This window comes from Heterodontus francisci, chromosome 1, assembly GCF_036365525.1.
Source record: "Heterodontus francisci isolate sHetFra1 chromosome 1, sHetFra1.hap1, whole genome shotgun sequence".
Taxonomy (NCBI): Eukaryota; Metazoa; Chordata; class Chondrichthyes; order Heterodontiformes; family Heterodontidae; genus Heterodontus; species Heterodontus francisci.
Window position 1 is genome coordinate 193363004 of NC_090371.1, and position 63820 is coordinate 193426823.

The 63820-nt window shown below is 43.0% G+C and overlaps 1 protein-coding gene across 1 annotated transcript; it reads right to left on the minus strand.

Annotated features, from left to right (window-relative positions):
* Nucleotides 1-367: 367 nt before the first annotated feature.
* lrit3a (info leucine-rich repeat, immunoglobulin-like and transmembrane domains 3a) lies at nucleotides 368-30351 on the minus strand. Its single transcript, XM_068018779.1, has 4 exons — nucleotides 30236-30351; nucleotides 27867-28336; nucleotides 12996-13301; nucleotides 368-1419 (listed from the first exon to the last, which is right to left on the minus strand). Exons 1-4 carry the CDS (start codon nucleotides 30349-30351, stop codon nucleotides 368-370), a joined length of 1944 nt encoding a protein of 647 aa, XP_067874880.1.
* Between the last annotated feature and the right edge of the window lie 33469 nt (nucleotides 30352-63820).

Here is a 63820-nt window from a genome sequence, read left to right on the forward strand (position 1 = left end):
CACATGCAACACTTGTAGCAGAACCTGTCTGTCAAGGATTGTCCTTCACAGCCATCAGCAAAGGTGCACCAAAAGAAGACACCCCACCTAAATGGATTGTTTGCTACATGTACAACCCTACACACTTGAAGCTTACAATGTAGATGATGGTCACAACAGACACACGCAATTTTATTATAAAGGCGTACCTTATGAAATTTTGTATTCAGTATGAAATAACACTTTATATTTTGAATATGGTTTGAAAAACAATGATGTTATATAAATGTATTTCTCACTGTACACACACACATTAACAGACAATCAAAAACCTGCAAACATCAGGAAGATGTTATTCCGTTGTATATTGGTCAGTGTACTGCACAAATTAGCAAAGATACTCAGACCTAGAACTGTCACTTTTAAAGGTCATCTGTGAATCAATGCTGGATCTTGAACACAACAGGAGCCTTTGGGATTCAGTATCACGTCGAGTCCATAAATCATTCCCTCTCCTCACTGTCTGTGGTCTGAGTGACAATGTTTCAAATTTCACATAAGAATCTTTGATTAGCTCTTGTTCTTCTCTTTTTGTACTTTTGCGGTGGACTTTGACTACCACATAGCACAGCATAGAAAGGAGCCCTGCCACAATAACACACCCGAAAATAACACCAATAATAATCAACAGGGTTTGATGGCTACTTGTGTTGGTTTCTCCCTCTGTTGAGAAAACTATACACTGTTCTTTTTTAGGTTGCATTCCCTTTGGGCATATACATGCCGTATATTTTGTGTTTGGCGTCAATCCGCCTATTGATATTTTGCTTTTGCTAGGGTCTATGTTGATCTTCTGCACATCTTTTTCACTATACTTTGAGTAGAGTACATTTAAGGCAGTGCTGCTTCTGTGATCTGAAATTTTCCAGCTGAGAGAGACTTTCTGATCTGTCTCACTGATAACTCTCAGATTATTAATAATAACATTTTGTTCTGGTGTCGTAGTCGTATTTAAAGACAGACTTTGTTTCTTGTTCTCATCGACTTGTTGAGTTATTTTGTTTGAATTTCCCTCTACTTGCACCTCAGTAAGCTTTCTTTCATCTGCCACAGGCATGGCTTGGTCAACATGAGCAACATTTTTCTTAGCTGGTGCTGTGGTGGAGATGGACAACTGTGCTTCAGTTGTCAAACTTTCCATCTGTTGTTCCATATTTGCTTGGGTTGAATTCTTTTGTTCTGTATTCGATTTCTTAAAAAAATTCCTCCTCTGGGGGGGAGCTGTCGTAACAGTTCCCACAACAGTGAGAGTAATAGATGCTTCTGATGCTCCTGCCAAATTTTTTGCTTTACATCTGTATTCACCAGCATCCTTATAAGAAATTCCCATCAAACTTATTATTGACCATCGGATTCCATCTGCTGGTGATTCTTGTATGACTGAAAGAAATGAAATGTTAAAGTAGTAGAAAAATTAATCAGCACAGCATAATACTATTCTGTCCAAAATACCTTTAATTGGGATTTTCAATCTAAGGGTTTTAATATTTTCATTATAAATAAATGCAACTGAACCAAAACTGGAATTATGCGTTCCCATTAATGAAAAAAAAATGAGTCTTGTCCTATGCTGGAATCATAGCATTCAGTCTACTGAATGTCCAGTATTAAAACAACGCTAAGCCGGTGGAAATGTAACAGAATGAAATAATTAAAGACAAAAATATTGTTGCAGCCTTTGCAGAATAGCTCAGAAAGAAGCAAAGAAGGAGGGTGCAACATTTCAGCTCACATACTGTGAGGTTCAAGAGTCATATAATATCACAATAATCATAACCTGGCCCATTTTCCAATTTCATATACCCCATGCAACAGCTCTTTACAGAAAATAATTGTTCCACTGCCTAACTGCATCCCACCTCAAACCCAACACAGAGACATAGGTAAGTGATGTGAGCTTTAATAATGAAAATCACCCCCTTCTGAAAATCCCATTGGCAGAAACAGCTGATCTGCCAGCAGTGTCATGGGAATAAAACACTCAGAAAGTGCTATTGGTGTATCTCATTGGGAATGTGCTGGACATATACCCACTCCACAATCCCAGCTGTGTTGTTTGGTCCCTTCCAGTCAGTACCTCTCTGCAGAATCTAGCATATGGCATGAACTTTCAAATCCTCACTGTATTTTCAAATCTAAACATGACTTAGATCCATACTATCTGCAATTCGAAGTCCCAGAACAAACTCTCTCCTCTCAAAATCTGAATAAATATGGTTGTATCTCCTTCCACAAAGCCTTCAACCATAATCTCTCTGGACTCTGGGTTTGTCTTAAGCTCCGCTGCTTGCTACTTCTCTCCCTACCTTCAAAAACCTTCTCAAAACTTACATCTGTAGCCATATTTGTAACTACTCAGCCTAACATCTTTCTGTTTGGTTTCGTCAAATCTCCTGAAAAGTGCTTTGGAACATTTTTTACAAGAAAACCTTTATGTGTAAGTTGTTGATAACAAATGGACTTGTGTAAAAAAGGTTATAAATGATTTAAAAACTTAGGATAGTAAACAGCTTAGAAGGAAATATTAATAAGCACAAGATATACATACCTCTTGTAAAGTATTACCTTTTATAGCTAGTACAAAAATATTAGACTCTTCTATCTGGCAGGAGAAATTTCATTTTCAACCTCCTGCCCTCATTTCCATGGAGACTCAAATTTTGAATAGGAAAGAGCAGAACTGCTCAATAATACACCCAGTTAGTTTTAATTTTTTTTAAAAAGTGCTGATTTCTTCTATGAGAATTTCTTGTTGACAAATCTCATATCAGTTTTGCAGTCCCTGTAGCTTTCCGCCTGCAGTCAGCAGGTGTCCACAGAATTGCACAGAGACGCTAAACATAAAGAGGGTAAAATTGGTCAATAGCAAATTCGCCTATTTTACATCCTGCCCAATTTGTTTTAACCATTGACCTAATGCTAAAGATTTTGTCACGCCAACTTGCTTGAACAGACTTTGCTGGCAGCTTAGGATGGCCACCAAATTTGCAACACTGTGTCCTACATGGCAAAGCCTGTGAGGTGGAAACAAAATGGCTGCTCACCCCAGCAAGAACCAAGACCCAGGATGTTTAAGGTAACTGCCTGTTCTTTTTAGCAAGAAGGGAAACACTGCTACCTTGCTTGAATCTCTAGTGATTGTCATGTGACAAGCCCCTCCCCCATCTCAGGTTTTAAGCTTGTGTGTCTCTGCAGCAGCAAGGAGAAGTTTCTGGACTCTTGACATGTGTAGACCCAAGTGGGGGTCCCTCTCCCTCTCTCCATTTCAGCTTACAAGCTTCGAACTCCGCCTGTTGGCTGACCATCTTTGCATACTCCAGCTACAATCAGAAACCCCATTGGAGGAAATCATCTGCATTTCTGTCTCCAAGTGGCCCACCAAACCAGTTATCTACCTTTTCAAACTAAAAGCCTCAAGACCACCGAATGCAGCCAGAAGCCAACCGAATCACCGAACGCCGCAGATTCTATACCCCTTTTTCCTATGGACTTTAACTCAAACAATCTACCTTTCCTCACTCTGTAACCTATTTGTGTGTGTGTAAACTTCTAGTGTATGTGTGTGAGTGAAAGTTGGCGTGTAGGTTATTATTTCATTAGTTCAGTTTAGGTACGATAAAGTTAAACTCAAGAAAATCTGTCCAATTAGTTCTTGTTATGATCATAGCAAGTAAGTAATCAAAACCTACTAAATTGGCCAGTACATCCACTTAATTAAACTTGTTATGCTCAAACAAGGAGAGGGAAAAGAGGGAAGCCCTTTGACCCCTTCTCACTTGACCGTAACAGAAATTTGGGGGCTCATGTCTGTGATCAAACCCAAAGACAAATGAGAAATTGGAAGGGGGAAACCAAATTGATCCTTAGCAATAATTTAAAAACTTCAATACAGATTTTCTTGTGGTTTTCAGTGCTAGAGTACTAAAATGTCCACATTCGAGGCAAGTACCTATCTAGAACAGAGTGAAGTAACTTGGGCCAGTTTAAAAGCCCTATCAGTTGAAGAGTTGAGGAATGTAGTTGGGCAGTTAGAAATTACTATCCATCCAAAAGCTAGGAAGCCTGAAATCCTAAAACTTGTGGCCAACAGTTTTAAAATTGACACTGAAGAACCAGAGACAGGCATAGAATCTGAAACAGACAGAGTGAAACTAGCTAAGTTACAGCTAGAACAGAGGAAACTAGAATTAGAATTCCAGAGAGAGAAAAAGGAGAGAGAGTATCAGGAAAGGGAAAAAGAAAGAGATTTCCAGTCAGCGAAGGAGGAAAGGGAGTTAAGGGGACTCTAACTAACTAAGGGAAGACCCAAAACAATCAGTGAAGGCACCACTGGTGAGGGAGTTACCTCTAGCTTAGGATTGGGTGCTGAGCTCTTAAAGTTATCCCAGTTGATGCCAAAGTTCAATGAGGGGGATGTGGAAGCATTTATTGTCTCTTTTGAAAAGCCTGCAAAACATCTGAAGTGGCAGGAGAGAGCTGGGCACTGTTATTGCAAAGCAAAGTACCAGGAAAATCCCACAAGGTTTATTCACTGTTGCCTGATGAGAGTTCATCAGGATATGAGATGGCTAGAAGTGCTATCCTGGGCGCATATGAGCTAGTACCGGAGGCACACCACCAAAAATCCCGAACCCTCTGAAAGCAGCCTGAACAAACTTACCTCGAGTTTGAAAGAGTGAAACAGCTTGCTTTTGACCAGTGGATACAGGCACTCAATATAGAGTCAACTTATGAAAATGTCAGAGAGGTGATCCTCCTTGAGAAGTTCAAAAACTTGCTTCCCCTTTCCATAAGAAACCATATGGAGGAACAAAAGTTTCCAAGAGACAGGCAGGCAGAAATCCTGGCTGATGATTATACACTTATTCACAAGCCCTTGCCCCAAGGGAAACCCTTCCCTTATCACCTTCAAAAACCTGAAAAGGATAGAAGGTAGGAGGATGAACAGCCATTGGGCGAGAAGGGTGAGCTGGAAACACAGCTGACTGCTGTGATATGGGGAAAACACATAGGTTTAGTCAGGTTACACCAGACCAGTGCAGGAAAAGGGGCCCTGATGGAAAGCACAGCAGACCAGGCTCTAGCTTTAATTGCGGCAGTAAAACCCAGTAAACCTACCACTGAGAGTGCAGGAAAACTTAACAAAATTCCTGAGAGTTATCAGGATTTTGTGTCCAGAGGAAAAGTGACTCCATACCCCTCAAGTGAGGCGAGTAAGCGCATAGTCATACTTAGGGATACAGGGGCCACCCAATCCCTTCTAATGGGAAAAGGCATGACCTTTCCCGTAGACAGTGAATTGATACTAGAGTGCTAGTAAACGGTATCAGAGGAAAGTATGTGTCCATACCTTTATATAGGGTGCACCTGGAGTGCGACCTTGTTTTAGGACCGGTAAGCATGGGGATTGTCCCTGTCGACGGGGTCGACCTGCTCCTGGGTAATGATCTGGCGGTGGTGAAGGTGGTAGCTTTCCCAGTTGTTTTAGAGAGACCGAACAAGGTAAGGGAGACAGAGCAGTTACAGGAAAATGTCCCTGGCATTTTCCTGACTGTGCGGTGACTCAGTCCATGGCCAAGCAAGTTCCTTCAGAGGAGGCTGAACTGGCACTGTAGACAGATGACCCTACTGTCTGGCTATCTAAAACCTTCTTTGGGAAGTTAGAGAACCCAGAGGATGGGTTAAACAAGTCTTCCTTGGTCGAGGCTCAGCAAGCCAACCCAGGATTTAAAAAGTTAGCACAGACTGTTCAAACTGAAGCTGAAGCAGAGGGAGTCCCAGAGTGCCACAATTTAAAGAATGAGGTGCTGATAGGAAAGTGGAGACCTTCTCACTGACCTACAGATGAAGAGTGGACAGTGGTTCACCAGGTAGTGGTGCCGCTGAGTACTGAAGGGAAATATTGAGAATAGCCCACGAGATTCCAATGGCTGGACATATATCGGTATCAGGAAAATCCAAGCTCATATCAGATGGTATTTTCAGTGGCCACAACTCCACAAGGATGTGGTGGAGTTCTGTAAGACTTGCCACATGTGCCAGGTTGTGGGGAAGTCTCAATCTGCAATAAAACCTGCACCCCTAATTTCCATACCTGCTTTTGGAAACCATTCAGCAGAGTACTGGTAGATTGTGTGGGGCTCCTGCTGAAAACAAAATGGGGCTACCAGTATCTTATCAGCATTATGGATGTGGCTACTCAATTTCCAGAGGCTATCCCTCTAAGGACTATCTCTGCCAAGGTGGAGAGGCTAACCCAATTCTTCGCCCAATATGAGCTGCCTGCTGAGATCCAGTCGGATCAGGACCCACATTTTATGTCCAGTATTTTTCAAAAAGTCATGGGTAATCTTGGCATAACCCAGCTAAAGTCCTCAGCCTACCACCCACAGTCACAAGGGGCTTTGGAGAGGTACCACCTGACCCTAAAGACAATGGTCAGGGCATACCGCTATGAGTACCCATGACTAAATCAAAGAGCTGGAATTTCTTCTGTTTGCTACCAGGGACTCACTCAATGAGTCCACTAGCTTTAGTCCCTTTGAATTAGTTTATGGACAAGAGGTGAGAGGTCCTCTAAAACTAATAAAGGAGAGGTTTTTGGGACACAGGGACCATGTTCCGAGAACGGCTCACGAGAGCCTGTGTGGTGGCTAAGGAACACCTAAAAACCTCCCAGAGAACTATGAAAAGGCAGGCGGATAAACATGCCAAGGCCAGAACATTTCAGCCCAGAGACCATGTGTTAGTGCTACTATCAATACAGGGAGAACCATTGAAAACCCGGTTCAGTGGCCTGTAGAGTAATAAAGAGAATTAGCCAGGTGAATTATATAATTGACACCTCAGATCATAGGAAAAAGCAAAGGCTGTACCACATCAATATCACAGCCGGGAATGGGACAAACAAGCACAAGTCTGTCAGGCAGTCAGGACAGAGGAGGGCAAAAGGGACAGTGAGGACGAGTTAGATGGAGGCCAGGAGGATTGCCAAATCGAACCGCTACCCTTCGGTTAGCTAACACTGAAATGTTAAAGAAATTAAACACTGTACTATTTAACACTATTTAAATGCAGAACAGAGAGGAGGCCTAACAAGGCTGTTCACAGCACTTAAAGGAATCTGCAGGAACAAACAAGGGTGCACAACCCTAACCCTACATGATGTGGATGCAGAAGAGACCCCTCCCATAAAACAAAATCACTATCGCCTAGGTCCCAGGAAAATGATCCAGGTTTAGGAAGAAAATCAGTCAATCCTGGAGCACAAACTTATTAAGCCCAGTCAGAATAGTTGGAGTTCCCCAGCTGTGCTAATGCCCAAACCCGATGGCTCAACAAGACTCTGCATTGATTACAGAAAGATTAATGCAGTGACCAGAGCTGATTCCTACCCAATTCTCCACCTGGAAGACAGTATAGATAGAGTAGGAAATGCCATCTACATAACCAAAATAGACTTGTTGAAAGGATGCTGGCAGGTTCCCTTAACTATCGGCTTTCGTCAATCCAGACGGCTTATTACAGTGCCGGGTGATGCTCTTTAGATTAAGAAATGCCCCAGCCACCTTCCAAAGACTGATGTACAAGGTAGTGGCTGACCTGCCCAACTGTAGTGTACCTGGATGTTCTGTTAGTGTACAGTGACACCTGGGGGAACCACCTAGACCAGTTATAAGCCCTCTTCCAAAGATTACAGTCAGCTGACCTCATGGTAAATCTTGCAAAGAGCAAGTTCACTAAAGCTCAAGTAACCCACCTTGGTCATATTGTTTTTTTTTAGAGATACAGTACTGAAACAGGCCCTTCGGCCCACCAAGTCTGTGCCGACCATCAACCACCCATTTATACTAATCCTACACTAATTCCATATTCCTATCACATCCCCACCTGTCCCTATATTTCCCTACCACCTACCTATACTAGGGACAATTTATAAAGGCCAATTAACCTATCAACCAGCAAGTCTTTGGCATGTGGGAGGAAACCGGAGCACCCGGAGGAAACCCACGCAGACACAGGGAGAACTTGCAAACTCCACACAGGCAGTACCCGGAATTGAACCCGGGTCACTGGAGCTGTGAGGCTGCGGTGCTAACCACTGCGCCACTCCAAGGGTGAGTGTTGACCAGAGAAGCAAAGTTACAGGCACTGATAAATTTTCCCATCCCCACGACCAAATGGGAAATAATGCGATTTTTCAGGATGTGTGGATTTTACCATAAGTTTGTCCCAAACATCAGCACTATAGCCACCCCACTGACAGACATATTACAGATAAAAGAAAAGGTAGTGTGGTCAGGGAGGTGCCAAACTGCTTTCAAGAGGCTGAAAGCCATCTTAACCAATGAAACGGACTGGCAGCTCCGAAATTTAACAAACCATTTAAAGTGGCAGTGGATGCTAGTGACCTCGGGGTAACTAGCGTCCTGCACCAAGATGATGTGTTAGGCATTGAGAGACCAATTGAGTATTTCTCCAAAAAATTAAACAAACGTTAAAGGAGATACTCTACTGTGGAGAAGGAAGCCCTGGGCCTTTTGCTGGCTATCAAAAATGTTGAGGTATATGTCCAAAATGAATAAAGAGAGACCGTAGCTTATACCAAGCACAATCCTTTGACCTTTGTAAAGAAATTCAAAGCCCATAATGCAATGCTTTTTCGTTGGAACCTGCTTCTGCAACCTTACCACCTAAAGATTATGCACATTGCAGGGAAAAAATAATCTGATAGTTGACACTTTATCTCGGGTTTAGCTCAGGATAAAACCATCCTGGATATAAAAAAACCTGAACAGAGCATGGCTATGACAGTGAGACTGATGAGTGTATGTGTACAGTTTCTTTTTAATTTACGACCTCATAATGAAATGCTCCTGTTGTCACATTTCATTTTGGGGAGGTGTCATGCCAACTTGCTTTGTTGAATGATAATTTTCTTTAATACACTGGCTGGAGATCTGAATTTATATATATTTTTAAAGACATTTTAAAAAGAACAAATGAAGAATGACTTTGCTGGCAGCTTAGGATGGCCACCTAATTTGCAACACTGTATCCTGCAGTGCAAAGCCTATGAGGTGGAGACAAAATGGCTGCTCACCCCAGCAAGAACCAAGACCCAGGAAGCTTAAGGGAACTGCCTGTTCTTTTTTGCAAGATGAGAAACACTGCTACCTTGCTTGAATCACTGGATGGCTGTCCTGTGACAAGCCCCTTCCCCATCTCAGGTTTTAAGCTTGTGTGTCTCTGTAGCAGCAAGGAGAAGCCTCTGGACTCTGACACATGCAGACCCAAGTGGGGCGTCCCTCTCTCTTTCTCTCCATTTCAGCTTACAAGCTTTCAACTCTGCTTGTTGACTGACCATCTTTGCATACTCCGACTACAATCAGAAACCTCGTTGGAGGAAATCATCTGCATCACTGTCTCCAAGTGACCCACCAAACCAGTCATCTACCTCTTCAAACTAAAAGCCTCAGGCCCACCGAATTCAGCTAGAAGCCAACCAAATCATCAAACGCCACAGACTCCATACCCCCTTTTTCTTTGGATTCTAACTCAACCAATCTACCTTTCCCCACTCTGTAACCTACTTGTGTGTGTGAATGAGCAAATGTTGATGCGTAGTTTATTATTTTCATTAGTTCAGTTTAGGTAAAATAAAGTTAACCTCATTCTTTGTTAAACTCAAGAAAACCTGTCCAATTGGTTCTTGTTATGATCTTAGCAAGTAATCAAAAAACTACTAAATTGGCCAGTACATCCACTTTAAGAAAGAATTAAACCTGTTGTAGTCAAACAACGAGAGGGAAAAGAGGGAAGTCCTTCAACCCCTCCTCACTTGACCGTAACAATTTGCTATTGCCCATTTTGTGTTACCTCCCTAAATCGATTTCACACCCAAAAGAGTTATTTTTAGTCATGGAGTCCTAGAATCATTTACAGCACAGACGGAGAACCATTCAGTGCATCAAGTTCATGCTGGCTCGCCATGGAGTTAGTCCCACTCCACCACTCAATTCCTTCAAGTAGCCATCCAATTTCCTTCTGAAGAAAAGGTTTTAGGTTGCAAGCTCATAAAGTGGAATGGTAACCCTTGCAGTACAAGTCTCGCCAGACAATTTTGTACTCTATGGCCAGATATATTTAAACATTTCAGCTGACATTCATTTCATTCTCAACTCTGGCCTCTTGTGCAACCTCCTTTACCTTCACCTCAACATTAGAAGTCATGCCTTCAACCATCTAGAATCTGAGCTCCAGAATCTCCGACCTAAATCCCTCTGCTTCTCCATCTCTCTCTCCTCCTTAAAATTTCCCCCTTTGATCAAGCATTTAGTTACCTGTCCTAATGTTTCCTCTTGTTGTCAATTGTTGTTTGACCACAATCCTTCGAAGCACTTGGAGACATTTTGGGATGTTAAAGATGCTAATATATGAGGTTTGAGAGTGATTTAATACCACAATAATATTTTACTGAGTTGATAGGGCTAACTCTACTATTGTGATATATTAATGAAATATATATAAATATAAAACTATATTGAAATAAACCGTTGTAAAATCATAAAGAAAATCTGTCTCAAATCTCTATTTTTCTTATTTTCCATTATTATTTTTCATTCTTCTCAAATAAACTTACCTATTTTGTCTGTCTTCATTCACTGACAATTATTTATGAAGCCAGTACTCACTAGTCCAGAAACCAGTGTCAAAGTATATTTTTTCAACCACTAAAGAAATGAGCTGTGCAGTTTGACCAGATGGTTTCATTAAAGCAAGAATCAGGTAGGATGGGCATTAATTAGTGAGTTTTACTTTACTTTTTTTAGGGTGTTTATCTTGTTATGTTGATAATTTTATTTTAATATTTTAATCTCCGTGTGCCGTCAAGAGGGCAGGCAAACGAATTAATCCTGGGCCTCCTCCAATACTACTTTGAATCAACAATCAATAATATGTAGGAGAACCTAAGGTTGACCTTCTGTCTGATCTTTCAATTCTGGAGATGCCTGGCTTCCTTTCAGCACCTCTCCACATTGAAGATTGGGAATTCAGAAGAATTTGCATAGATAACCTTTGAGCATTAGTGCTCCTATAGTTTCATTTCATTCTCAAATCTGGCCTCTTGTGCAACCACCCCTTCCTTCCCCTCACCATTGGAAACCGTGCCTTCAGCTGTCGAAAACCGAAGCTCCAGAAATCTTTATCTAAATCCCTCTGACTGTACATCTCCCTCTCTCTTTCCTCATTTTAAGATGCTCCTTAAAACTTCCCTCTTTGACCAAACATTTAGTCACCTGTCCTAATGCCAAATTCTTTGGTTCGGTGTCAATTGTTATCTGACTACAATCCTATGAAGCACCTCGAGAAATTTTGGTGTGTTAAAGATACTAATAAATGCAATTTGTTGATCATTTTGGCTTGTATGCTCTCCGCATACATTTAAAATGCTGCCCCATCTCCAAACTCCCTTTCCTGCCAAAGTCCTTGAGTATTTTAATCTTTTAATCTCCCCTAGTTGTCTACTGGCAGCTATCAAAAGGGCAGGCAAAAGTATTACTCCTGGGCCTCCTCCAATACTTCTTTGAATCAGCTTTTCCCAAATCTATGCCCATCTTTCCCAGCACTCCATGTTTGAACCTGCCCAATCAGGTTTCTGCCCCTGCCATAACACTGAAACAATTCTTATCAAAGTCACAAATGACATTCTATATGACTTTGACCACGGTAAACTATACTTCTCGAGCTGTCTGCAGCCTTTGGCATGGGTGACCACACCATTCTCCTCCAATGCTTCTCCTCCATTATCCAGCTGGGTGAGATTGTACTTGCCTGGTTCCATTCTTATCTATCCAGTCGTAACCAGAGATTTACCTGCAGTGGCTTCTCTTCATGATTGCTATCCCTGGAGTCCTCCAAAGTTCTATCCTTGACCCCGTCCTATTTCTTATCTACATGCTGCCCCTTGGCAACATAATCTGAAAACACATAAGGTTCCACAAGTATGCAGGCGACTCCCAGTTCTATCTCACCACCACCACTCCCAACATTCTCCAGTGTCTCTGATTTGTCATGCAACTTGTCCAACATCTAGTAATGGATGAGCAGACATTTCCACTAAATAAATATTGAGAACACGGAAGCCATTGCCTTAGGTCCTCACCACAAACTCTGTTCTTTAATTACTGACTCCATCACTCACCCTGATCACTATCTGTAGTTGAACATTATTCACAACCTTGTCATCCTATTTGGCCTTGAGACGAACTTCCTACTACATATCCATTTGATCACCAAGACAGCCTACCTCCATTTCTATAACATCGCTCATCTTTGCCACTGCCTGAACTCACCTAATGTAGAAATCGTCATCCATGCTTTTGCTACCTCTACACTTGACCATTCCAATGCTCTCCTGGCTGGCCTCCCATCTTCCACCTTCCATAAACTTGAACTCATCCAAAACTCTATTGCCCATATCCTAACTTGCACCATGTCCCATTCAGTCATCACCGCTGTGCTTGCTGACCTCTCTTGCTCCTGGTGCATCAATGCCTCAATTTTAAAATTCTCATCCTTGTTTTCCAAACCCTCTATGACCCTCTCTACCTCTGTAACTTCCTCCAGCCCTGCAATCCCCAAGATCTCTGCACTCCTCTGATTCTGGCCTCTTGAGCAGCCCTGATTTTCATTGGTCCACTGGGGGACCGTGACTTCGGCTGCCTGGGCCATAAGCTCTGGAACTCCCTCTCTAAGCCTGTCCACCTCACTACTTCTCGCGATCCTCCTTTAAGACACTCCTTAAAACCTACCTCTTTGACCAAGTTTTTGGTCACCTATCCTTATGTGGTTCAGTGTCAAATTCTGTTTGATAAAGCTCCTGCTAAATGCCTTGTAATGTTTGACTATGTTAAAGGTACTATATAAATGCAAGTTGTTGTTGTGTGAATTACCTGTATGATTAACTGGTAAGCCATCTGCCCTGAACCAGAGAAGCAATGGGGTTGGATATCCTGTTGAATCACAGCGAAGCAAGACATTACTTCCAACTGGTGATGTAATTTTGGTTGCTGAAGTCATGACTGATGGTTTGAGGCACTGTTCAAGTTCAACTCTCTGGAATAAAATACCTGCAATATTATCAGGTGCACTACATGTCAGTAGTGGATCCATGAGAATAACTAGCGTTTCTTCTAACTTAGAAAGTTCAATTAACTTTGATATCCTACAGTCACAGAACCATGGGTTGTCTTGGAAACCTAAAGAAAAGAAAGACATTTAAGGCTATTGCTTTTTTGAAAATAAATAAAATCATGTGCATTTTCCTTGCTTTGTGAGACGTTCCCCAAAATAATTACTCAAACCAAAACTTGTTATTAAAGAAAAATTCTTAAGAAAAGATGTTTAATTTCCATCTATGCAGATTTATTTTTTACCTTTCCAGATATTTCAGACTGCCCAATTAAAAAGTGCACTTGTTTCATTTGGCAATTGCACAGTGGCGCAGTGGTTAGCACTGCAGCCTCACAGCTCCAGCGACCTGGGTTCGATTCTGGGTACTGCCTGTGTGGAGTTTGCAAGTTCTCCCTGTGTCTGCGTGGGTTTCCTCTGGGTGCTCCGGTTTCCTCCCACATGCCAAAGACTTGCAGGTTGATAGGTAAATTGGCCATTAGCAATTGCCCCTAGTATAGGTAGGTGGTAGGGAAATATAGGGACAGGTGGGGATGTGGTAGGAATATGGAATTAGTATAAATGGGTGGTTGATGGTCGGCACAGGCTCGGTGGGCTGAAGGGCCTGTTTCAGTGCTGTATCTCGAAACTAAACTAAACTAAAAGCTCTGTACAGGACAATCCAATAATATTGTTTTTAAATTTCTTCATTCCACAGAAGTAGCCCAGCAAATACCCTTTATAGAAATAAAAACAGAAAATGCTGGAAATACTCAGCAGGTCAGGCAGCGTCTGTGGAGAGGGAAGCAGAGTTAACATTTCAGGTCTGTGATCTTTCATCAGAACTGGCAAACGCGAGAAAAGAATAGACTTAAGCAAATTGTGGGCAGGGGATTGGGTTGGGGGTTGGTGGGGAAGAGAACAAAAGGGAAGGTGTGTGATAGGGCAGAGTGAAGGTGTGTGATAGGGCAGAGAGCAGGAGATATTACATAACAAAGCTGCCACGGGACAAAGGCAAAAGCGTGTTAATGCTTGTGGTGAAAGACAAAACATTAGGGCAGAGTGTTAATGGCAGGGTAATGAGCAAGTCTGTCCACATGAAAAAACAGGCACATTGTTAAAAAATATAATAAAATAATAAAAAATAGAAAATATAAAAAAGACCAGTCATTCTCTGAAAACAGCCTTTATAGAGTTTCACTTATGTTTGATTTTAAAGTAATAATAATCGATATGATGGTTTTGAAAATCTGTGCCCTTCCTGTGCATTTTGTTGTTGCTCTGGCAGCTTTGTGTTGCACATCAGTTCAGGACTCAGAAAGACCAGTCCTGGCTTGCACTGAGGAATCTATGGAGATTTGTAAGGAGCACAGCTTCCACCTGTAGCAAACAAGGTCAGGTGGGCGAGGATTCTCAATACCGTGAGTTCCCATGTTTCCAGTCTCTCAGTGGCCTTTGGATCTTTGACGGCCAGTACACTGAGTTAAACCAGGGTCAATGGTGGATCTAGGTCTCACCATGTAGGGTCCAGGCTTGGTTCATAGCCTGAACCCATGAAAGACAAAAGTCAGATTTTAAAATGTTTTATTAAATGCGGCCTTTTTAGAAAGGGGCAATTATGAGCACTTTGGCTTTATTTCTGAGGGGAGGAGAGAGGATGTGACAATGTGACCCCTCTTAGGGACTAATATCAGACACTCAATTTTCCAGCCTCTGTGGGAATGTAGACACTTCAAATGCACCCTTTGTGGCACAGGCAGCTGTTTCTCCTAGTAGAAATGAAATTAAGGATGGATGAATGCTGGGGTTTTCCCCGAACACTATGACTAGCTAATTAGCAAACTGCAAGCCTCAGCAAATCATAGACAGAGAATTTGCATGAATTGTCACCACCACTTAAAAGTGCAACTAGTTAAGTTGCAAAAAGGTCAGGAACGAGATAGAGATGCCCAATGCTCTGAGTTACCATGTTAGCAGCCTTTCCAAAAAATAGCAACGACCTCCAAGCAACTAGTGGTGGCAGCAAGAAAGGACTAAGTACTTATTTGAGAAATTATTCAATTGACCTCTAATTTACAGTTTCTAAAATGAAGGGAAAGATTTACATTGATCACAACCACCAGATTCCCCAAAGTGCTTTACAGCCATTGAAGGTACAGTTGCAGTTGTAACACAACAGCCAATTTGCACACAGCAAGCTCCCACAGATTCTAATGTGCTAATGACCAGAAATTTGTGTTTATGATGTTGATTGAGGGCAAGATACCAGAGATAACTCACCTACTCTTGTTCAAAATAGCACCTTGGGATATTTTGCTTCCATATGAGAGGGCAGGCAGGGCCTCAGTTTAACATCTCATCCAAACGACAGCACCTCTGACAGTGCAGCACTCCCTCAGTATTACACTGGAGTGGGACTCAAACACACTACCTGCTGCCTCAGAGACAAGAGTGCTACCAACTGAGCCACAACTGCCACACTTTGTGCCACATAATAACTTCAAGGAGTACTACAGAAAGACATTTTCAAAACATATTAAATAAAAGTAATAAATTAGAGTGAGTAAACTGAAATAGTTCTAAAAAGCATTTTTTTCCTACATTAGGTAGCCATAGCAAGGAAGTCTTTTTCAAAAATGATGGTGAATTTATCCGCAAGGTCACAAGTTAAGTACAGATGAAGAAAGCCACTTGGCCCATCAGTCCTAAATTTGCCTTTTACTAGTTTGAACTTTGTTCGACTGTCGCAACTTAATTTGAAGAGATTGTCCAGATTTAACTTCTCTGTAAGGTTTGCAATTTTATATAACTCTGTAAGATCATCTTTCAAATGCATCCTTCCCTCATATCTCACATCTTTAATACTAGGAATCAATCATGTGGCTATTCTTTTCACTGCCTTTAAGAGTTGACCAACTCCCTTATTTCTCAGTTTACATTGTTTCTCCAGGGTACGGCAGGAGTTTGGAACAACCCCAAAGGAAATTTCAGGCAATAATCAAGTTTATTCCTAAAGATAGATTCCATTATTTTACAGAATATAAGAACAGCAGAGCATAAGGAATGGGAGCAGGAGTAGGCCATTTGACTCTTCAAGTCTGTTCTTCCATTAAACAAGATCTTATACCTCAACACTACCTTCCCGTACTATCCCCATATCTCTTAATTCCCTTAATGCCCAAAAATCTATCGACCTCTATCTTGAATATATTTAAAGACTGAAAATTTACAGCTTTCTGGGGTAGAGAATTTCAAAGATTCACAACCCTGAAGAAATTTCTCCTCATTCATGTTCTAAAGAAAGGGTGCAGAATATTCTGCAGGGGGAGGAAAGTGAGCCAGTAGTTGGAGTACATGTAGGTACCAATGACACAAAGAGGGCAGGCATTGAGTTCCTTTGGCCAAACTTTCAGGAGCTAGAGAAGAAGTTAAAGAGTAGGACCTTGAAGGTAGTAATCTCCGGATTGCTCCCAGTGCCATGCACCAGCGAGAGTAGAAAAAGGAAGATGGGGAGGATCAATGCATGGCTTAAAGTATGGTACAGGAGGGAGGGCTTCAGATTCTTGGGGCATTGGGACCAGGTCTGGGGCAAAAGGCATCTATTAAAAAGGGACAGGTTGGACCTCAACAAGACTGGACTCAATGTCCTTGTGGGAAGGTTCACTACTGTGTTGGGGAGGATTTAAACTAAATTGGCAGGGGGATGGGCACCAGCATATTAGAAGTAGAAAAGAGTAATATAGTGCACAAAGGAGCAAGAGTGTTGTATACTAGAGAAGGATGTAATACAATATTAGATAGGAGTAGATTAAGAAGGACTACGAGGAATGCAAAGACAGTTTAGAATGCATGTATGTAAATGCTCAAAGTGTGGTGAATAAGGTTGGTGAGCTACAAAAGAAAATAACTATGTGGGAATATGATGTAGTGGCAATAACAGAAATGTGGCTTAAAAATGGTGAGGAAGGGTGCTGAATCTTCATGAATACTGTTATGATCACCTGGTTCATGGTTTGTATCAATTTTCTAGAGATAACTTTTAATTTGGGAATTGATTTTTTTTTAATGCTAGGCAAATGAAAACACCTGGTTTGAGAAGCTGGCAAACAAATCCTAGGGTGGTTACAAATCAAAAGGTAGCCCTTGTTTATTTAGTAAAGTCATATTGGGAAATGTAAAGACCCTACACAATGGGAACTCCTCTTAACTTGTTGATGGAGACAGTGTGCCTGCAGCTGCCATCATCAGAGGTTTAAATTATTCATATGATTTCCCAGAACAATGAGAAGATTTGGAGTTGGAGGTAATTAGCTTAAATTGCTATCTGGGACATCCCATATACACCAGATGCTATGGAGATAGATGTTGCTAGGGAGAGGCCTTTTGGGTCAGGTGTTTTGATCGGTGTATGTTTGCTGACACAGTCTATTTGTAATTTGGCTTCATACAAGCAGTTGTCTTTTGGAAAAACAAGTTGGCTTTTGGAAAGCTGTTGGTTTTGAAAGCAGCTGGGCTCAGGAGCAAAGAGGCCATCATGCAGGCCCATGCTGAAACTGGGAAATCCAGATTTGTGAGCTGTTGAAGGTGAACTGGAGGATTTGCCTAGCTGACACTTGAGGGAGAATTCCTAGGAAATCTCAAACCTCAGAAGACAGCTGAGAAATTAAGGAAATTGTGGTGGATTGGTCCCAGGAGAAATGAACAAACCACCAAGATCCTGTAAAGTATTGGGGACTTAGGGTGGAAGTAAAAATTAAAGGGGAGTGTTCTATAGAATTTTACGTTTAAAATATAAATGTTTCAAGTTGTAGTGTTAAGTTAGTAGAGTTTTGCTTTGTTTAACTCTTGTACAGTAAAGTTTTTCTTAAAATGTGAAATCTTGTGGCATAATTCTTTCAGAAATAACTGGAATTCAACTTTCTCTTTTTAAAAGTTAAAGGTCCCTAACAGGATCGTAGCAAAACACAATATTCAGAAAAGAGAGGGAAGGAAAAAAGGAAATGGGGTGACAGCACTGATTAGGGAAGTCATTGGATTTTGGAAAGAGAGGCTGTCCTTGAAAGGACAAGGACAGAATCCATTTGGTTAGAGTTGAAAAGTAAAAAGGGTATGATCACACCATTAGGGACATTCTATAGTCCTCCAAATACTGAGATAGAGATAGAGGAGCAAATCTGGAGGGAAATCACAGTGATGCGCAAGAACTATAGAGTGGTGATACTGGGGGATTTAAATCACCCAAATATCGATTGGGATAATGTTAGAGTAAAGGGATAGGAGGGGAAGGAATTTCTGAAATGTGTTCAGGAGAATTGCTTGTCTAGTGTGTTCTCAGTCCAACTAGAAAGAAGCATTGCTGGATCTGCTTCTGGGGAATAAAGTGGGCCAAGCGGACCAAGTGTCTGAGTGAGAGCACTTGGGTATAAGTAATCATCATATAATAAGGTTTAGATTAGTAATGGAGAAGAGCAAGGAACAATCTGAAGCAGATCTTCTAAATTGGAAGAGAACTAACTTCAGTGCGATGAGAGAGGGTTTTAGCCAGAGTGAAATGGAAGCAAAGAGAGAAAGGACAAACTGTTATAGGACAATGGATGATCTTTAAGGAGGAGATATTTTTGGTACATTCCAACAAGAGGGAAAGGTAGGGGAACTTAATGCCAGGGTACTTTGGATGACAAGGAAGATAGAAAATAAGATGAACGAGAAAGGAGGATGTCTGATGCACGTCAGGTGAATTCTTCAAGCAAGAACCATGCCAGATACAATAAATTCAGACTGGAAGTGAAGAGAAAATAAGACTGGCAAAAAGAGAATATGAGAATAGAATAACAGTTAACATAAAAGGTACCCAAAAATCTACTACCAGCATGTAAATAGTAAATGACTACTAAGAGGTGGCGTGGGCCCTATTAGAGACAAAAAGGGTAATATATACTTAGAGGCGCAGGGCAAGGTGAGAATACTTAATGAGTACTTTGTATCAGTATTTAATAAGGAAGAGAATGCTGACAAAATATCGGTAGAAGCAGAGATAGTAGAGATAATGGATGGGTTGAAAATTGTTAAGCAGGATGTACTGGAAAGGCTGGCTATGCTTAGAGTGGATAAGTTGCCTGGTCCGGATGACTTGCATCCCAGGTTGCTAAAGGAAGTTGAGGTGGCAAGAGCAGAAAGGCTTGCTATAATCTTCCAATTTTCCCTAGATATAGGAGAGATGCCAAAAGTTTGGAAAGCGACAAATATGACACCCTTATTCAAGAAAGGGTGTAAGGACTGCTTAGTCAGTTTCACATCAGTGGTGGGTAAGGTTTTAGAAACAATGATCAGAAAAATTAACAGTCAATTGCCAGCTTGGATTTCTTTTTCTTCATTCATGAGATGTGGGCGTTGCTGGCTGGGCCAGCATTTATTGCCGGTCCCAAATGCTCTTGAGAAGGTGGTGATGAGCTGCTTTCTTGAACCGCTGCAGTCCATGTGGAGTAGGTACAACAACAGTGCTTTTAGGAAGGGAGTTCCATGACTTTGACCAGTGACAGTGAAGGAACGGCGATATTGTTCCAAGTCAGGATGGTGTGTGGCTTGGAGGGGAACTTGCAAGTGGTGGTATTCCCATGCAACTGCTGCCCTTGTCATTTTAGATGGTAGTGGTCATGGGTTTGGAAGGTGCTGTCTAAGAAGCCTTGGTGTGTTGCTGCAGTGCATCTTGTAGATGGTACACACTGCTGCCACTATGCATCGGTGGTGGAGGGAGTGAACGTTTGTAGGTGGAGTGCCAATCAAGAGGGCTGCTTTATCCTGGATAGTGTCGAGCTTCTTGAGTGTTGTTGGAACTGTACCCATCCAGGCAAATGGAGAGTATTCCATCACACTCCTGACTTGTGCCTTGTAGATGGTGGCCAGGCTTTGGGGAGACAGGAGGTGAGTTACTCGTTGCAGAATTCGTAGTCTCTGACCTGTTCTTGTAGCCACGGTATTGGTCTGGCTACTCCAGTTCAGTTTCTGGTCAATGGTAACCCCTAAGATGTTGATAGTGGGGGTTCCATGATCATAATGCCATTGAATGTCAAGAGAATATGGTTAGATTCTCTCTTGTTTGAGATCGTCATTTCCTGGCACCTGTGTGGCACGAATGTTACATCCACATATCAGCCCAAGCCTGGATATTGTCCAGTTCTTGCTGCATTTCTACACAGACTGCTTCAGTATCTGAGGAGTCGTGAATGGTGCTGAACATTGTACAATCATCAGCAAACATCCCCACTTCTGACCTTATGATTGAAGGAAGGTCATTGACGAAGCAGCTGAAGATGGTTGGGCCGAGGACATTAGCCTGGGGAATTCCTGCAGTGATGTCCTGGAGCTCAGGTGATTGACCTCCAACAACCACAACCATCTTCCTTTGCATTAGGTAAGACTCCAACCAGTGGAGTGCTTTCCCCCTGATTCCCATTGACTCCAGTTTTGCTAGGGCTCCTTGATGCCATACTCGGTCAAATGCTGCCTTGATGTCACTCTCACCTCACCTCTTGAGGTCATCTCTTTTGTCCATGTTTGAACCAAGGCTGTAATGAGGTCAGGAACTGAGTGGCCCTGGTGGAACCCAAACTAAGTGTCACTGAGCAGGTTATTGCGAAGTGCCACTTGATGGCATTGTTGACAACACCTTCCATCCCTTTACTGATGATCAAGAGTAGACTGATGGGGCGGGAACTGGCCGGGTTGGATTTGTCCTGCTTTTCATGTACAGGACATACCTGGGCAATTTTCCACATTGCCGGGTAAATGCCAGTGTTGTAGCTGTACTGGAACAGCTTGATTAGGGGCGCAGCTAGTTCTGGAGCACAGGTCTTCAGCACTATTACCGGAATGTTGGCATGGTCCATTGTCTTTGCAGTATCCAGTGCCTTCAGTCGTTTCTTGATATCATGTGGAGTGAAACAAATTGACTGAAGACTGGCATCTGTGATGCTGGCGACTTCAGGAGGCCAAGATGGATCATCCATTCTCCATTTCTGGCTGAAGATTGTTGCAAATGCTTCAGCCTTATCTTTTGCACTGATGGGCTGGGCTCCCCCAACATTGAGGATGGGGATATTTGTGGAGCCTTCTCCTCCTGTTAGTTGTTTAATTGTCCACCACCATTCATGGCTGGATGTGGCAGGACTGCAGAGCTTAGATCTGATCCATTCATTGTGGGATCACTTAACTCTGTCTATCGCATGCTGCTTACGCTGTTTGGCACACTGGTCGTCCTGGGTTGTAGCTTCATTAGGTTGACACCTCATTTTGAGGTATGCTTGGTGCTGCTCCTGGCATTCCGTCCTGCACTCTTCATTGAACCAGGGTTGATCCCCCGGCGTTGATGGTATTGGTAGAGTTGGGGATATGCCGGGTCATGAGGTTATAGATTGTGGTTGAGTACAGTTCTGCTGCTGCTGATGGCCTACAGCACCTCATGGATGCCCAGTTTTGAGCTGTCAGATCTGTTCGAAGCCTATCCCATTTAGCAAGGTGATAGTGCCACACAACACAATGGAGGGTATCCCCAATGTGAAGATGGGACTTTGTCTCCACAAGAACTGTGCGGTGGTCACTCCTACCAGTACTGTCATGCACAGATACATCTGTGACAGGCAGATTGGTAAGGACAAGGTCAAGTACGTTTTTCCCTCTTTTTGGTTCCCTCACCATCTGCTGCATACCCAGTCATGTCCATTAGGAATTGGCCAGTTCAGTCGGTAATGGTGCTACTGAACCATTCTTGGTGATGGACATTGAAGTCTCCCACCCAGAGTACATTCTGCGCCCTTGCCACTCTCAGTGCTTCCTCCAAGTGGTGTTCAACATGGAGCAGTACTGATTTATCAGCTGAGGGGGGGGGTGGGGGTGGGGTCGGGGTAGGTGGTAATCAGCAGGAGGTTTCCTTGACCATGTTTGACCTGATGCCATGTGACTTCATGGGGTTCGGAGTCAATGTTGGGGACTACCAGGACAACTCCCTCCCGACTGTATACCACTGTGCCGCCACCTGTGGTGGGTCTGTCCTGCCAGTTGGACAGGACATACCCGGGGATGGCGATGGCGGTGTCTGGGATTCCGTGAGTATGACCATGTCGGATTGCTGCTTGACTAGTCTATGAGACAGCTCTCCAACTTTGGCACAAGCCCCCAGGTGCTATTAAGGTGGATTTTGCAGGGTCGACAGGGCTGGGTTTGCCATTGTCATTTCCGGTGCCTCGGTCAATGCCGGGTGTCCGCCCTTGTTGGCTTTGTAGTGGTTTGATACAACTGCGTGGCTTGCTAGGCCATTTCAGAGGGCATTAAGAGTCAACCACATTTCTGTGGGTCTGGAGTCACATGTAGGCCAGACCAGGTAAGGACAGCAGTTTTCCTTCCCTAAAGGACATTAGTGAACCAGATGGGTTTTTACAACAATCGACAATGGTTTCATGTCCATCATTAGACTCACTTTTAATTCCAGATTTATTAAGTGAATTCACATTCCACTTTCTGCTGTGGTGGGATTCAAACCCATGTTCACAGAGCAGTACCCTGGGTTTCTGGGTTACTAGTCCAGTACAATACCACTACGCCACCGGTTCCCCTTAAAAGGCAGATCATCTTGACTCATCTAATTGAATTTTTTGGTGAAGTAACAGAGAAGGTTTATGAAGGGAATGCAATAGATGTTGTTTATATGAATTTTAAGACAGCATTTGACAAAGTACCACATAAAAGGCTGGTTAACGAAACTGAGGCTCACGGAATCAGAGGGTCAGTGTCAGCTTGGATAAAATTTTGGCTTAAAGACGGAAAACAGTGAGTTGTGGTAAATGTTTTTTTTTCAGACTGGGGTGTGGTAGACAATGGTGTTCCCCAAGGTCCAGTGCTAGGACCACACCTTTTTGATACATATAAATGTCTTGAATGTTGGAATACAGAGTAAAGCTTAAAAATTTGCCTATGATGTGAAACTTGGAGGTGTAGCAGACAGTGAGGATGATATCCACCGACTTCAACATGGATAGGCTAGCAGAATGGGCAGACAAGTAGCAGATAGAAATTAATACAGAAAAATGTGAGCTGATGCATTTTCGCAGAAGGGATATGGAGAGGCAATATATACTTAATGGCACAGTTATAAAGAGTGTACAGAGACAGAGGGACCTGGGGGTTCATTTGTATTGATCTTTGAAGGTGGCAGGATATATAGAGAGAGTGGTTAGTAAAGCGTATTGGATCTTGAGCTTCATAAATAGAGGTATTGAGTACAAAAGCAGGAAAGTTATTCTGAATCTTTATAAAGCTTTGGTTAGGCCCCAACTATGGTATTACGTCCAGCTCTCGTCACCACACTTTAGGAAGGATGTGAGGATCCTTGAAAGGGTGCAGAGGAGATTTACCAGAATAGTTCCAGGGATGAGGGATTTTAGCTGCAAGATTAGGTTGCAGAAGCTGGGAGAAAAGGAGGCTGAGGGGAAATTTAATAGAGGTGTACAAGATTATGATAGGTTTAGTTAAGGTAGACAAATAAAAGCTGTTCCCATGAGCTGATGGTGCAAGGTTTACGGGACACAGATTTAAGTTTTTGTCAAGAGATACAGGGGGATTTGAGGAAGTATGTTTTTATGCAACGAGTGGTAATGACCTGGAACTTGCTACCTACAACGGTGGTGTACGCAGAGACGATCAATGATTTCAAAAGAAAATTGGATGGGTACTTGAGGGAAATAAACTTGCAGGGCTATGGAGATAGAGCAGGGAAATGGGACTGACTGGATTGCTCTACAGAGAGGCACCTTGGACATGATGGGCCGAATGATCTCCCTCTGGGCCGTAATGATTCTATGACTCTTTAAATGGCTGGCCCCTTACTCTGATACTGTGACCCCATGTTCCAGATTCCCCAATCAGGGAAAACATTTTCTCAGCATCTAACCTGTCAAGCCCCTTGAGAATTTTATACGTTTCAATTAGATTACCTCTCATTCTTCTAAACTCCAGACAATATAGGCCTAGTCTATTCAATCTCTCCTCACAGGACAATCCTCTTCTCCCAGGAACCAATCTAGTGAACATTCATTGTACTCTCTTGAGGACAAGTATGTCCTTCCTTAGATAAGGAGACCAAAATTGCACACAGTACTCCAGACACGGCCGCGCCAAATGCCCTGTATAATTGTGTCATGCTAGGCCCCCACCTGCCAAGAATGAGGCACATCAATTTTGTCATGAACATTGATTTCTAACTGTTGTTGGAGCAAGGCAATGACTTGTTAAACAGATCAGCCGTGGCTAGAAAAAAACATTTACATACTAACAGAGATCGAAGGTGAGGAAGTGCATTCCAGGGCCTGCTAAGGAGGATACAATCCACAAGGGCCAGGACTGGTTAGACCAGCTGGTCACATGACTACCTGGCTGTTCCAGGGTTTTTGTTTGAACTGGCCACAGAGTTTGAAAGCAGAATGTTCCTGGACTAAGAAGATCTCTCTCCTGTGTGCCTGCTCCCATCTCTTTCTCATAAGCCTCTGAATCCACTGGAGACACATCAATCCCAAGAGAGAAAAGTCTCCTACCCAAGCAAGGTTTAAGAAGAGTACTGGGCCCCAACAAAAAGCAAGGTTTACCTACAATCAAGGACTCTACAGTGAGTTCAAAGAACTGTAACAACAACTCTTCAGATATTGCCTCAAATCTTTGCACTTTATTTTTCTTCTGCTCTTTTCTGGTATGTTGATTTAAATTTATTCCATGTTATTAATTTAAATATTTAAATCCAGAGTCTATCGCTGGATGGGGCCGCCACGGAGCCTCGCCGCCGCCAGAAGGATCAGGCTGGGCCCTCTCGGCATTAGCCTCAGTGGCGGATCGCTGCCAGAACCATCTTCTGGCCCCCCACCATGGAGCCCAGCATCATGGGCTTGGTAAAATCCAGCCCATAGTTTTTAATGCAGTTTCCCAATCTACCTTAGCCAACTTTCTCCCCATACCTACATAGTTTGCTTTGTTTAGATTTAAGACACAAGTTTCAGACTTAACTCTATCACTTTCAAACTCAATATAAATTTCTTATTGTAATATAAAATATTGCAAGACCATAAGATAATGTGGCTAAGGAAGACCATGTGGCTCATATTAGTTCATCCATCCAGATGAACCTTACAGTTCTCCCAGTACTGAATTGGTTTGATTCTCTGATCCGCCCAGGTTTTTTGCCTTCACCACTCTGGCCTGAAGACCATTTCAAATGTTAATTGCTCTCAGCATGAAGAACTTCCTGATTTCTGGAATGATGAATTCGGCACAGAGTGCTGTACCCTGCCAGCATGCTTTTTTAATGATTGAAAATAGATGACTAGACCATCAATATTTAAATCTTTAGAATGTGAATGGTGGCATTGCAGACTACTAAAACTTGCAACTTTGAAAGCCTACTTTTTTAGGTGGGACTTTGCATGAGATAATTTTATGCTATAGCTGATGATCATCATTATTTCTTCTGGGTAACTTTTGATATTTAATTGTCTGGAAGTGAAACATTCTGTAGTCAATCAGGAGATGCAACTTAGCTGATCCAATGACAATAGAAGAAAACAAATGACTTGAAAGTACTAGGATGAGAAACTTGGATCAAAGTATGGACAGGCTATCCCCTGGGACCCATATGATGAATACAGTTTTCCACATTTTGCTATATTTGTGTTTATGGTACGAGACAACACCTTCCATTTTAGGACATGACTGAACATCTCACACCCAGAATTATTTCAATGCCAACAGATCTGTTTTTAACCTTTCCTGAAGTCAGAGGATGCTGATGTTCGAACTGAGCCTATATATATGTATAAAAACAAACAATAACTCATCAAATAATTGGGGTCATTTTCAATCTCACCACCTGCGGTAACTTGGCAGAGCAGATGATCTGCCTTTTATTGAATCCAACTGATCCAGGGGTGGCACAGTGGCACAGTGGTTATCACCGCAGCCTTACAGCTCCAGCGACCCGGGTTCAGTTCTGGGTACTGCCTGTGCGGAGTTTTCAAGTTCTTCCTGTGACCGTGTGGGTTTCTGCTGGCTGCTCTGGTTTCCTCCCACAGCCAAAGACTTGCAGGTTGATAGGTAAATTGGCCATTATAAATTGCCCCTAGTGTAGGTAGGTGGTTGGAGAATGGTGGGGATGTGGTAGGGAATATGGGGCTAATGCAGGATTAGTATAAATGGGTGGTTGTTGGTTGGCACAGACTCGGTGGGCTGAAGGGCCTCTTTCAGAGCTGTATCTCTAAATAAAATATTCATTCCATTCATTTCAGTGAAACTGGGTTCTAGGACAGTTGGGTGATCTGCTCCACTCAGTCACTGCCGAGTTAGTGAAGTTGAAAATTACCCCCATCATCTTTGTTGGAGAGATTACTATGAGCAATGCTATCATATGTTTGATTAAGGTAGCCATAACAAACATTTTAAAGTTAATTGAGTCAGTACTGACAAATAAAATAGCAGAGTGAGGAACTTGAGATGTGTGCTTTAAGTGTTTGCATGATAACATCATTCACTAAATGTTCCACACTTAAGTCTTCTGTCTGTCACATTTGCATGTGCACACAGCATTGATAAGGCATTACAGACCTTATTTAAAAAAACCATGAGAAAAATGCTTCACTTTAATGCAGAGAATCACTTTAGACAAGTAGCTGCTTTGCTCATTGGCAACACCCATGCTACTGAGTTAGAAAGGTGGGGGCTCAAACCCATTTTAAAGCTTAAGCACATAAGTAAGGGTTTTCTGGATCTGTGACCAGTGCACTGGATTGTCTGGAGAGGCAAGTATTGGATAATTGGGTGTATAAGAGCATTTTTCTGGAAAGGAACCCTCCTGATTTTTTAATTTAAATGGAAGGAAAATCAGGCTAGCTCCTTTCCAGATGACCACTTCAACCTGCCGAATATTCCAATATTTACTGCATGCAGGCAACCCAACACATTCAGGTATAAACCCAAGAAAATTTCCCCTATAATCTAGGTTGACATTTCAACATAATAATGAGTATTGTTAGAGATGCATCTTTCAGGTGAAATGTTAAACTGAGGCTCAATCCCATGGCACTATTTGAAGAAGAGTCATGAGTTCTCCTGGTGTCCTGGCCAACATCTATCCCTCAACAACACCATCAAAAAAAAATTAGTCTTTCCTATAGCACTTTTTAAAATGCCTTCTGAAGGTTTAGGTACGCAGCATCATAGATCATCCACTTGGGATGCCACTTTCTCAAAGAAGTCAAGGAACATGACCAGGTAGGATCTTTCCCTTCTGAACCTCTGGTGATTGCTATTTACTAAATCCATTAATGCTTGCATTGTTATTTTAGTTTTAATTATTATTTTACTCCAACTCTTCCAGAACTCCATCACCCACATTCTTTGCTGTGCTAATTCCTGCTCATCTATTACCCTGGTACTCATTGACTCCATTGGCTTTCCATCCCCAGCACATTAATTTCAAAATCTTTGTGCTCATTTACAAATCCTTCCATGACCTGTTGTGAAGCTCCTTGGCACCTTACTATGTTAAAAATGCTAGATAAGTGCAAGTTGTTGTTATTGTTATTGTTTCCTTCTTTTATCAGAAGGCATTGACCAGTACTTACCTAGGATTACTCTCTGTATTGGATCTTTAGCAAACTCTTGATAGCTTGAGTAAGCGGGCCAGATGTCTAACAAGTCAGACGGCAGCGTGGTTAGTTTGTTACTAGATAAATCTAAATTGGTTATATTTCTGAGGTATCGAGCTGCAGTAACAGGAATGGTTGACAGCCTGTTATTGTGCAAGTCAAGAGTTCGAAGATTTGGCATTTCCTGCAGCGAATCCCAGGGAAAGGTAGACAGCATGTTTCCATCAAGGCGCAATTCATGGAGTTCTTTTAAATTATAAAAGCTACGAGGATCTATGGTGTTGATGGCATTATATGTTAACCAGAGGTATCTTAAATCCACAAGGTAATAAAATGCTTCACGGGGAAGTTGTCGAACAACAGTTTTTTCAACACGAAGTTTAACAGTATCCACTGGAACATTGACAGGGATCTCAGACATATCTGGGTCATTGCACAATATGGACCTGAAAAAAGAAAATGTTCACTTTACTTAGTAGTTCTCTTTTTCTAGAACATCCTTCATGTTATTTCACTTTCAATTAATAGTTAACACCATCATAAACCATTAAAGAGAAAGGACTTTAACCTGGATATTAATATACATTATGCATTTATCAGCTTCTGGATCTGTTATATGTTTTTGGCTTCCTCTGTTTATTATCATCAGAACTGGATTGCCAATCTTATGCCAACATCTTTGCCTCAATGATAAAATCAACTATTTACATCTGCAGTTTAAGAGTGCATTTGTTTTTGTGTTTTACTTCTGCAATGAGGAATAATTTTTTAATGTAATCATTACTTTCTCTTGTGCTTTCATTCCTCCTTCACTTGTGAATTGTAAAATTAGGATTTTTTATGATTAATTGAAAATAAACCCAAACACAGCTCAGTAGAAAAAATGCTGTGCAATGGAATGGAATGGCATTCACAGGACCTGTAGTTCTTTACAAAGAACATAAAGCATTTTTCCAGAAATTAACAAAATTATTTAAGAGATACTGAAAATAAACAAAGGAGAACAGACATACAGAAACAGCAGTCCAACACATGAATAAAACAAAATTAACAACATTAAGCAGTGGTTCAAGATGGTGGCTCATCATCACCTTCTCAACGTCCCATGAATGAATTAAAAAAAATTAAGAAAAGTAAAAAAGTAAACACCCTGTGGCAACAGTCCTCTAATTTCCCCAATGGGTACTGAAGGGCTGTTTCCATGCTCCCAGTGGGGAGCTGTGCTTGTAAGGAGCACTAGTGGGGCCATAGTGTATCCATATCTCCAATCCACATTCCCTCCGAGTGCGGCTCCTATGCTGGGAAAGTACGGTTGTGGAATTAGAGCCAAGGCTCAAAGTCAAAAGTGATGTGAGAAGCAACATACAGAAGCTGAAAAATGAAGTGTTTTTTTCTCACAGTTACAAAAGTGCAAGTTTCATCTATTTTGCTATTTTTCCTAAAACTGTAAACAAAAAATGACAGATGACACTCGCATACAATTCAGAATCAATATTATGAGTTTGTGCTCCTGACATGGAGCTTTTCCTGCTGACTATATAAATCAAGAATTTAAACATATGCACCAACACCCCCTTCCCCTAATTTTAATGCATTAATTTTGATGGATGGAAAAATCATGGTGAGCACATGCAGAAATTCCCAATATGCACTTCCAATTTGTAAAATTAGCTCTCATGTCTTACAGTACTGTAGCATAAAGGCTTTACACTATTTATGGAAAAAATGTATTGGAAAATGTTAATGTAAATATATTTGTAATTAACCTTCATATTTAATATATCATTGTTTATGATATCATCTGAACTCTTTGAGCAGATTCTTGGCACTGAATGTGGAAATAGAGTAGGCTATGGGACATATATCTGAGATAAAAATGATAATTGTATTGTTTAGTATGGTTGCATACAACTCATGTAACAGCCAAGTTTTCTCAGCCCTGAGAGATGTATGCATTTCCCATTTAATCAATTTGTTACTGTAATGTACATTAAAACAGATAAATGTGCTTTCAACACAACTCAAATTTTAAAATATACTTCTCTCTTATTGGCATTGTGCTTTCAGATACTAAAATCTACAATGCAGGCACTTCATAACATTGCTTGTATTCATTGACACTTTGCTGCTGATTGAAAATTAAATATATGCTCACACTGTTGAAGAGCCATTAAGAATATTCATTACATAGATATTGTAAGAAAGATTTTTTTTAAATCTGCATTACAAGAGTGTTTAAAAAAAACTGAATTCAACGTTTAGTGCATTGTTTTGCATTTTACAAAGCATTGTCTAGCTATAGGGCTATTCCCATCTAGCTGTCTATTTATTTTTAATTGACTTACCTGGTCCCAGTGCCATCACTTCTACCGTGGAAAATACAAGTACACTGGGAAGGACAGAAGGAAGATACTTTTGTGAAAATTGTGACAAACGAGCAAAAGACAGCAATCAGATACATGTTTCAAAGTCTCAAAACTAGGCACAAATAAAGCTTTTAGCCCCTATTTCTACGTGTCTTCTATTTCATTACATGGAGGAATCCATTTGGAAACACAAGATTACATGAGATTAGCTGAGATTTGTAGGTCAAGTAACCTTCAGGTATCCCTGGGAACAGCTTAGTTTTCAGTCAGACATACTTAATGAAGCATTGCTTCATTACTTAACAGTAAATAACCAATGCATGGTTCTGTTTAGTAGTTACAATATTCTTTTTGTATTTTTGTCACTGGTACTTTCTCAGAGCATCAGATTTAAATTTTATTCTTAAATGACAGCTTAAAAAATGAAGATATTGATTGGCTGTCCAACATTTCATAATTTAAGATTGAAATTGGTATGTTGTGAGAAAAAGCACTAAATTCTGAAGGTTTATACAAAATACAAATGACCTGTTAAGTCCCTTATTACAGTAAATTCGACAATTCTAAAAAAAATGGAGAATGAAAATGTTCCCCTGCAAAAAATGGAAAATGGTTTAGCTCAAGTAGTTGGCTGTTAATAATGATGCATGACTGGGGAAGGTCCACTTATAAGCAGGTGACGGAACTGATTAAAGTACTCTTTGAATCAGGCCTTGTGGCGTAGCTCCATTTCTCAATGAAGCCTGCTCAACTGTACCACGAAATACTTTACATACAAAATAAATCAAGCTGAAGCATGGATTCCATTAGCTTTCAGATGCAAGAGGTAATAATTGTAATACACAAATTGATCATAACAGGAGTATAATTTTTTTAACTGAACACCATTTATAAAGAAAATATGAGACAATTAATCTTAAATAAAACAAAAATTAGAATCAAAAGAGGATATCATTAAGAATAACGGACAACCCTTTGAAATTTCACATACTTGATGCAATTTTTTAAAACTGTTGCATCATATAACAGTCATATTTTCCAAATTCAAGTCTAGCTGATGAGATGAATATTTCCTCTCTGCATGCTGTCTGTAAAGATCCTACATGAAATGAGTTTGGTCAGACTCAGTCACTTCCTACTGGAGTCAAGACCATGGTTTTAAACTGCCCACAATCTGGCACCAAACTGGCATTCTCAAGCTAGAAACGGTTGACGTGGGATATAGAAAAATGTATACCCGTGCAATAAGGACTGACCTTTTGACTTTCACAATTTGGTTTCTGACTGAGATGTACTGAGTATCCAATACCTGGTGATTACAAATACAACTCAGAAGTTGTGAATATAATATAAAATGTTCTACACTATATATTGGGTGAGAAATTGGGCTCCATCGTTTCTGTTTTTTGGTATGAGTTCCCTTAGAGCTCCAAAATGGCGTCCATGCCTTACACGCAGACGTGTGGGGTGAATAGCACCAAATGCCATATTATTGAGCATATTAGCATACGCACAGTGAACATCTGCCAGAAATATGCAGAACAGGCAGATCTGACACCAGCGCTGTTATTTTGGAGCTTAAAGCTCCAGCTAATGCCCTCTCTTCACCTCACGCAACTGAACACACATTCAGCAGTAGGAAGGACACCTCCACCGGCACCTTTTAAAAGGATCAACTATTTACAGGTTAGTTACTGATTGATTTTTTTTTTGGTTGTTGCTATGCTTCTCCAAGTGCTTTATGTAGTTGTATCAAGTTGCAAAAGTCTACAGGGAGTGATGTGGCAGACACTTTCGCTGCCTGGACTGTTCTGGAGGAGTTCTACTGTACTCCGCAGAGCGGATGTCAAGCTTCATGGTGGTCTGCTGCATGGTGCACCACTTTGCCATCGTGATGGGACAGCTCTTGCCATCAGCTGTACAGCAAGCAGCTGAGGAGGAGGAGCATGAGAAGGAGGAGCATGAGAAAGAAGAGGACGAGGAGGAAGAGGAAGGGAGGAGGCAAGCTAGACAGCCCCTTAGTGCCTGAGTTGTCTGTGAAGAACTAATTCGAGTGCAGGAACAGTAACCGCAACCCCAATTCCCCATTCACCAACAGTCCCACCCCTTACCATCCCTCTGTCACTGCTCATCTGCGTTCACTTGGCCACAATGCAAAAATAATAGCCACCCCAAAATGAACATTCTGAACAAAATTTATAAATGAAATCATGCCATATTGCATACAAAAGTCAAATAATCATCATGAGCATTTCCTCAGGGCCTGTCTTCCTTTGCCTGCCCTAGTGCTCGTACATAGTACTACAGCAGAAGCTGCAACAAGGTTGGTGGAAGGCTGTTGATTTTCACTGGGGGAGACTGCAGATGGCGTGGCAGAATGACCTTGAGTAGCTCTGGCCCTAGAAGTCCTGGCTTCAGACTGCACTGTGCCAGCATGGGTGGAAGCAGTCTCTGCTAGCTGGCTGACAGGCAACACCAAGGGCATTAGTGGAGTGACAGGGTGGAAGGGTGAAAGCTGTCATCCTGAGAGAGGACACAAGGGACTGAATTCTATAAGTCCACCACCGAAATCGACAGCAGGTGAAAAAAATGGTGGCCTGCCCATGCGGGCTGCACGCCAAAAAGCCGCTGCTATTCCAAGCGTGGCGGCTCATTTAAAAGGCCGGGGTGGGCTCCTCCCCACCAATCATATGGAGGGTCCACCCCCAGCAATGGCGTCAGCTGCCTGTGCACAGGTGCTGATGCCATTTTAACGGGTTGTCAGCCCTACTGGAACATTTAGATATTTAAAGTGATAATGAATTAAAATAAATAAATACATTTCTGTTGCCCCTCTCCCACCCCCCAATATCAGTTAAATTAATTATTTGCCCTTTCTTCACAATCTGACCTCCCCGCCACCGCCACAAATCTATACAAACTTTAAACTATAACCCTTCCTCCCATCCCTTACACCCATGACATTTATTTGACCCTGATACCACCCCACCGCCGCACTGAGAAACTTGCCTCCTCCCACCTCCCCACTAGTGTTGGGCATTGGTTCCCTGGATGGGGTTCCGAAGGTTCAGCAGTTCTGGCTGCTGGGATGAAGATCGCGGCAGGACTTCAGGAGGCGATGGGAGACTCATTAATTCAAGTAATTGAATTTATTTAAATATTTAAATTGCAGTTCCATCGCTGAGTGCCCCATCGAAGTCCTCATCTGAGTCCTCTGCAGCGGCATCCATGTGCAACATACCCCTCTGACAAGCTGGCAGCTGTGCTGCTTTGCCCCCTGTCCTGGCTGTAGGCCACTTGTGCCCAGTATCTCAACAGGCTGAATTGTGTCAGCCTGACGTGAGTCCTGGCGACCGCACCAAAGCGAGTGCCATTGCCGCATGTCACATGTGCGGCCAGCCGACCGTAATCACGCAGCAGCCAGCCAACTACCATAAGCAAGGCGCAGGCCCATACTATTGCAGGACAGGGGTGGGTTACGAGACACAAGAACACAAAGGTTAGGAGCAGGAGTAGGGCATTAGTCCCCTCGACCCTGCTCCGCCATTCGATAAGATCATGGCCTCAACTCCACTTTCCTGTTTGCACACATAACCCTTGACTTCCTTGTCGATCAAAAATCTATCTAACTCAGCCTTGAATATATTCAATGACCCAGCCTTCAGTGCTCTCTGGGGAAGAGAATTTCACAGACTAATGACCATCTGAGAGAAAAAATTATTCCTCATTGCAGTCTTAAATGGGAGACCCCTAATTTTTAAACAGTGTCCCCTAGTTCTAGGCTCCCTCATAATGCGAAACATCCTCTCAGCATCCATCCTGTCAAGACCCCTCAGGATCTTTTATGTTTTAATAAGATCACCTCTCATTCTTCTAAACTCCAATGGATACATTCCCAACCTGCACAACCTTTCCTCATAAGATAACCCCTTCATCTCAGGAATCAGTCGAGTGAAACTTCTCTGAACTGCTTCTAATGAAATTATATCCTTTCTTAAGTAAGGAGACCAAAACTCTACACAGTACTCCAGATGTGGTCTAACAGTCGCAACACTTCCCTCCTTTTCTATTCCATTTCCCCTTGCAATAAACGGCAACATTCTATTTGCCTTTCTAATCACTTGCTGTACCTGCATGCCAACCTTTTGTGATTCATGTACCAGGACACCCAGATCCCTCTGTACCATAGGATTCTGCAGTCTCTCTCCATTAAAATATACTGCTTTTCTATTCTTCCTGCCAAAGTGGACAAGTTCACATTTTCCCACATTATATTCCATCTGCCAAACTTTTGCCCACTCACTTCACCTATCTAAATCCCTTTATAGACTCTTTATGTTCTCTTGACAGCTTACTTTCCTAACTATCTTTGTGTCATCAGCAAATTTAGCTACCATACATTCGGTCCCTTCATCCAAGTAATTGATATAGATTGTAAATAGTTGAAGCCCAAGCACTGATCCCTGTGGCACTCCATTAGTAATGGCTTGCCATCCCGAAAATGACCCATTTATCCCTACTCTTTGGTCCCCGTATTTAAGAAAGGATATACTGACATTGGAGGCAGTTCAAAAGAGATTCACTAGGTTGATTCCTGGGATGAAGGAGTTGACTTATCAAGAATGGCTAAACAGGTTAGGCCTTTATTCATTAGAGTTAAGAAGAATGAGGGGTGATCTTATTGAAACATACAAGATTCTGAGGGGGCTTGACAGGGTAGATGTTGAGAAGATGTTTCCACTAGTGTGGATATCTCGAACTAGGGGACATAGTTACAGAATAAGGGGACCCTCATTTAAAATTGAGATGCAAAGGAACTTCTTCTCTTAGAGGGTAGTGTATGTCTGGAATTCTCTACCCCAGAGAGTTGTGGAGGCTAGATCACTGAAAGTATTTAAAGAGGAGGTAGATAGATTTTTGAAATTCGGGGAGTTGAAAGCTATGAGGAGCTGGCACGAAAGAGGAGTTGAGGTCTGGGGCAGATCAGCCATGATATTATTGAATGATGGTACAGGCTTGAGGGGCCGAATGGCCTACCCCTGCTCCTATTTCTTATGTTCTTATGTACTCTCTACTTCCTGTTAGCTAACCAATCCTCTATCCATGCTAATATGTTACCCCCTATGCCATGAGCTCTTATTGTGTGTAGTAACCTTTGATGTGGCACCTCATTGAATGTCTTTTGGGAATCCAAGTACACCACATCTACAGGTTTCCCTTTATCCATCTTGTTTGTTACTTCGTCAAAGAACTCTAATAAATTGGTTAAACATGATTTCCCTTTCACAAAAACATGTTGGCTCTGCCTGATGCATTATCATTTTCTTAATATCCTGCTATTACCTCCTTAATAATGGATTCCAGCATTTTCCCAATGACAGATGTTAGGCTAACTCGCCAACAGTTTCCTGCGTCTGTCTCCCTGCTTTCTTGAATAGAGGTGTTACATTAGCTATTTTCCAATCCACTGGGACATTTCCAGAATCTAGGGAATTTTAGAAGATCACCATGAATGTATCTACTATCTCTACAGCCACTTCTTTCAGGACCCTAGGATGCAAACCATCAGGTCCAGGGGACTTGTCAGCATTTAGTGATTGTGGTTGTTTTAAGTTCCTCCCTCCCTTTCACCTCTTGATTTTCAGGTGTACTTGAGATGTTTTTTGTGTCTTCAACAGTGAAAACAGACACAAAATGCCATTTCAACACTTGCACCATTTCTTTGTTTCCCATTATTAATTCCCCAATCTCATTCTCTGAGGGACCAACACTCACTTTAGTTACTCTTTTCCTTTTTAAATACTTGTAGAAAAGCATACAATCTGTTTTTATATGTCTAGCTAGATTTCTCTCATACTCTAATTTCTCCCTCAATTTTTTTCGTCATTCTTTGTTGGTTTCTAAAATCAGTTCAATCTTCTGTCCTACCACTAATCTTTGCAGTATTGTACACTTTTGCTTTCAATTTAATACTATCCTTCAGGCGTTGATGGCAGCATCAGCTGACGAAAATGGAGGTGCTGGCACCATCTTTAAAATGCTGCGAGCCTAACTTGTACAGATGCCTTTCACTGATGCAGTGAATCTGGAGTGCTGCTGGACTGCCCCGCCCACCCCCCACTGCTGCTGTTACTGCTGGATCCACTGCCCTCCCCACCCCTAACTGCTGCTGTTATTGCTGGACTCCCTCCCATTGTTACTGTTACTGTTGGACCACCCCCACTCCACCCCCAACCTCGCCACTGTTACGTTCATGTATCCCCCACCACAATTCTGGAGATCAACATCACACATGGTTGGCATGAGCAGATCTGAACAGCCTAAGCAACAAATATTTGTGTTCTCTTAAGCAGGTTGTTGAACACCAGGGACGTGCAGCCACTGAGACAGGGGGTCTGCCGTCGACCTCAGAGAATGCAGTGTCACACATTCCCCTGTACCCTCCGCCAGTGCAGATACTCTCACAATGGTGGGAATGTGCTCAGGATTAGATTCAGGATCACAAGCTGGTGAGAGCACCACACATGTGCCCGAGCAGCTCACAGAGACTGTAACAGCCGAGGCCACTAACAGTTGGAGGACTGTGGGTGGACAGGACTACGCTGAGCACCAGGATGATGACAAGCCTTTGATGCCGACAGCACAGAGCATGCCAGAGTTGCAGAGAGAGGCAAGGCAATATCTGGCGGAGATGCCAGAGACAATGTGTGGCCATGAGCGGGCGATGGAGGAGTCCATCCATGCCTTGAGTGCTGCCATGTCTCAAATATGTGAACACAAGGCTTCCTCCATCGAGAGGCTGGTGACCCTCATGAACAGCCAGATCCCACAGATGCACACAGACTTGCATACCATCACCTTGGCTGTGAGCTCAACACAGCAGTGGCACGGCAAGAGAAGGACAAGGCGCCTGGAGTTTTCTCCAGGACCTCGTCCTTCTCTGGTGAGCAGGGAGGTGCAAGTGATCCTTGAAAGAAAGAAGACCTCCACATTTGGGGGCTCCCCTCAGAGTGCTCTGTGTGGACAGTGGCTCCTCAGCCCCTTTGCTAATAAGCCCAGCTCCTGTAGCCATAACGGCTGAGGAGGCTTCTGCACCTGGGGCCCTCCAGGCCTCAGGTAGCCAGAGAACATCCATCAAGGTCATTCCAGGCCAAGGGATAGTCTGAATAGCAGCCTGCCTTCAGCCCAGCTGCTAGCACAGGGGTCACACTATGTAGAAGCACAGGAAAGAAGAGCACTTAGATGCACTTGGGGTTTCACAGGTATATGAAGTTTGGCCTTGTCATTTGTCGCTCCAATTGTGTAAATAAAATCCGGAACCATCATCACAACATCAGGTTTTCCGGCAAGAATGTTCACTCTGATTTTACAGTACCCCACCCCCACCCCCCCCCACCCCCCCCCCCACAACACCACCAATCCCGGTCCTGCTGGCTGGATAAAATTCAGCCCATCTTGTGCTGATCCCATCTCTAATCTATCCTCAAAGATACGTGCAGTGTCGATATCTGAGCAGGTGGCTTTGAGCGTGAAATCAAGTGACACTGCTGTGTCTTCGTCATCACTGCTTTCTTAGTGTCTTCGACTGCCTGGCCAGATTGCACCTCTTGGATATCTGAAAGGAAAAAGGCCCAATGGTAAGGTTGTGGTGAAGGGAGAGGGGGAAAGTAAGAAATGCATGCTTACATCTTCTGTAACTTGAAATCAGAAGAGATTGTGGGATGTGGTAAGAAGGATTAGGTTTCAAGATACCATCATCTTTGATGGGTTCAGCCCTTTCACTGGCCACAGCCTCAGCAATTGGCCTCCCATTAATGGCCAGCATCGTCTCCTCCATGGGTGTTAGGACAAGCAGTCATGCCTGTCACCCTCCTATTAGCTCCTGCTGCCTCCAGCTCTGCACAAATTTATCCTACAAGAGAGACGGAAGGATGTCAGTGAGTGTGGTGCAAAGTGTTTGGCTGATGTGACTATCATGGTTGAAGAGCTGGCGGTGTGTGCAAGTTGGGAGATGTGGGTGTGAGGTTTGTAGCAGTGCTATGTGTATGAGGATGAGGTGATGTATGTGAATGTGAGGTATGAGTCCTGATAGAGTAGGGTAGATGAGTAATGGAGGTGTGGTGCATTCAACAGTGTCTAAGGCAAGTGGTGCAGTTGGTGGGATATGGTACTTGAATATACATTCATTATACAGAACCACTCCTTTAGGTCATTGAGCTTCTTGCAGCTCTGCATCCAGGTCCTTGGGGTTTGAGTCCTGGCATTGACCTCCAGAACTATCTGGTCCTACTGTCTTCTAAGCATGTGTCTGAAGGGCTTCCTGGCCCCCTGCAAATACCGGACATCTCTCCTACTTTCCACAGGTAGGTGTTGGGTCGCTGGGTGCAGCTGCCTCCCTTTCTTCTCCTTCTCAGATGGACTTTTCTCACTGCGGGGAGGATTGCTTGTCTCCCTCCCAGCACCAGACACGTTCACTGTTCCTTCTCCCAGCCTTTCCTTGGACCTTGCTACCTGTGCATAACTGAGGCAGCATTTGGGGCAGGTTTTGTAGAGGTGGCCTGCCCCGCTGCACAGGTTGCAGCACTTACTCTGTTTACAGTCCTTGGGCTGATGGCCTTCCTTCTTGCAGTTCTTGCTGATGACTGTGCTGCAGTTGGCTGCCATATGACCAGATTTTCCACAGGCATGGCAAACTCTGGGCTGCCCCACATAGACTAAGAAGCCTCGACTTCCCCCGATAGTGAAGCTGGAGGGAGGATGGATGATGGCTCCATTGGCATCGAAGTTCAAGGTCACCTTGACCTGCCGCTTGCTGGTCCAAATCCCAAACGGGTTCTTGACATCAGTGCTGCTACCGGCCACCTGGACGTACCTGGCGAGGAAGGTGAGTACATGCACAACAGGAACATGTGGGTTGTAGAGGTGGATTGTCACTACCTGGTCACATTGCGACGGCAGCATGAAGAGTGGCTCCACTGTGAGGATCAACAGCGGCACCTGGTTTCCCCTCTCCTTGAACACCTTCAGGAACTTGATGCATCCCGCCACATTCTTGAACATCATGTTGAAATAGCCACTGCTGGGGAAGTCCTGCAGGCAGAAGATGTCTGCAGCTTGGAATCCACAGCAATCAATAGGATTTTCTTAATGAAGAAGGTACTGTCAACAGGTGCACCTCCTTCATTATCAATCACCACCACCCGAATGCAGTTACACACTCACTGACCTGAAGCTCTAGAAATGGTTACAGCCATTTTACTCAAAAAACTACCTGGAACAGGCTCAAAGGGCACTGATCATGATCTCTCCCCTGCCAAGTAAGAAGCATAGTTAACGTTTCAGGTCTGTGAACTTTCCCATGTTATGCCATTCTTCATTTTTCCCTGATCATAGTCATTTCCTGCATGACTGCCAGTACTTGCTCCAGCCACAATACACCTCCCCTTTAAGAGGTGCTGGCCAGCTTTAAGCAGCGCACTGTAGCTTTAAGTGGTGTTGGGAAGTTACAATTTTGGAACTCCTGCTGATGTATGCATGCTGCCTGCCTAACATTGAACGGGTGTGGGTTAATCACATATCACGATCCTTGTGCCCTTTTTCAGGGGCTAGTCTATTTATCCCTCTTTGTGTTCTATACATAGCATCAATGGAGTTTGTTAAACCAGCTAGTTCACTCCTTTATACTAAACTACAGGGATACTGATTGCACAAGCCGACAAGCTTGCATGTGAATAAATGTAACATGGTACAATCTCAGCAATTGAATGTTGGCTTTTACTTTACAGATAGAAAAATTGCATAACTCATAAAGACCTTCAAAACCCATGAGCTGCAGGGGTCTTACTGTTAGTAATTTGGTTCTGCTGTAGATACCCTCTAGGGTTCAGTGATGCCAGTCACTTCTGTGAGCAGGCCAGTTCTCTTACTTTTTATGAAACTCAGCTTTCACTGCCCTATATTCACTTGTACATTAGGATAATCCAGGAGTACAGCAATAATACCTCCTCGTGATCTGAACCAGATATTTGTGCCTTTCATGCCAGTATTTCTTCAATTTCTTCAAAGGCCGACTTGATAAGGCAATGCTTGACAAGAGCCATTAAGCGGCTTTATTTCATAGTCAATCAACATAAAGAGCAACAGTTAAAATCAGATTAATTTACTTCCATCAGTACAACTTATCATTGTGTGTGATCTAAAATAAAGAACATGGCAAGATTCCCCACATCTGTGGGCCAATTTACTTGAATTAAACAGGATGTGTAATTATCTTCCAGTACTTTTAACCATTTCACCTCACGAAAGACCTCAGAATCCTAGTACCCTATACAGACATCCTGTTTCAAAAAACCTCTCTGTCTTCACTGACAGCAGGGAGAAAAGATCTTTCCAAAGCAATGAGCATGATAATAACTGCAAGGTGGGAAAAGAGTTGGGGACAGGGAGGATTTGCAGAGGGGAAACACGAAGTGAGGGTTTCCTGCAGGCCCTGTCGAATTTAATGGCAGGAATGGTTTTAAATTGTTTTCAACAAGTTTCCTGCCCATGAGCCAAATAGCTTGACAAAAATCCAAAAACTTGACACTTATATGCATGGTGGCGTTCTACTTTGTAGTATTAACATGTGAAATTCTTCTGGATGCTATTTTAATTAAGGCAATATGGCAATAGTTCCATGACTGGACACTCACAGGGAGCACATACTGAGAGGTGGCAGATGCACAACATAGGATTTTCTGTGGACTACAGCTGTAATTTCCTGAGGGGTGCTTCCTGGAAGTGCTGGATTATGAAATCACCCCTCATAAAAGTACCTGGCAAAGGAATTACATACTAATGCATTAATATGTTAATATGACATAATAATCTTTTCACTCGTGTAATAAAGTGTGTATTTGGTGTTTAATTTGTATGTTCCTGACAGATATCAAAACAAACATTTTTTAACTTTAATTTGTATGATTCCTTTATGTAAAGAACATAAATGTAAATTCCACAGTTCCAAGCTCCAAACCTTGATCACAGGAGTGCCAGTTAAAGAATAAGCATTGCCGGTAGTCCTCTCAGTGACCCATGCTCCTGTAAATGAGGTTCTGCACTCAGAGAATGACACTACTGGATTTAGCCTATAGTGACATCAAAAAGTATAAAGGTATAGTAGACCAAGTGATAAAGAAGTTGACAAGATACAATAAATCGTTTTTGTCTGATTCTTCTCCTGGAGATGCTGATTCTTGATAGGTGTGGTCCCAAAGGCACCAGAAGCTCTTCACCATCTCAGCTGAGTGACCATTCTTCACAAATAGGTTTCAATATCGGATTCAATATCACATTTTGCTGGAGAAACACTAAAATATTTAACCAAAATTTTCACAGAACTCTCCGAGATTATCCTTCTAGTGCTGATCTGGGAACTAAGGGCTGGATTTTGTGCAGGGGTCCCAGCGCCAGGCCGAAAAGGTGAGGGGAACCCTTGTCTTTGCATTTTTGCAGCCCCCTGACGCGATCCTCCAGTCTTTTGGGGTCAAAGTTTTAGGAGCAGGATCCTTGTCCCTTTAAAGACTTTATAGGGGCAGAGATCCCGCTTCCAAATTCTGCTGGCCAAGCACAGGGACAGCAGCTCAGCAGTATCAGCAGTGCCAGTGGGAGCGATGACCACTACTGGTACTGCAGAGGCCTCAGACCCAGCCCCAGCAGTGGAACCCCAGAACAGGCGTAGATGAGGCAGTGTCGCCAGGGCCAGTCCGGAAGTCCCCAGCGCATTGGGATGGGGGGGTTGTTTGTTCGATCCAGGGGGAGGGGGGTCCAGGTGCAGTTGTTCCAGGTTGGGGAAGGGGTGTCCTCCTTGTGCCACAAATTGCCCATCAAAGAGTGATCGCCCCCCTACCAAGCCCGCAGGGAGAGCGCCTCGTGTTACAAGGCATCCGCCCCACGCAGCAGAGGCCTGAACTGGCCTCTGGGAGGGAAGGTCGTCGTCATCCAACCCTAAGTGTGGGGTCTGCACACTCTAGGTTAAGTGTGTGCTCTTCTCGCAGCAACCGTCTTCTGCCAGGTTTATGGCTTTTTAGAAAATCGATTCTGATATCTCCCATCTATTCATTTAATTGCCTCAATTTAGTACATCTTAATATTTGTGATCATATCATTATTCTATATAATTTTCATTTTTGAAAGTGCAAATTTAGGGTAACTCAGTAGAATAGCTAGTTGATGAATCAATACATTGCATCATAGAATGATAAGATATAAACCATACCTAAGAATTTCCCAGGCCTTGAATTGCCAGCTAGGACATTTTTGCCTGATATCAACAACAACTACAGTTATATTTATATAGCACCTTTAACATTATAAAACACCAAGCCACAAAAGGAGCTATTAAGTCAGATGACCAAAAGCTTGGTGAAAGAGGTGGGTTTCTAGGAGTGTTTTAAAGGAGGAAAGTGAGGAGGAGAGGTGTAGGGAGGGTGTTCCAGAGCTAGGGGCCTAGGCAACAGAAGACACAACCACCAATGGTGGTACGATTAAAATTGGAGATGCACAAGAGGGCAGAATTAGATGAGTGTAGATATCTTAGAGGGTTGTGGGACTGGAGGAGATTACTGGAGGAAGGGGTGAGGCCATAGACGGATTTGAAAACAAGGATGAGAATTTTAGAATCTTGCTTAACCAAGAGGCAATGTGGGTCAGCAAGCACTGTTACAACGAGGTGAGAAAGGTGACTAGGGGTCCCTTTCAGCCTTCACTTGGTCTTACTGTAACAGGGTTTTGTTTTAAACACCCAGTGTTTTGAGCTCCCCCTTGGTGAACCCTTGTTCACTGCTTTCCAATTATAAGGCAAAGAAATGAGCACAAACAGGCTTTCTTAGGTTTAAAGAAGAAAAGTGAAATTTATTAAATCTTAAACTAAAAACTCTAATTCGGTTAACGCCTACGGATACATGCTGCGCCCCACGCTAGCATGCATATGCAATACGCACATGCAAATAGAGACAGAAAAGAGAAGAAAAGATAAAGTGGAACAGTTTGAGGCAATCTCTGAGGAGGGGTTTTTTGTTACTGTGCTTCAAGCTCGCTGTAATCCTTGATTGAAGATATGGTCTTGCTTTTTGTTGGGGCGCAGTATTCTTCTTAAACCTTGTCCATCGTGGGAGACTTTTCTCTCTTGGGGTTCATGTGGCTTCAATGGTTTTAAGTTCCAGGAGAAAGAGATGAGAGCAGGCAGGAGAGGCTGTGGCAAGCCAGCCATGAGAGGTCTTTCAGTCCAGGAGCAAACAGCTTTCCAAGTTCAAATTCTGTATGGCAAGTTCAAAAAAAAACCTCCAACAACCAGTTAGCCATGTGACTAAACTGGTCTGACCACATCTGTTTGTGTATTCGGCCATCTTAGCAGTCAACCTGGAATGCGAGCTCCTCCACCCTCAACGTCTGGTAATCAAAAGTCCACTGTGGATTGAATATGTCAGGGAATGGTCTTATGTCCCTTTTAAGCACTGTCTTTAAAAATGTCTTTCCAGTCAAGGATCTGGTGTTGCTTTCTTTTAAAAAAACAAGTTCTTTCTTTACTCCAGTAACAGTTTAAAAATCAATGTTCATGTGGCAAAATTAATGTGCCTCATTCTTGGCAGGTATGACAACACAGGCAGCAGATTTTTGGATAACTTCAAGTTTATAGAGAGTAGAATGTGGGACAGCATTGGAATAGTCAAGTCTAGAGGTAACGAAGGCATGAATGAAGGTTTCAGCAGCAGATGAGCTGAGGCAGGGGCAAAGTCAGGTGATGTTATGGAGGTAGAAATAGGCAGTCTTAATGATAGCACGAATATGACATTGGAAGTGCAATATTCTGCTTACTGTTAAACCAGCACAGAACATCTGAAGAATCAGATAGGTTAAAAGAAATGGGAGCTTTATTAAACATGTCTTACTGCTATGGTTTACATCTTCCAAGCTTGTACATGAGGGTTCCACACACGTGATATTTCATCACTTCCTGTGATGAGTATACAGGATGACTAGCATATTTAACCCAGTAACAACCCAATGCCCAGTTTACTACATTATACTACAGGTCCCCCCAAGTCTCTGACTTCCATCTTTTACATAGACAATCGCTGTGGCGATTTTACAAATCTACCCTAATGAGTCCTCTTTTCTTTTGAAGGGGATTGAGGTTTTGAGATTTTTTTTTTTATTTATTTGTTCATGGGATATGGGCATCATTAGCTAAGCCAGCATTTAATGCCCATCCCTAATTGCCCTTGAGAAGGTGGTGGTGAGCTGTCTTCTTGAACCCCTGCAGTCCTTGAGGTGTAGGTACACCAATTGTGCTGTTGGGAAGGGGGTTCCAGGATTTTGACCCAGCGACAGTGAAGGAACGGCAATATAGTTCCAAGTCAGTATGGTGTGTGACTTGGAGGGGAACTTGTAGGTGGTGGTGCCCTCAGAGAGTCCTCTGAGTAGTCTCTCTGATTCTGCTATACAAGAGTGAAATTAGTAGATGACTCAGGTTCATCATACTGGTTGACCTCTGGATTGGTGGATGAATGCAGAATCTCTGGTCCATTGGATTTTGGAGATAGCTGACTTCCCTGGACAGCCCTGGAGGCTGCTTCAGTGTTAACATCAAAGCATGTCTATTTTGTCTCACCATACCATGCTCTGTCTGGACATTGTAGGACCCTGGATGTGGTGTCTGCTCTACCACCTCTTCATACCGATTCTGGTCTCTGATCCAAACTGGCTCTCCTGGTTGGATGTCTGGTAGGTATCATGCTTTGTGATGTCTGTCGTGATTCCACCTCTGATTGGAATGATATTGATCCTCTCCCTCACTTTTTCCAACTCATCCTCTTTTACTTGTGACCTGAATGTATGTGTGAGAGTAGGTCGTTGGGTTTTCAACATTCTTTCCATGAGGAGTTCACCTGAGTGCAATTTGAATATCCTCGTTCTTTTTCAGTAATGCTTTTACTGTATGCATACCTTTTTCAGCTTCACCATTGGCTTGAAGGTATCTTGGTGAGCTAGTGGTATGAACAAATCAATATGATACTGTGAACTCTTTGGAGTATTCATTGGCAAACTGCAATCCATTGTCTGAAATTACAAGGTCTGGGATTCCATGTGTTGCAAATATCTCCTTCAATCATGTGATCACTACTTCAGTAATTTGAACCTGCAGTAGCTTGACCTCTATCCATCTTGAGTAACAATCAAGAACATTTTTCCTCTGCATTCAAAAAGATCCATCCCAAGACGTTCCCATGGTCTTGATGGAAAGGAAGATGACATCAGTGGTTTTCTTGTCTCCTGGCGCTGAATAGCACAAGTGATGTCATCTCTTACCATGATTTTGACAGACCTGGCTACCAAACAGAACTTTTTGCTCTGGCTCGACATTTTGTGATGCCCAACTGTCCTTGGTGCAATCCTTTTAGTATGTCTAGTCTCAGAAATCTCAGAATGACCAATCTCTCATCATAAATCATCAACTACACTGAGATGTCCTCTCTGTTCGTAGTACTGTCTGAGAATAGGATTGTGTGTCATGTATGCTGGCCATCCTTTGATGCAGTGCTGTCTGACTTGAATACATTCTTCATCAGAGTTTTGTGCATTTCTGATTTCATTTAGTCTCTGAGTTGTCACTGGTAGAGTTGTGGTTGTTGTTGATGCTGTCATGAAGGTGCTTCCGTTATCAACATTTTTTTGAGGACTCATGTTTAAAAGATTGTGAAAATTGGTTCATTTGAAAGACTAAGGAGATGCCTGGATTTTAGAGAGAAGTCACATGTCTAGGTTTATGGTTGTCTGGTGTTTTGGCTTTCTGATTTGTCTTGGACTGTTTAAATGCTCATTTGGTGTGTATCCTGCTAAGAGAGAAGCCATCCAACTGATCCCTTTTCACCTGTTTTAAAAACTCTTCTGAGAATCCAGTGTGATAGCTGAAACCACTGATGCAGTAATTCTCATGAAAAGCCTGTAAGACTGCTCCTCGACGTCTCCCAAACAGAACCGCTCCAGAAAGATCCCAGTGACAGCCATCTACGTGTACCCAGACGCCAGACCAAAGTCCATCTGGAACATTCCATATCTTATCCTTTTTTCTTCAAGAATTGACAATAACATGGCCAATTTTTGTTTTTAAAGTTGATTTCTGCAGAGCCACTTACTTCATTTTTCTTTAACTGGTGTGTGTATTAGGTTATTTTAGAAGGGTAGATATTCATACCTTCATATTTCAAACTGGGTGTTAATAAGCTTTGCATCTTTATTGAAAAAATCTTGTTTTATAATAAATCAATAATTTAGTTGCTTATTAAAGAAACCAGGTTTACTCTGAAACTAATATAGGTAAAGTATATAATTGGCCATATTGGTAACTGGGTAAAACATTTAAATTTATGTTGAGACCTGGGGAGTAGTGGAACTAGAGAAAGACAGTACATTCCTCCAACCTCGGTCATAACATGCAAAGGTTTCTACCTCTTCAATAAGGGATACATCACCTTGTTCAGCTCTTACCGCTGGGACATGAGGCAACACATCTGCTGTGATATGCTGCTTTCCTGGAACATACTCTGTCTTTGCATCAAATCCCATCATCAGCAGTCTGAGTCTTTCAACGTGGAGGCATCTTTGCTAACGCCTTGGCATTTAGGAGCATTACCAATGATTTGTGGCCTGTCTCTACCTTGAAGTTAAGACCGATAATGTAGTCTGCAAACTTTTCACAAGCCCATGTACCCCCAAATGCTTCCTTCTCTATTACTGCATATCTCTGTTCAGTCTCTGTCAGTGAACAGGATACATCGTAAACTGATCGGCACTTTGCATCTTACTGTACTAGAAACACTACAGCTCCCAGTCCTGTAGAAGATGAATCTGCAGCGATAATAGTGGGTAGCTCAGGGTCATAGTGAGCTAACACATCCAGTAATATCAGTATTTCTTTGATTCTCTTGAAAGATCTCCATTGAGCTTCCTCCCAACATCATGCATTGTCTTAACAATTGACATAGTGGCTCATTGACTGCAGTTAGGTTGGGCAAAATGTTCCCACTTAATTCACCATTCCCATAATTCTCTGTAGCTCGGTCACATTCCTAGGTGCTGGAAACTCCTTGATTGCTCATGTTTTCTGTGGATCAACTCTTGCACCAGATCCATCTGTAATATGTGCAAGGAATTTGACAATTGGTTGTGAGAACATACATTTGTTATTGAGTGGAAGTCCTACTTTCATTATTTATTGAATGGTCATGTTCTGTCTGAGTGGATCCATGGATCAGCACATCATCCATATGACAGACGACTCCATCTAGCTCTTCTAGAATGCTTGACATTGTCCTTTGGAAAATTTCAGGTGCTGATTTGATACCAAAGGGTAATCTGTTGAAACTAAACCTTCCAAATGGGGTGAAGAAGGTTGTGAGCAACTTAGACTCTTCATCAAGGGGTAGTTGCCAAAAAACACTATTTGCATCCAGCTTCAAGAAGATTGAGCTCTTCCCCAATTTAGCCAAGCTCTAATCTATAGCCAACATTGGATGGACTTCGCATCCCACTTCTTTGTTTAGCTGTGTGAGATCAACACAGATTCTAATAGATCCATTTGGTTTTTGCACTGGGACCATACCTGAACACCAGCTTGTAGGCTCTGTCATAGGTGAAATAACTCCTTGCTTCACCTTAGAGTCAATTTTGTTCTTTACCTTTGGCAAAAGTGGTTGAGGAACTTTCCTGGGTGTTAACAGGCGCATTGACTGCGCTGCTAGCTGTAGGGTTATATGGTTTGCTGTCTTCAGCTTCCCTAGTCCTGTAAACAACTTTGGGAATTCAGCTCTAAAATTTCTGGGCTGATCTTCTGTGCTTCCTAGTTCCTCCACTTTGCAGATTAAATGCATGTCAGTGCAAGTTTTCCTGTTCCATTGTGAACAATTTTGATTTTGAATCACGTATAATGTTTCTGTGATTTCTTTTTCCTGATATTTGAGGGTTACCTTCAATTCCTCTATGACTTTTAGTTCTATTCCTCCTGGCTCATATAATTTCTTGCCTGGTGGTTGACGAATGTTCTTCTCTAACCATGGCTCGGCATCAGAAAGAACCAAAACTGCCGCTCCAATATCCAATTTAAAATGTGTCTTGTTACCCTCTGCAAAAATTTCTGCACTTCAGAAACTTCCACTTGGTTCCTGGATCTCTCCCAGAAAATGTATCTCAACATCGTGAATATCTTCAACTTCATGGATTTTTCCACTTTTCAAAGTTTTCTGTTTTTTGATGTTCTGTACTAGCTTTTTGCTATGGCACACCGTGGAAGTGGCCCCTCTTCCCGCACAAATGGCATTTAGGCTCTTTGGCGGGACAGTTTTCCCACCTGTGTCTCTCTTGGCCACACCTACTGCAGTTAACCTGGGCTGCCGCTAGACGCTCCTTCTGTCTCCCTTGCTTTTTGCCACCATCTTTCCCTTTCTTATGCCGAACAAACTCAACTGAATTGGCTGCCCTCGTGACGGGGCTCTCCCTGTCACCTCAGACCGTGGATCGATTCTGTTTCCTGACTTCCGCTTGTCTGCTCAGTTGGATTGCCTTTTCTAGGATTAGATCATCTCTTGACTGCAAGTGGTCGGACAAGGCATCATCAAACACTTCAACAACAATCCTGTCCCTGATCAGTTTGTTCTTCAAGCTGCCATACTCAGTCCACTGCAAGTTTGTACAAGTCGTTTCTAATGCATCCACACTTTCCCCTCGATACTGTGTGCATTTGTTAAATTTGGCACGCTCCACGATGATATTTTTCCTCAAATTAAAACATGAATCGAGTGCTTCGATCACTTTGTCGTACGTGGCTTTCTCCTCGGCAATACTTTGCGTTATGAGAATATCATGGCACAGTCATCCATCACATACAACAGCGTACTGACCTGCTCACTTCTCCGTTTCATAGCTAGACCCAACACAGTGCAAATCATCGATACCACTTCAGCCATGCCATGTCTTGATTTAGGCCCGCAACTTTTTCGAAGCTTTCCAGTAAAGGTAGGGACTTTTACATCATTCTTGTTTACCGCTACCACCATATAATATTCTGCTTACTGTTAAGCTAGTACAAAACAGGAGCTTTATTAAACACATCTTACTGCTATGGTTTACATCTTCCAAGCCTGTACACAAGGGTTCCACACACATGGTGGATTTTGTTCTCAGCCCGACGTCGGGTTCCGTGGCGGGTGAGGGGGCCGGACAACTGGAGCAGCAGCGGCCACAACGGAACCCGATGCCGGGATTGCCGGGGCCGATCTTTCCATTGACAGAATAGGCTGACTTTGGCCTTCCTGCCCAGAGGCCAATTGAGGCCCTTTAGTGGCCTATTGACGGCCAATTAAGGACTTCTTCCCACCATCGCTGGGATCCTACCAGTGGTGGGAGGGCCTCCGCCATGCGGGGAGGACCCTTGGAAAAAGAGGCGCCCTCTCTGCGGGCTTGCGGGTGGGGTGGGGGAGGGTTTCCCCCTCCGTGGGCAATTCTTGGCCCACGGAGGACACCCCACCCTCCCCGGAGATCAATGCACCCCCCCCAGGACCCTCTTCCCCATGGATCAAATGCCCACTCCACTCACCTACCTTCTGGAGCGGGTCCAGTGACCCCGCCTCACCTACCTCGGGTCTGGGATTCCAACGAAGAGCCTGGGTCCGAGGCCTCTGCTGCACCAGCAGTGGCCACTGCTCCCTGTGACGCTGCCAATGCTATTGAGTTGTCAGGTCTGTGTTGTTCAGCAGCCCTTGGGGGCTGGATCCCCAGACCTATAAAGTATTCAAAAGGATGGCCAAAGAACGGGAACCTGAGAAAGTGCAGAGTCAGGGGGGCACCGGGACCCTCACCTCCAGCAAAAAATCCAGCCCATGGCATTACATCACTTCCTATGATGAGGTATACAGCATAATTAGCATATTTAACCCAGTAAGAACCCAATGTCCAGTCTACCCCATTTTACTACAAGAAGCTCATCTCGGGGTCAAATATGACACCATGATTGCAAACAGACTGGCTTAATCTCAGACTGTTGCCAGGGAAAGGGATGGATTAAGTACCTAGGGAACAGAGTTTGGAGCAGATACCAAAAACAATGGCTTCAGTCCTCCCACTATTTAATTGGAGGAAATGTCTACTCATCCAGTACTGGATGTCAGATAAGCAGTCAGTTAATTTAGCAACGGTGGAGAAATCGAGAGACGTGGTGGTGAGGTAGAGCTGGCTGTCGTCAGTGTATATGTGAAAACTAATGCTGTGCTTTCGGATGATGTCACTGAGGGGCAGCATGTGGATGAGAAATAAGAGGGGCCAAGGATAGATCCTTGGGGGACACCAGAGATAACAGAGTGGGAGCAGAAAGTGAAGGCAATGCAAGTGATTCTGTAGCTACAATCAGAAAGATTAGGATGGAACCAGGTGAGAGCAGTCCCACCCAGCGGAACAACAGTGATATTAAGAATATCGACAGGCCCGTCAACCTGGAATGTTCTCATCTACCTTTGGCATCACAGCAGCGTGCTGGGAATCAAGTTCCAACCCAAACATCTTGGCTAGGGAATAATTAATAGCAGGGTGGGAAATCTAAAGATATTATTTATGACAGCTAACAGTAATTAAATTAATGAAAGCACAAATTCAATTATTTGCATTTAATTATAGACCAGTACAAGCAGTGCTTTTTTGTTGGTAAAAACAATTTCAACATGTATCACATTATCAATAAACATAGATTGACTGTACTCGAGTATGAACAAGTGGCAGAGTTAGTCCACATCTACCTGTGATGCTATAGCGCTGAGATTGTCAGACAATGTTGACAACCTGAAGCTTTGCCAGCAGCTCAGGATTTCAGCTGGGCACCCGAGTAAATGCATGCATCGATGCGTCATATGAAGAAAGACTTCTGACAGAGAGAACCTGCACTGACATTCACATTGTTTGGCAAACTCAACCCCAGTCATTCGACTGATCCATTGGCCTGGTCTGTTCCAATTGAATTCTTCAGGTCAGATTACTGCACCCAATGACAAGCAAAACGTACTTTTAGAACAACAATGTTGTTTAGCTGCATTTTTTTCTCTCTATTAGTTTAATTTACTATTGAAGATGCCATTGTTGCATCTTAACAGTTTTTCCTCACACTTTCCTATAGTATTGCTGATAGTTCTTGTTAAAGAACCTACAGCAAAGTGATGAAGATGCTATTTTCTTTAAAATAGGTGTATTTATATAGTGCCTTTCACAACCTCAGGATGTCCCAAAGCAATTTACAGCTGATTAAATACCTTTGAAGTGTAGTTACAATTATAATATAGGAAATATGGCAGCCAATTTGTGTACAGCCAGGTCCCATAATCAGGGATAGGATAATGATCTGATAATCTGTTTTAGTGATGTTGGTTGAAACTTGCGAGGGCAATTTAACGTCTCATCTGGAAGATGCCACCTCTAACTCGCTCAGCACTGCATTGGAGTGTTAGCCTAGATGTTGTCGAGGTTTGTGTTATGCTGCATGGTTTAGATGAATGCGAATGCAGATACAATCATTCGCTGTGATGTTCTATCCAAACCTACAAACCCCAAAACTTGTACCTGGGCATATCAACTGAGACTTGTCTTTACAAACAGGGCTATCACTCAGCTGCATGATCTATGTCAGGCTGACTTGCAGTAGTTGCCGGAACAGGAATAGTTCTTCCAGTATCTGTCAAAGTTATTTCAGCATTAAACTTTTATGCTACCACATTCATGCGGGTATGGGGATATCTGCTGGATCAGCCTATGTGCAGTTCTCAAATGTATGACACAAGTAACAGATTCTACGTTTGATACAGGTTGTGGAAAGGAGGCATCACCTGGACAGAGCACAGAACTTCACCTGATGACAGGATTCTCAACAGTACAGGGTATAAAGATATCAAGGCTCATCACATTAACCCCATTGACTTGGCGAAGACAAATGTGGGTCCATTACAGGCAGAGTCAGGAGAATTTGTAATGGGGAATAGAGAAATGGCAGAGAAGCTACATGATTACTTTGTGCCTTTCATCACTGAGGAAGATACAAAAAATCTCCTAGAATTAGCGATCCCAGGGATTAGGGGGAATGAGGAATTGAAGGAAATTACTATGAGTAAGAAGGTTGTATTGGAGAAATTAATGGAGCAGAAGGTTGATAAGTCCCCAGGACCTGATATTCTACATCCCAGGGTGTTGAAAGAGGTAGCTAGGAAGATAGTGGATGCATTGGTGATCATCTTCCAAAATTCTATAGATTCTGGAGTGTTTCCTGCAGAATGGAAGGTAGCAAATGTCATCCCACTTTTTTAGAAGGAAGGGAGAGAGAAAACAGGGAATTACAGACCTGTTAGCCTTACATCAGCCATTGGGAAAATGCCAGAATCTATTCTAAAGGATGTGATAGATGGACACTTGGATAATAATAATCTGATTGGGCATAATCAACATAGATTTATGAATGGGAAATCATGTTTGATGAACCTGTTGGAGTTTTTTGAGGGCGGCACAGTGGCGCAGTGGTTAGCACCGCAGCCTCACAGCTCCAGCGACCCGGGTTCAATTCTGGGTACTGCCTGCGTGGAGTTTGCAAGTTCTCCCTGTGTCTGCGTGGGTTTCCTCCGAGTGCTCCGGTTTCCTCCCACAGCCAAAAGACTTGCAGGTTGATAGGTGAATTGGCCATTATAAATTGTCACTAATATAGGTAGGTGGTAGGGGAATATAGGGACAGGTGGGGATATGGTAGGAATATGGGATGAGTGTAGGATTAGTATAAATGGGTGGTTAATGGTCGGCACAGACTCGATGGGCCGAAGGGCCTGTTTCAGTGCTGTATCTCTAAATCTAAAAAAAAATGTTACGAACAGAATTAATAAACGGGAGTTGGTGGACGTGGTGTACTTGGATTTTCAGAAGGCTTTTGATAAAGCCCCCCACAGGAGGTTGGTTAGCAAAATTGAAGTACATGGGATAGGAGGTAATATTCTGGCATGGATTAAGGATTGGTTAACAGGCAGATTTCAGAGAGTAGGAATAAATGGGTCATTCTTGTGTTGGCAGGCTGTGACTAGTGGGCCCCAGCTGTTCACAATATATATCAATGATTTGGATATGGGGACCAAATGTAGTATTTCCAACTTCATGGATGACACAAAACTAGATGGGAATGTGTGTTGTGAGGAAGATGCAAAGCGGCGTCAAGGGGATTTGGACAGATTTAGTGAGTGGGCAAGAACATGGCAGATGGAATATAATGTGGAAATGTGTGAGGTTATCCACTTTGGTAGGAGGAACAGATGTGCAGAGTATTTCTTAAATGGTAAGAGATTAGAAAGTATCGATGTACAAAGGGACCTGGGTGTCCTTGTCAATAAGTCAATGAAAGCTAACATGCAGGTGCAGCAAGCAATTAGGAAGGCTAATGGCATGTTAGCCTTTATCACAAGAGGATTTGATACAGGAATAGTGAAGTCTTGCTTCAATTGTATAGAACCTTGGTTAGACTGCACCTGGAGTACTGTGTGCAGTTTTGGTCCCCTTACCTTAGGAAGGATATTATTGCCATAGAGGGAGTGCAACAAAAGTTCACCAGACTTGTTCCCGGGATGGCGGCCCTGTCCTATGAAGAGAGATTGTGGAAACTGGGCCTGTATTCTATAGAGTTTCAAAGAATGAGAGGTGATCTCATTGAAACCTACAAAATACTTAAAGGGATAGACAGGGTAGATAGACCCAGGGGACACAATTTCAAAATAAGAGGGAAGCCACTTAGGACAGAGATGAGGAGAAATTTCTTTACCCAGAGGGTTGTGAATCTTTGGAATTCTCTACCCAGAGGGCTGTGGAAGCTCAGTCATTGAGTATGTTTAAAGCGGAGATTGACAGATTTCTAAATACGAAAGACATAAGAGGATATGAAGATAGTGTAGGGAAAAGGCATTGAAGTGGATGAACAGCCATGATCATATTGAATGGCGGGGCAGGCTCGATGGGCTGAAAGGCCTACTCCTGCTCCTATGTTCCTATGACTAGCATCAGCCTTGACTCAGTGGTAGCCCTCTCACCTTTACCTCAGAAGATCATCGGCCAGCTCTGTGGCAGAGAGGTTTAGGGAGGAATTTCCAGAGCTTAGGGCCTAAACCACTGAAGGCATGGCTGTCAATAGTGGGGTGAAGGAAATAGGCCTAGCATTAGCAGCTATGCACATGTGGCCAGAATTGGAGGAACACAGAAGTCTTACAGGATTGTAGAGCAGGGAAAGGGAAAATAAAATCATGGAACGATTTGAAAACAAAGATGAAAATTGTAAATTTGAGGGGTTGCTGGACCAGGAGACAATGTAGGTCATTGAGCACAGGGGTGATGGCTGAATGGAACTTGGTGTAATTTAGGGTACAGGCAACAGAGTTTGAATGAGGTCAAGTTTATGAAAGGTGAGAGGCTGTCTAGGAGAGATTTGGAATTGTTGAGTCGAAGCTAATAAAGGTAAGGTTGAGGGTTTCAGCAGCAGATTGACTGAGGCAGGGATGGAGAAAGGCATAATTTACCAATGTGGAAGTTGGCAGTCTTGGTGACGGAGAGAATATGAACTTGGAAGCTCAGATCATGGTAAAATAGGATGTTGAGGTTGTGAACAGTCTGTTTCAGCCCCAGACAGTGCTCAGGAAGGGGGGATGGTATCAGTGCCCAGGGAATGGAGTTTGCAGCAGTGGCTGACCTTAATAGCTTCAGTTTTCACAATATTTAACTGGCAGAAGATCAGCTCCAAGAAAATTCCTGGCCAATATTTGAACAACTAATTGATTGGCTCCAGGCAACATGGCTCGAAGAGGCCAAGCCACCCAGGCTAAAAACAAACATGCTGTGAGTTTTTTTTTCAGTTACATGCCTGATTGTTAACAGTTATTTAAATTTAACAAATCTCCAGTAATTGTTTGGGAGGCTGGAGGTGATGGGGGAGGTGGGGTGGTGGGGTGGTGCACAGTGGAAGGAAGATTCAGTAACCTGGACATGAAATCAAAGAGTTTTGCCTGCAACCTTTGAGGACAAAGGCTCGGATTTTACGGTTTGAATGATGGCAAAAGTGTCAGGGCTCACCGTCATCAATTGGCTGAAACTGACAGGAACTTCAGGGGCAGAATCTTTTGGACTTAGCCCCTGCCGGAAAGGCGGGACCATTTTCGGGTCAGGAACCCAATTTACTAATGGGCGGGCTTAGCCGTGGCTCTTTAACTCAGCCATGGTAGTATTACCCCACCTGCGGGTTCCCCAACCAATTAGGGAGGGCATGCAGGATGACGTGTCCATTCTGTTAAAGCAAGGATTTCTAATTAAAGGGACCATGGACTGGGTTACAAGGGCTCACCAGCACTTGGATTATTGAGGCTGCTGGAACCACAGGAATGGAGAGAAAACCGGGGAAGGCTGCTTCCTGCATCTTTCACCCTTACCTGGAGGTCCTTTTTTTTTTATTCATTCATGGGATGTGGGCATCGCTGGCCAGGCCAGCATTTATTGCCCATCCTTAATTGCCCTCGAGAAAGTGGTGGTGAGCTGCCTTCTTGAACCGTTGCAGTTCATGTGGGGTAGGTACACCCACAGTGCTGTTAGGAAGGGAGTTCCAGGATTTTGACCCAGCGACACTGAAGGAACAACGATATAGTTCCAAGTCAGGATGGTGTGTGACTTGGAGGGGAACTTGCAGGTGGTGGTGTTCCCATGCATTTGCTGCCCTTGTCCTTCTAGTTGGTAGAGGTCGCGGGTTTGGAAGGTGCTGTCTAAGGAGCCTTGGTGCATTGTTGCAGTGCATCTTGTAGATGGTACACACTGCTGCCACTGTGCGTCGGTGGTGGAGGGAGTGAATGTTTGTGGATGGGATGCCGATCAAGCGGGCTGCTTTGTCCTGGATGGTGTCGAGCTTCTTGAGCGTTGTTGGAGCTGCACCCATCCAGGCAAGTGGAGAGTATTCCATCACACTCCTGACATGTGCCTTGTAGACGGTGGACAGGCTTTGGGGAGTCAGGAGGTGAGTTACTCGCTGCAGGATTCGTAGCCTCTGACCTGCTCTTGTAGCCACGATATTTATATGGCTACTCCAGTTCAGTTTCTGGTCAATGGTAGCCCCTAGGATGTTGATTGTGAGGGATTCAGCGATGGTAATGCCATTGAATGTCAAGGGGAGATGGTTAAATTCTCTCTTGTTGGAGATGATCATTGCCCAGCACTTGTGTGACGCGAATGTTACTTGCCACTTATCAGCCCAAGCCTAGATATTGTCCAAGTCTTGCTGCATTTCGACACGGACTGCTTCGGTATCTGAGGAGTCACGAATGGTGCTGAACATTGTGCAATCATCAGTGAACATCCCCACTTCTGACCTGATGATTGAAGGAAGGTCATTGATGAAGCAGCTGAAGATGGTTGGGCCTAGGACATACCCTGAGGAACTCCTGCAGTGATGTCCTAGATCTCAGGTGATTGACCTCCAACAACCACAACCATCTTCCTTTGCGCTAGGTATGACTCCAGCCAGCGAAGGGTTTTCCCCCTGATTCCCATTGACCATAGTTTTGCTCGGGCTCCTTGATGCCATACTCGATCAAATGCTGCCTTGATGTCAAGGGCAGTCACTCTCACCTCACTTCTTGAGTTCAGCTCTTTTGTCCATGTTTGAACCAAGGCTGTAATGAAGTCAGGAGCTGAGTGGCCCTAGCGGAACCCAAACTGGTCATCACTGAGCAGGTTATTGCTAAGCAAGTGCCACTTGATGGCACTGTTGATGTCACCTTCCATCACTTTACTGATGATTGAGAGTAGGCTGATGGAGCGGTAATTGGCCGGGTTGGACTTGTCCTGCTTTTTGTGTACAGGACATACCTGGGCAATTTTCCAGCATTGCAGGGTAGATGCCAGTGTTGTAGCTGTACTGGAACAGCTTGGCTAGGGGCGCGGCAGGTTCTGGAGCACAGGTCTTCAGTACTATTCCCGAAATATTGTCAGGGCCCATAGTCTTTGCAGTGTACAGTGCCTTCAGTCATTTCTTGATATCACACAGAGTGAATCAAATTGGCTGAAGTATGGCATCTGTGATGCTGAGGACCTCAGGAGGAGGCCAAATTGGATCATCAACTTGGCACTTCTGGCTGAAGATTATTGCAAATGCTTCAGCCTTATCTTTCGCACCGATGTGCTTAATTGTCCACCACCATTCACGGCTGGATGTGGCAGGACTGCAGAGCTTAGATCTGATCAGTTGGTTATGGGATCGCTTAGCTCTGTCTATCGAATGCGGCTTACGCAGTTTGGCACGCAGATAGTCCTGTGTTGTAGCTTCACCTGGTTGACACCTCATTTTGAAGTATGCCTGGTGCTGCTCCTGGCATACCCTCCTGCACTCTTCATTGAACCAGGGTTGGCCTCCTGGCTTGATGGTAATGGTAGAGTGGGCGATGTGCTGGGCCATGAAGTTACAGATTATGGTTGAGTACAATTCTGCTGCTGCTGATGGTCCACAGCAACACATGGATGCCCAGTTTTGCATTGCTAGATCTGTTCGAAATCTATCCCATTTAGCACAGTGGTAGTGCCACACAACACGAAGGAGGGTATCCTCGATGTGAAGGCGGGACTTTGTCTCCACAACGACTGTGCGCTGGTCACTCCGACCAATACTGTCATGGTCAGATGCATCTGCAGCAGGCAGACTGGTGAGGACGAGGTCAAGAATGTTTTTCCCTCTTGTCGGTTCCCTCATCACCTGCCGCATTCCCAGTCTAGCAGTTATGTCCTTTAGGACCCGGCCAGTAGTGGTGCTACCGAGCCACTCTTGGTGATGGACATTGAAGTCCCCCACCCAGAGTACCTTCTGTGCCCTTGCCACCCTCAGTGCTTCCTCCAAATGCTGTTCAACATGGAGGATTTATCACCTGGGGGCGGTGGGGGGCGGTGGTGGTAATCAGCAGGAGGTTTCCTTGCTCATGTTTGACCTGATGCCATGAGACTTCATGGAGTCTGGAGTCGATGTTGAGGACTCCCAGGGCACCTCCCTCCCTACTGTATACCACTGTGCCGCCACCTCTGCTGGGTCTGTCCTGCTGGTGGGACAGGACATACCCGGGGATGGTGATGGCAGTGTCTGGGACATTGTTTGTCAGGTATGATTCCGTGACTATGACTATGTCAGGCTGTTGCTTGACTAGTCTGTGGGACAGCGCTCCCAACTTTGGCAGGAGCTGCCAGATGTTAGTAAGGAGGACTTTGCAGGGTCAACAGGGCTAGGTTTACCCTTGTCGTTTCCAGTGCCTAGGTCGATGCCAGATGGTCTGTCCGGTTTCATTCCTTTTTATTGACTTTGTAGCAGTTAGATACAACTGAGTGACTTGCTAGGCCATTTCAAGGGCATGTACGAGTCAACCACATTGCTGTGTGTCTGGAATCACGTGTAGGCCAGACCAGGTAAGGACAGCAGATTTCCTTCCCTCAAGGACATTAGTGAACCAGATGGGTTTTTACTACAATCGACAATGGTTTCATGGCCATCGTTAGACTAGCTTTTTAATTCCAGATTTATTAATTGAATTCAAATTCCACCTTTTGCTGTGGTGGAATTTGAACCCATGTCCCCAGAGCAATACCCTGGGGCACTAGTCCAGCGACAATACCACTACGCCACTGCCTCCCCTTTGAGGTGGAACATTGGGTAGGGGCGGTGGGGTGGAGGGTAATTCTAAACCCTGACAAGCTAAAATGAACTTCGCGTCAACTTTACTTCCAGCCAGGATCCACAACATGTCAATTTAACAAATCAGTTTAATCAGTTAAACAAATCATTTTATCTTACATCCTGGTTACATGCTTTATGTGGCATGTACAGAACAATTATCATTTAATTCCAACTGTTTTCAAAGTTGGAAGCTATTCGAAACATAAATTATCCTCTTAACTGGGAACTTATGCCATTAAGCAGCAGCCCTAATTTTCAGGGCTAAATTTAATTTGTTGTTAGAGTGCAAATGCAATTTTTTGACTGTCACTGGGAGGTTGATGATGAGCTCTGAGGCTAATGGAGAAGTGACACAAATCAGCTAGCAATTGGCAACTCGTGTATTCTCTTCTTGCCACAAATTACTGGATTTTTTACACACTAATAACGTGTGTGCCTTTAACTCACCGTTATTTTTCCAACAAATTCCACACCATTAAAATCGGATGAGGCTGAATGCACATCCAAAAGGGAGTCCACCCTGATTTTCTGTCTATTAATGTAAATAGGCAGAAAATTGGGCCAGCTTCCTTACTAGCATGCGTTCAGGAAACCGACGCCTGGTATCTATCATTTTAAGTTATACGCAACCTCACTGGAAAATCTATGAAACTCTGAAAATCTGGCACATTTTAATAAAATCCTCATCCCAATTTCAGTTTACACCATCACTGTACCCTTAACGTTAATGGTCTCATTAAGGTAATAACTAGATTTTCAAAGATTGCATTATAGACTACATTTTTGAAATCTGTATTGGTGGCAAAGTGTCTCATACCATCACCGCACATCAGAAAAATCCACAGCACGTTGCCGCAATTTCCCAAATTACAGTGGCAGCACGCAAGTTATCTCACCTTTAGTATCGAATCACCAGTTACCTCTATAAATTATCTGAGAGATCCCTCACTGGTTTAACTGGTTAAGTTAGTAGTTAAAATAAAATAATAATCATAAAATGATAATCTCAATTTAAAATTTTCAATTGAGCAGCAACCACAGCTTTTTGGAGGAGTTCCAAATTTGCATTATTCAAAACAGGAAGTTCCCACGAATATCTCTTCTCTTTTTCAGGTAAGTGAAAGTAAATCAGTGTAGAGGTACAGAAATGTCTGTTACAAAGGTATGCCCATGTTTCAATCTGCAGACAGTATGCAATCCATGTACTGACCTTGATCTGAATGGTTGTTGGACAGGATTATAGACCCCACGTTTAAACGTATAACAATAGACTGCACAGCATGGCTATAATGAGCCATGTTGACAATTTTCAATGTAACTTGTCATTTCCACTCAAGTTCATATAAACACATCACGAGATTGCTTTTTTCCTTGGGCTAACTTGATGTACTATGACAGACAAACATCATGGCATCTTTGGCAATTTGCCTATGATTGTAATGACAACAATTGACATTGCTTTAGATTTGCTGAAATATTGTTCTTCACAAAATAAGGTACAAATCACTTGGCTCATTCAACTTTCAGGACTTCAAATAATGTGAAAATGTTGTAATTTAATTTCATGCATTTTTAATGACAATCTTCTAAATACATAACTCTTAATGTTTTTTTTTGTAATACTTGGCAATGAAGAACTACATTTTATAAAATGTTCACTTAAAATGGAGATAATGCAATACTGACTATACAAATTGACCTTACATCTGGGATCATAATGTCATTACTTTCAGAGTAAAGATCATGACAGAACTTAAAGGGAACCCAATAAGATGCCAAATCTTAGATGAGATAACTTTAAGGTTGTAAAAGATGTAAGAGCACAGCGGAGTGAGCTGGTAACAGAGTGAGGATTTTAAAATAGGAATTTTGTGAGGGTGGGAATTCTGTGGCAAGTAATGGTTAAGTAGCACAGAAATTGTGATTTTATCAAACTGAAATTTTAGTTTAGTTTTTTAATTTATAAAAACAGCAAGTCAGTTGGCAGCTAACTGTCAATCAACTGCAAATATGTCACTGGCCAGTTGTTAATTAGATACTGTGGCCTTATGTTTACCCTTCCCCGAAAGACAGGAGAGCAGCGGGGGATGCAGTTAAAAAGTGAAACGTGCGGAGCATGACCCCAACCCACTGTGCATGCACCTATCGCCATTTTACACTGGTGGATTTTGGGGCATCTGAGTGTCCAGTTGTGGGAGAGGCGAGACACTTATTAACATATTTAAAATAGACTCTTACAGTGCGACTGGGAGTCCAATTTGAAATTGACTGCTAAAGTCTAGGTCTGTTGTAAACTAATTGATAGAGATTGATTGCATTGTCTGCTGTCCCTCGATTCAAGGGTGACATCTGCTCAGGGTTGCGAGTTTCTGTCACCTGTCTTCATGTGACTGAGCAGGCTGATTTTCAACCTACAGATTTTTGGGAACATGGGACAGGACGAGCCACGAGGTAGTGGGATCCACAGTGCAGGATTTGCTTCCTTTTCATTTCTTCTCTGCTGTTACTCTGCCTCATCATTAAGGCGTTGGGACTCGAAGCATGATGCAGCTTGGTGGACACGTTGTTGCCATTATGAGCGATTGGTAGCAAGCTCCTCCCAGCATTAACGTCAATGCAGCCATGCTTCAAGGAGAGCTTCGATGTGTCTTTGAAGCATTTTCTTTGTCCTCCCCTGGAACATTGGCCTTTTGAGAGATGTGAGCATAAGACATGGCGGGGAAGCTATTTTCAGCTATGTGGACATAGTGGCCAGTCCATTGGAGTTGATTTTGCAGGAGTTTTGCCTGAGTTTCTTGTATGCTGAATTGAAGAGATCGAGAGTGGCTGGCAAATAAGTGGGTAACGACACTGCAGTCATCCGCAAACTGTAGCTCGTGTATATCTATGGTGGCCAATTTAGTTTTGGCATGGAGGCGACCAAGTTAAAGAGATGGTGTTTAATGCTGACAACAGAGGGCAGATGAGCTTTGATGAGGTGAATAACCACCATCAGATAGATTGTGAAGAGTATTGGAGCTAACATACAGCCTTGCTTGACACTGAAGGCATCTGATTGATTGCACCAATTAGTCAACAACTGCATTATTGTTGTATCTTGCAACTTGCAGGGTGGTAGAGCGTGAAACATATGCACCATAAGAATTGCTAGACATAAAAAGACCACATTCCTATGCAAGCATTGAAATGGGAGGAAGTAGTTACAGGAAAGGATGGAAAGGAAAAACAGGAAAATGTTACAGTTTTCTTTTAAGGTGCAAAAGCAAGTTATCCTAGAAATAAACAAGTGAAAAAATGAAAGAGGAAAACCAGTATGGATAACTAAGAAAGTTACGGAAGGCGTCAGGAACAAGAAAGTGCACAAAAGTTTAACATGTTGAAGAAAGGAACAGAATAGTGAGATCTATAAAAAGAGGCTACCTGAAAAAGGCCAAGAGGTTGATGAAATTCTAAAGACAGGAAAATACATAAGCTGCCAGCATAAAGGAAAACGGAAGAAAATCTTCAAACATGTCAGAAGTACATGAAGGGTGCAGGGAGACTTTGAGCCACAAAGAAATGATATTGGAGTTGATGATTGAGAACAAGGAAGTTACTAAAATATGAAACCATTACTTTGCAACAATGTTTCTAAATTAAATAGGGGAGAATTGGCAAAAATGAAATGATAGTTGAACAGTAAGTGTAGACAAGAAGCCTATAAAGTCATTAAAAAGGTTTGAGAAGTTGGTGTAGCTCAAGGCTAGCATATGCCTGGGCTCTGCCGATGTTTACTCCGTGGTTCTGGCTCAAGAGATTGAGAGTTCTCTCACTGGTGCTTTTCAGAGCTCACTGGACTCCAGTCTCATTCCAGAGGACTGGAATGTAGCAAGAATATAAGTACATAAGAAATAGGAGCAGGAGCAGGAGCAGGAACAGGCCATAGGCCTGCTCCACCATTCAATAAGATCATGGCTGAGTTTTTACATTACTTTCCTGCCCTATCCCCATATTCCCTTAGTGCCCAAAAATCTATTGATCTCTCTTGAATATACTCAATGATTGTACATCCACAACTCTCTGGGATAGAGAATTTCAACAATTCATAATCTTCTGAATGAAGAAATTTCTCCTAATTTTAGTTCTAAATAGCTGTGCCATTATCTTGAGACTATGACCGCTAATTCTAGACTTGCTAGCCAAGGAAGCAGCCTCTCAGCATTCACCCTGTCAAGCCCTCTAAGAATTTTTAATTTTCAATGAGATCACATCTCATTCTTCTAAACTCCAGAGAATATAGATCCATTCTACTCAATCACTCCAGAAAGGACAGCCCTTTCACCCCAATCTAGTGAGCCTTCATTGCAGCCCTTCTAAGGCAAGTATTTCCTTCCTTAAATAAGGAGAACAAAACTGTACACTGTACTCCAGGTGTGGTCTCACCAAAGCCCTATATAATAGCAGTAAGACTTCCTTACCCTTGTACTCCAACCCCCTTGCAATAAAGACTAACATACTATTTGCCCTCTTAAGTGCTCACTGTACCTTGTATGTTAAACTTACTGTGATTTGTATGAAATGACACTCAAATCCCACTAAATCCTGATATTTACCAATATCTCATCTCTTAAAAAACAATTTGCTTTTCCATTCTTCCTACCAAAGTGGATAATTTCACTATTCCTCACATTATACTCCATTTGCTGCCTTCCTGCCCAAACACTTAACCCCCCAGTCTATAACCTTTTGCAGCCTTTTTATTTCCTTCTTACTTTCCCACCTAGCTTTGGATCATCATCAAA

Excerpts from the sequence above, each read along its gene's own strand:
- lrit3a (XM_068018779.1), bottom strand. The coding sequence starts at position 30,351 with ATGTATCTGATTGCTGTCTTTTGCTCGTTTGTCACAATTTTCACAAAA. Across the intron at positions 13,302-27,866 it reads AATACAGAGAGTAATCCTAG|GTTTCCAAGACAACCCATGG; the intron begins GTAAGTACTGGT and ends TCTTTTCTTTAG. Across the intron at positions 1,420-12,995 it reads CTTACCAGTTAATCATACAG|TCATACAAGAATCACCAGCA; the intron begins GTAATTCACACA and ends CATTTCTTTCAG.